We start from the raw sequence: 60,948 nt of genomic DNA, 5'->3' as shown, positions 1-60,948 counted from the left end.
AAATCATTGTAAAACCATTCTCCGACATGGTGAGGCTAAAGAAAAAGAAAAAGAAAAAAAAATTAAATAAGATCTTTTGTTAATCTATTGTAGACGGGCTTAAATTTAAGTGTTAAATAAATAAACAGCGCTAGATAAGACTTGAAAGTCAAAATTACGTTTGGATGTCATATAATGATTTCAATAATTCTTTACATCAAACCTACATATTCAAAATTATTTGCCTGCCAAATAAGTTATAACCAATTACCACTGAAACCAAGGCCATCATGACTGATTAAACCATATTTTGGCTTATTTGGATACGTGACAAAAGTAACCGAGTTTACACAAAGTTACTGCTATGAACATTAGTTAGTTATAGTTAGTTAGTTTGTTTGTTTGTTTTTAGATGCCAATGAAACTGCAAGACTTCTGTTTTCTTATAGGCAGCTTATTGTCATAACTGTGCCTTCTTATCCCACTGAGTGTCTTACTTTAGAATGTCAACACGGATAAAGCTCAGCTCAAGAGAATCCTTGAAAAGAGAAAGCAGCAAACAAGTTAATCCATGTAATGAATTCAGCATTGCAACAGAGAACACAACAGGAAAGAGATAGTCTTATATCAAGTACTATGATAGAAATGAAGTGTATCAGAAAAATCCACGAAGCTTTGATCTACAATGAAGCACTCTTCTACCACAGAAAAAGTAGTTTACACGACAATCATGCATTGAAAAATATCACATCTGTATTGAGGAATAGACGAATGAGTGGACGGCATGTGTTTACTACATTATACACAATTTGTGAAATTTAAGAACACACACGGGTTACAGGAGGAAATGCACAAAGAGACACTCTTTTGTAATACAATCACATTCCTTCTGCGAGGACACTTCATATCTACAATGAAAAGAAAAGCGTATAGTGATAAAAATGCTCATTTTATCATACTACAGACTAGCATCGATGGAGACGCACTGACTTTCCGGAACTCTAAACGAAATCTCGAGAGTTATCCATGTATAAGTGCATAAAATGCGTGTAAGACCTATAACATGTGTGAATTTTCCTGTATACTATTAACATAATTGCATATATCAGCAAAAGTGATTGATGCAGTGCATAGTGTAACACACTGGAGGAGACAACATACTAACTAACATTACTGGAAGGCCTTAAACACCTTCCCAAAAATTATCCGAAATAAGCGAAGAACATACTATTCGGTCAGTAAATAGAAATATATTATCATAAGAGTAAACACAAGGGTTTATTCGTCACAATGAGGTCATTTTATTTGGGAATAATTATGTTGTTACATACCATTTACCAGTGATGTTTCTGAATCATTCAAAGTTACAATCATATCGAAGGATTCTCGTCGCGTCAAAGACCTACATTCCTAAAGTCACGGTAATGGTTACTTCAACAAATTGGCTGTATGTCATCTAAAGCGAGGTGAAGAAAAGGAAATAACATTCATTAAAGTCATTGGTAACTAGGTCGTATGCAATTGATGTGGTGACAATCTCGAATCTGCATCTTATTTGAAATATATCAAGTCCTAATCTCGAAGCTTCAAAATGTTGACAGTTGGAGGAAAGTGTTCATCATGGATAGTGTGAAGAACTGGCTTTGACGCCGAGAAACCAACATATTCCTATGGACGCACACCCACACACACACACACACACACACACACATACACACACACACACACGCACACACACAAACATACACACGCACACACACACACACACATACACAAATCGAATATCTGAAATATATGAATTACCACCATCAAATTTCCATGTAGTAACAGCCCTGGGAAAGCAGGGAGTTTCAAAGAAATGTATAATGGATCGTACATTGTGTATTAGGTCGGCATACACAATTTCATCATTCGAATTAACCACCACGGCAATCAATATCCTATATCTTTTGTAAATCCAATCTATAATCATCAGGAGCAGTATCATTCTCATCACATGTAATTACACTCATCGTCGGTATATGTCGACATTTTCATTTTCATGATTAACATCAACAACAGCTTTAACTGCTGAAGAAGCTGAACCTTTCACAATATCATGATATAGCGAAGATCTAAAATGTAAATTACTTGGGAACCACTATTTCATGAGTATTATACTCTAAGAATACTCGTTGTGCTTTTCTTTCTTTTTGTTCCAAAAAGCAAAGCCCGCAGATCAAGAGAAAGATGTCATAATCTCGCAAGTCTCCATGAACATTATTCTTCCACTGATTTCAGAATACTAGTAGGTGAATAAAAAAACGGACCACCTTACATACCTTAACACAGATTAAATCAAATCTTCCATGCTGTCAGATAGAATCACTACTGGTTATTGCTACTTGGATCATTACCAGGAGTTTTCTAATCAATGCAATGATAATTTGAAGTGACAAAAGTTCAACCGATTACATGACACTCAATGGATCCTATCTGAAAATCTTTTTGTTTATTTCTTGGAACATTCAAGTCCAATTTCCTTTATTGATGCTGTGTTTTAACTGATCGGTAATTTGGTAAGTGAGGCTACGGCAGGTCTGGTCGTTTCTCGCCCAAAGTTCCAGTCAATTTGAACTGGGGGTACGTTATCCCTGCATGTATCCATTCGAGTTGTTGTTTGCACTGTGGCCCGTGCAGAGCTCGTAGAGGTCGATCAGTGTTCGGTAGAGCTTTGCACGGAAGACTTCTGAGTCGGTCATCTCACACGTCTTGAAGGAGGAGATGGCAAAGAGGATGTAGTCTTCATGTGGGTTGTAAGAGGCTCCGTAGCCGTTAGGTACCACAGGACCGTAACACATGAACGTGTCAAGCTTCGTCAATACCTGTATGCCATAACAGAAAAGCTCCAATTCAGAGATTGTTTAAAACATACACAGCTTATTTCATACGTTTTATGGCAATCTCTTGTCTTGTCTTGTACACATAGATATGCCTGCCAATGTAACTTTTAGGGCAGTCGTAAAATGAAAGTGAAAATTTAGAGAATTTATGATGTGTTTCTCAAAACAAATATCCACATTAAATTGACATATGTAAATAAGGCTAACATCCAAATTGAACAATTTCGGAGCAGAGAACATAGGCAGGCGATAACTGACTAGTCATTGTCTGTCCTCCTGTTCAGAATTCGTACCATTGTTATCACAAATGTAATTGTTAGTTATCAATAATTATCATCCTTCCTTTAAATGTGACAAATTTAACAAAAAAATATAAGTTTGGTTGCCCTGGTTTCAGAGTGTTGTTCTTTGCAACCATTCTCGAACATAACTTTTTTTTTTTTTTTTGCATGGATATTGGGTTATCGTCACCTTCTTCTTAATTCTCTTTCTCCTTTTATTTCATTCAGCTTCATTTTCTTTGCTATTTTTGCTTCTAGAAACGTGTTTAGTATTTACTTTGTTTACAATCTCTGTATTCAAGTATTCACGCTGTATTTATTTCCTGGAACTCGCAGTTACAAACTCTGCTTTTGCGGTTCCTCGGATTATAATAATTATGATAATCATTTCACATGTTGTTATGATTAGTCTTTAATAAAGACCTCCTTTTAAACATATTTCTGGTGATGAAGTTATCATTATATGTCTATTTTGTCGTAAGTATATTGGTGCTTTTTAATACATCTAATTTTCTGTCATTTCAGTATAAAGTAAAATATGTAAACAAGTTTGCTGGAATTATCCATGCACCGTTTTTTGTTTTTTGTTTTTTGTTTTTTTTTTTAAATCTCGAATGCATGCAAGGCCAGCGCAGTTTATTACTGGAATTGCGCTCGCCTTGCATCCATTCGAGATATATATATATATATATATATGAAGGTGCATGGATACTTCCAGCAAATTATTCAATGAGTAGTAAACAATGAATATGAATATTATAACTTATATTACAGCTTATATGTCATATACATATATATCATATAGCCCTTCGGTGCTTTCTGAATTGGAAAGATTACCAGTATTCATAAATTTATAACACCTCACTTCTGTCATTAGATTTGTATAAAAGTAACATCCTGCCTTGTCTTACAATGTCAAAATTGCTATAAACTATCTGGAAATCTTCTCTACAACAACTTTATTCGTCACCAACACCAAAGCAGTATGCTGATCAAAATGCCTTCATGTTTCAATTTAAAACAAGGCAGATAACTCCTTCCTGCTTACTTGGCTTGTGGAGAGAGTGAAGTGGTTACTAATTCGGAACGACTCGTCAGCAAAGACAGCCGGCATTGGTAGGCCTAGCTCCTGACTGACCTCCCGAAGACAAATCAGATGGTTGTCAAACCCTTGTCCTGTGATAGTCTGCAAGAAATCATCACGAGACGATCAAAACCACTACATTGTTATCATTGATTTGTGTAATTCAAGTCTCAGTGAGTCAAGGACACAGCCAAAATGAAAACTAATCTGAATGCTGATACAAGACGATAGGATATATTGTGTGATCTAAAACAACAACAACAAACAAACTTGGATAGATCGTAAGATCTCAAGAAGTGTAGATATGACTGTGTTGAACGGTGCAAGCATCTGTACTTTAAATTGACAAGAAAACAGATGAAAAATCGGATGCCTATAAAGATCAACGTAGATTTTCTTGATGAACTGAAAAATTAAGTTTAGAACATTACAGAAATTGTAGTTTACTCTACTTGGAGCTAAATGTTCTTAATCTGAGATGTTGGTCTTGTTGTTTGACACAGACAATTACTGTGTACATTGTAGATTATGTAAATACGAGCAAAGACTATGATCTCAAGTGGAACATCTGCAGACTAAATCTAGATAATTGAAATGACCCACCTGTAAGCATGTATCCGTCTGTGTTTTGATAGCTTCCCTCATTAGTGTCTTCTTCTCCTCAACCTGTAAACATCAATCCAAGTATTCAATTCATGAATACATATTTTCTCATGTGTAATTATTACTATTGATCATGTTGTATAGTAATGAATCGTTAAATTCTGGTGATGATGTAAAAAGCGTAAATGACAGCTACCTCAAACGAATCTTAATCAGTTCAATTCAATCAAATTTCAATTTTCATAATCCTCATAAATGAAAATAAGAAAAAGGCCTACATAAAAACACAATGGATGCAATTCCGTGATAGACTATACAATTTCAAAAAAGTGATAGATTAAACAATGTTATTGCAGATCCGTTTTGTGACATATTCAATAAGTCAATGTCTCAAGGTTTGGTTCCTAACAAGTTAAAGATAGCAAAAGTAGTTCCAGTGTACAAAAAGAATGATCGTAAATGCATTGAGAATTATAGACCCATTGGCTTGTTACCAATATTCTCAAAGATTCTGGAGAAAATAGTTTATAAAAAGATTGAGTGACTTTTTCCTTCTTAATAATATTTTGATCCCCCAGCAATTTGGCTTTCGTAAAAATTGCTCCACTAGTATGGGTGCTTTAAATTTAGTAAATACAATTATTAGTGCATTAGATGATGGGAAGTACTGCCTTGGTGTATTTTTAGATTTGTTAAAAGCATTCGACACTATTGACCACAATATACTCTTAAACAAACTTGAACGCTATGGTGTTCGAGGAATAGCTTTGAATTGGTTTAAAAGTTATTTGGAAGAAAGATAACAATTTGTTGTTGTTAATGGTTCCAAATCACAACCCAGTAATGTAACTTATGGTGTACCACAGGGATCTGTTCTTGGTCCGTTACTGTTTTTGATTTATATAAATGATATCACTAATTCGTCTCAATTATTTACTTATTCTCTTTTTGCTGATGACATGGATGATACATGCTTGTTATATTGTCACAGGAATATTCACACTCTAATGCAGTCAGTTAATTCTGACATTTATAAATTCTTTGCATGGTTTTGCTGTAACAAACTATTATTAAATACTGGTAAAACTAAATGTGTATTATTTAGATCAAGAGGGAAGAAAATCCCTGAAATGTTATTCCCTTTCTGGTGGTCATCAGATCAACCGCAGTCAACATGTGCAATTCCTTGGGGTTACAATTGATGAATTTTTATCTTGGAGAGAACAATTTAATAACGTATGTACTAAAGTGTCTCGCAGTGTTGGTGTAATATCCAAACTTCATTTCTTCCTTCCCCAGTATGCCCTAGTTACTTTATACAATGCAATTGTTATGCCTCATTTGATGTATTGCAATATTGCTTGGGGACACACATTTAGGACTCATGCACATACGTTGTATGTTCTTCAAAAGAAAGTTGTCAGGTACATAACAAATTCAAACTATAGATCACCTAGTACTCCTTTGTTTTTGCAGCTACATATTTTGCCGTTCGATGAAATGGTTTCTCTTCAATGCTTAATATTTATGTTTAAATGTCGATCTCTTTGATATACATTTTTGTCTGATGTGTTTGTGGAAAATTCTTCCATCTATCGTTATAATACTCCCCAGAGTAATCTCATCCATCAGCCATATGCAAGAACACAAACTACCTTAAATTCATTCAGAATAGTCTGTGTTAAAGAGTGGAATAAGTTGCCCCGTAATATAATTAATTCCACTACACTGTCTCGATTCAAAATTTTCTGTAAAAGACACCTTTGCGACAGATTGAAATTAGGTACATGAATGTAGAAAATGAGATGAGGTAGCCATGTGTGAAGTGTGCATGCATGTGTGCGTGCGTGTGTGTGTGTGTGAGTGTGTGTGTGTGTTGTGTTGTGTATGGGGGAGCTGGTATACGTGTACTTGTCTGCATTTATTATGTTGTATAATTTGCACATATGTTATATTCCATGTAAATATGTTACACCTTGCCATATACTGTAGTGTATTGTGTAAAGGGGCCCCGACCACAAGCTGTGCTTCACTGGGGTCCCAAACCTATCATTCTGATTTTTTTTTTTTGCAGTTATGTCTTGTATTTTTGTCATGTTTGATTTGGTTTGGTTTGGTTTTGAAACTGAACTGTAATGGTCAATTACCAACCACATAAATATGGATATGACGGATAAGTATAAAGGCAAGAGAGGTATGAAGGCACCGATCAAAAGCCAGAGTACTAAGCGTAGATGACCAATGGTAGAAATATCTTTCATACATAGTTCCATCCCTGTTAAAGGGGGAATGCTGAACTTTGATATTTATAAATCCCTTTATCACCTGCAATTATCAATATTCGTTACTGGTTTTCTTCAAAACGTATAGATACAAAGGAAATCTGTCTACTATTCGGGGATGATTAGGGTTGAAGAATTCCATCTTACCGTGGCCGTCCTGTCACCTTGCATAGCACGCACAAACTCGAATGCTTCTGGGGAAGCAGCCCGGATGTTGTCTACCCTCCCCTGTTGAAATCGTCGCGTGGAGGCGCTCTCGTACGTACTAGTCAGACAACCATTCATTCTATATGTGAGGGAGAAATGATTATTTTATGATAAAATCTATCACTGTTTAGATGTTATTGGACACAAATGTGACATGCATAGTACTTTTAGTGAGTTCCATTAGGGAAAGGAATTATGTTTGTGGTCTTTCTTTCGTATTTTTCCCAAAAGTAACATAAGTTCGATGGAAATAAAGAAATTGAATTGAATACAAAGTAACAACTTACATCACAAAGCCGATAAGTTTTGGGTATAAGTATTGGCGCCGAGATATGAAGGAGATAATTCGTAAGGGTATTGAGTTACTCAAACTTTATGTTCTCTTACATTCTAAATTATTTTGTTGGTCTAGATTATAGGGCCAAAACAATATTCAACTTATCATCATTATGTACGATCTTATCAGTTGGTACGACCATGCCGACGGTGCATAGTTGAAATCTGTGAGAATGCTCTCAACATCAAACAATGACTTTATTACTTCGAATGATATGAGAAGTAAAGTTTTAGAGATCATCTTTACCTGTAGAAGGTGAGTTGGAGTGCAAGTTGCACGAAGGCATCTGGGCTCATGTTCTGTGACTTTGGGAAGTTTTTCCCAAATTTGGTAAACCTCAGCAACTTCACGTCTGTATTTTTGACGGCACTGAAACGAAGACGAAATAAACGATACCAAACGTCCAATTCGGTCAAGTCATGCAGACGCGTCTTCTGGCTGTTTCTTTGGTGTAGTTTAATTCTTTTTGCCCCAGTATTGCAGTACGGAATTGTTCTTTTTCTTTTCATCATATAAGGCGTCATATATTTGGTCTTTCGTGTTCTCATCATTTCAGTTTGTCCTCGTGATATTTGAAAAGTAATCTACGTAAATAGCTTGATCCAATTGACGTTTTAAACGTTTGATCCGTTTTTGCAAAGGGCTAAACAAAGAGAAGAATATAAGTGCATTTAAGATTTGGACCTGAGCGTTGGACTGGAAGACATTTGTTAAGGCGGATAATCTTTCAAAGAATCTGTATCACACTTCTTCAAACGCTGTCAAATTAAAGTTTGTAGGAGTTACTTGTCGTGATACCACTGAAATCAGTAACTTGTCGTATTTCTTACTGCAGTTCCTTTGACAGATGGTGCAAAGAGAGGAGAAAACAAAACACACTTACAAGTCAATTTGGGCTTTTGCGATCTCGATGTCTTGGAGGATAATTGGAGAAATTTTCCAGTTGAGTTTTCGTGGGTAGGGAAGCTCACAGATAGATTGTGCTCGTGTCAACTTTCGTTTGTGTGTTTCAGAGTCGCTGAAAGAAAACACAATCATGGAACAGAGCGATATAATTATCATTCGAAATATATTCGCTCTCCATGTAACATTTATACATTCAGCAATTCGATCTCATGTCCACATATATCATAGCTACTTACTTGTATAATTATACTCTACAAATACATCACGCACAAAATTGAAACATATAAAACATAACAGGCGCCAGTTATATTCCCCGCGTATATGTGAATATTACAACAGAGAAAGTATTATCAGGTCTATACAAACATTTCAAGATAATTAAAACAGACAAAAACAGATCATCCTGATACCGTGAATTTCGAGTTTGCATTAAAAAGAAATGAACAGAATGAAAGTAAAAATCGAGCCAAAAATACTAAGACTTTGTATTCGTTTACATACGCTTACGCATACGCACACACTCGAACAAGAACATACTACATAGCAGACGCATACAAAATAATATCTATAGTTAGAAATGTATATATAGAAATGTCTATTGTCACGTGGTTGCGATTACCATTTCATACGCAAACTCAGAAACATGTGGAAGTGTTTATAGAAGTAGATACAAAGTAAAGGTGCCCTTCAAACACAAGTTAGATGCAGCTCAAAAGTATAAAAAAGCAACAACAACGACAACAACTGAAACACATTATTTCCAAGCAACCATGTAATTCTGCATTGGCCTCAAATCTAAAATTCAACGAACTGTGGAAATGTCCATGACTATATAACTGACTGAAAGCATGTCTGCTCATAATGTCTACACAAGTATTCTGCTTCCCCCTTTTTATTTCTCTTTATAGTCTCGAGCAGTACTGTGAGGTATACATCATAATTTCATCTATGTCTTCTCTCGCCCTTTCGACAGGAGAAACATGAAGCCCAAAGCAGAAAGCCAGTTCGACACTTCCCGGAGAAATGGCGTAGATAACTCACATGTACCGCAGAAGGTGCTCTACAAGCTGAACCACTGCCACGCCTTCTGAAGGTGAGTGTTCGTAATTCAAACCACACGTGCCATCTGTTCCGATGATAAACTAAATGAATACAAAAACCAATGTAGAATTTTGACAATAACATAGTACTGAACGTTTTGCTGTGTCCACGAAAATTATGCAAACGAAACAAAACAAAAAGATGGACTGATAATCGTTTGAGATTTCATTACATCGCCACATTAAAAAGTAGGTACCGATATATCAGTTGACTTTGTTCATAGCGATAAGTTTCGTCTGAAAACTATTCATAATTAAAGTGAGACTGAGGCATCTGACAGAGTATCATATTCTAGAAGATTTATTTGATAGTTCTACGACAGCAATTCAAATCAAAATAAATTTCTTTTCATCAATATCACATATTTCAAATGAAAGCACCCGTTTTATAAGACATGATGCCTTTTGTTGATGTTGATGATGAATTATCACAGGAAACTATCCGAACAGTAAAACATGATATTTTCAGAGTGAAATTAGATGCAGCTGAAGACAGCCAAGACGTATTCTGGTAAGATTGCATTAATTCTATGAAACTGGCGTGCTTGTTTCCGGAAGGAATGCAAACACACTGCCATCGTAATTACACCAAACATAATTATACACAGAGCACATTGATGGCGCTATCCCTATTTACCTTCCCGTCGAAACGCCCTACCTCGTGCCGGAGGTGTGTAGACAGAGAGGCGGTGGAAGAGCTTTTTCCTCACTGCTCTAGAGTTTCTTTACAATAAAAGTGTGTAATCGTGACTATACCTTTATTAGTATTTGATATTCGCATAAGTTATGAAGCTAATTCTTGTTTTCATGTCCTGGATATAAGAAATGCTACAACACAAGTTGTTGAAACATTGCAATTCGGGAGTGTGAATAATATTGTTCTCTGTAGGAAAGCCAAAGTTCTTTTTGTTTCTTTTCTTTCCTTTGGGGATGGGGGGGGGGGCATTGTTTACTTTGAATGCGTATAAACAACAGAATTGTCATGTTTGTATAATCTATGGCAAAATGATAATATCCGACAAATGACAAACACCATTTGTAACTCTTACAGGAAATCGGTGACTGCACGTGTCTGGATAATATCTAAACACTCGCGGGAGAATTCAGACAATTCTGTAGTTAACTGGATCTAATCCGAACTCCGGCCTTCCTGTGTACATAATCATCATATTGTGAGAAAGTTGACATGATCATGGGGCAGTTCAGTGGCAGACACGAGCCTCCATGTCAGGGTGCCACATACACTACAGAAAGAGAGAAAGAGAGAGACAAAGAAGGAGAGAGAAGGGGAGAGGGAGACAGGAAGGGGAGGAGAAGAGAGAGAGAGAAGGGGTCGTGTAGACATGGTAATCGCTGCTTAGATACCTGCATGGTTTTGTCGAACCACCTGTTGCCAGTGTTCTCAGACGAGCCCCCGCCATGTAACATGTGATGAGCCAGTGGCTCGTCGTCCGCATCAATGGGTTTACCGACCTCAGCCGGTGGGTAATCCATTGGGCTGTCGAGACAGAGAACGAAGATGCACCTCTCGATCATGTCTAGCGAGTCACGATTCGTTGAGTCTGGATACGGAAGAGGTACATTGCCACAAGTCTTATTTTTTATATACATGCTGATACCTTTTTAATTCAGAACTTAATCATACTTTATGCTCTTTATTGCAGCCTTATCATCACGTGTGATAAACTAATATCTTGCTCCGTTACCAAATAGATAAATAAATATTTTTTTTTCTTAGTCCTGACGACACAATGGTAAAGACGTGCTGGTAGAAAAGAAGAAGAAAAAAGGTTAAACCAGACTGAATTCCGTGGGACACAAAGTATGAGATTCTGTATAGGTTGTTTTTTATACAATGTCTATGTTGGGAAGATGAAATTCATTGCCAGCTTCTGTGTTATGTACTATACCGTGGACAAGTATCAGAATGTTTATCTAGTGTCCATTTTCAGAGTGAGTGAAGGAGACCATTGATTACCTTCTATCAATCTTGATCTTGACCCTGCCCAGGTTGGTCGGTCAGCTGTGGTCAGCAAGCCCAAGGGAGGCGCGTCAGTTACTTCCTTTGCTGCGTCGACAATGCGCTTGAGTTGACTAACAAGATCCTGGTCACTCAGCCGCTTGAAGTTTATGATAACGTCTAGTACGAAGAACTGGAGAACACAATTATGAAATTATCAAAATTGAATTGATATCTGTTTCGACACGGATGTTTCCTAAAATATCGTCTTCGGAATAACGAACATTTTTCATTTTCGGTTTAACAAACCTCGGGAACAAAAAACTTTATCTCACTTTCGGCATTACAAACCTTCGGAATAACGAGTCCTCCGAATAACAAACCTTTGTGATAACAAATCTTTGGATTAACCAACTGTTACCGATTCCTAAACCAGCAACAAACCCCAAACCTTCAAACCTTTTTACACGTCTGTTTTCAAATTACGCATGAAAGTACAAATAATTTTATACTCTCTCTTAACTGTAATAATTAAACGCAAATGATGAGATATAACATCCTATTCAACATTGCCCTTCAGCGAATCATAAGTATTTCATAAACAACACGTAATACACGCATAGTTTGCGCGTGCTCACCATATTATGCTACATTTGTTCGGTTATAACGAAATTTTGATATAACGAAAGAAAAGTGCCAAGGACTGCACAATTCCAACAGATATAGTGTAACTGGCAAGTTTGTAGTGATCATCAAATGTCCCCATTGTCTCCGGGTCTTTTTCTCGCACTCACAATTAGAGCTATACCCATCTATGTCATTGGTCATATTATTATCACTGAACTTTTTTAGGCCACATAATGATAGTATGTAATCTTGTTTTTGTAATGAACAATTCAGCAGCGCGTTGAGGATCGGTGTAAAAAAAAAATGAATATGATGTCTCTGGATAACCATGCACTGGTACTACTATCATTATCATAAAACAAAGCGTATATGATATAGAGATGGAGAGCGGAAATGAATGTAGATCCATTGAAGAGTGTGCTGAATGTGAGTGCCTTACTGGGATAATTGGTTTAAATAACGAAGGAAGTCTTCATGAACGAAATTTTCACCATCGTTCTGATTCTCTGCAGTATCTAAACACCCATTGTCATCATCACCGTCAATATCTTCGTTTGTTGTTACCAAGATATAGTCAATAAGCATTTCTTCATTATTTTCTCTCTCTTTTTTCGATACAATACCTGATTTTGACACACCACGATGATATGTTCTGGTTCGGGCATGACACTGCAACTTGGTGAGACCAGTTCGTCCTTGACTAACCCAGGTACTCTGTAGGAGGAGAAGAGACGGTAGTACTGCTCCATGCACAGAGGTTGGCCGGGCTTGTTGTGTCTCGCTCTGTCAACCGGTAGCGCTCGCCTGAACAAAGATTCAAAGTAAAAGTAGTCCAAATTCCTCCACAGTTAGTGTTGGAAAGAGATCAGAGGAACAGAGAAAAGGTGAAAAAATACTAATGAACACTGTTAAACTTAAATGTACACTTCTAAGTTTCAAAACAAATGGTTTTATACCATTGTACTTTCCCTGAACGAGAATAATATTATGACGGGTTTGCATGGATTTTTCTTTGTCTGTGCCCTTGTCTGTGTGTTTGTTTGAATGTCTGTATGTGTGCGTGATCTTGCCCATATTGCTTTACTTGCACCTCTACCTCTTATCTCTTCTGGATCGGAATGCCCATTCGTTTATTCTGGTAGATACGCACGTAAATGCAAAGAACTTGCTAATTCTACAGGCTCTGCTTTTCTTCTTCTTTTTTTTTTTTGTGCAAGTTCCCTCCATATTTCTTATTAATTAGGTCCATTTTAACTCATAGTGATTTCGTGAAGATCAAATTATGTAAATTACATGTATTCATACGTGCTTGTAGGTGCAGTTGTATATGTATTATACTTTTGTTATACCATTTTTTTTTTTGTATTTGTATTTGCTTCACATTTCATCTTATTGTACAAATCGTTAATGCTACTTTGCAATAACTTTCTTTTATTCTGACATGGAAACAAATGAATGAAATAATGTGATATGAAATATACGAGTACGTATGATAGGCATCTATATATTATGTATGTGTATGTAAAACTGGAAGAAATTTGATTATTGTCGATGATTATCTAGTAACATCAAAGAAGCACAACATGAAAGGGTAGTCAAGCCGAATCTATTTTCTAATTCATTTGAAGGTTATATTTCTCTGGAGTATAATTACGGCTCCTAACATGATTACGAAAGGACAAGGACTACGTCAATGGGAGTAATTAACAGCAAGCTTAGTGAGCTAAAGGACCTGCAACTTATCATCGCTTCATTAAAAGTTGCCGATGTAACACCCTTAACACATTAATTGATAATATCGTAGCTGTAATTCATTTCATGCGTCAGCCGTTTATGATATCATCAAGTTAAAATGTTTAACTTACGCGTCAATAACAACCTTGTAGTCTAAAATACCGGAAATGAGTTTTGCTGCGAAACGTAGCCTTTGACCTTCATCTCTGAAGTGTTGCTTTGGAAAGACCATACCAGGGTTGCTGTTGATAGGCAAGGCGGACCGGTTCTTGAGATACATATCATCCAACCACCAGTCATACGTCTATGATGGTAGCAATAGGAAGAAGAAAGTGAGGAGTACATTCGTGGCATTAGGATACACCATTTCTTATCACGTGTAAACTGTGACAAGTTAAAGGATGATAATATAAAGAGCCAGCAAACGAGGGTTAAGATAGAGGGATGATGAATGCTCAGGGAGAAAAGTGCTTATAACAGGGAGCTAGATAATAGAGAGAGATGGAGGCGGAGGGAAGGGGAAAAGAGAGAGAGAGGTGGGAGTACGGGGGGGGGGGAGAGCAAACGCATACAGATCATATAGGGTCTATAAATTCATTTGTTCATTAATTTTATTCTTCCATTTCCAACAAAAACGTATAAATATTTTACGGACCTTGAATGCATAAACTACATTAAAATGTAAAATTAACGAAATATCGAAAGTGCTAGAAATATGGAGGAATGCTAAAAAGCAATGCGTGTAGGGTACACCCCCCCCCCCCACGAATGACAGAAACAACGATGGGAGCAAGGATGACAAGAAATAAGGAAAATGAAAGAAAAAAAAGAATGTACTTTTTTCAGTCAACAAAACATAATGCGTATAGGAAAAACACATTTCACCATATTGAATCAAAGTAAATGCATGAGCATTATTTTGTTGTTATTGTGAGTGAAAGGGAAAGTGCTAGAATGCGATTTCATAAAATGTGTAACAATTATGCATAAATGTACCTGTGCGAAATACATACATAAAAATATAAAAAGACAACAGTGCTTAAAACATAAACGATGGGACGAGAACCAATGATTATGTTACTGATTATGAAATAAGACTAGAACATTTTCTTGCTAATATGATTTCTCGAAGTGTTAAATAGATTGCTGCGAAACGAATTGGAATAATGGAACAGAGCACATTGCGCGATCACATCACCGTCTCTCACAAATCATTGAATGACCGTTGGAGTACTTTCTACGAATCTGAATGACGACATTTTAGATTTTATTGACATGAATACAGATTGAAGTGATCGAAAATGAATTTGAGAGACAAAACTGCACCTTATGGACGAAACCCGACATCGATTTGACTGGCGAACCTACGAAATAAACAGCAAACACCTAAACTATTTTTGACCTGTTTACGATATCGTTTGATTTGATATCAGCACTGGTTTGGGTTAACTGTTTTCAAAAGGGCCCCATTTTTCATCATCATCATCAACAACAACAACAACACTTATCCTCCCCCATCAAGATAAACAACCAACAAAAAACAAAAAACAAAAAAACAATAACCACAATCACAACTGACTTTATAGCCGTATGTAAATTGTTACATCTACAATAGCTCATCTAGATCTAGATGTTTCTATCAAAATTTCGGTGCTACCATACCTACCCAATTGACTTTGGTTTCTTTGATTATTAGCAGCTGCTGTTGTAAGAACTCCCCCTCCCCGCCAGCCCGCAGAAATTCCTCGATGAGGGCGTGCGTCCTGGCGTACTGTTCTCGCGTCACGAGGGGCCGTAACGATTTGAAGTACTTCTCCATACTCTGCCGTAGAGGGGGCACTGGCAGAGTCGGCAATGGCTTCTGTTGTATATTGAGAGATAAGAAGAAACTCTTCGATTGTAATTTTGCCCATAAGCAAAGCTATTTATGACAAGCAGACCCACCCCCCCCCCCCCAAAAAAAAAAAAAAAACAGAAAGAAAAAATGTCGTTTCATGGCTGGCTGTATTTTGATTGAAACACCACCAACAACAAAAATCATTTATTAAGTCAATATTTGAGGAAAATCAGAATGCTGGTAAAATACACGTGATTATCTAAAAGATAATGGTAAAAGATAATGACTGTAGTCATGAAAGTAGTAATTGAATGACCGATGAAGATATGGTTTACTTCGTTTTTACAAAGTGACATACCAGGAAAAAATCTCAATATTCTGTCGCAGTAAATCTTATTTTCAAAAGGATTCTTGGTAGGCCTATTAGTCTGTGTGCCAGAGGCTGAACCTTGTTTTACTGTCTGCCCGATTTGTTTGTTTGTTTGTTTGTTTTTTGTTTTTGTTTGCTGGTTCGAGCATATTTCGAGGGTGCTGAATCCGAATCTGGATGACGCAACTCTTGCATCCTTGAGGGTTTGGAGATATGCAAAATGGCCGCAAACATGGCCGCCAAAATGATATTCCTATATATTTCCTTATAAATGGCGGAAAAAATTGGACAAAAACATTGCGTTCAACTGCATTTCCAGGGTACTGAATCCAAATCTGGATGATGCAACTACTGCATTCCTGAGGATTTTGAGATATTCAAGATGGCAGCTAAAATGGAAATTTATATATAATGTTATTTTATTCAGTGACGGTGAAAAATGTGAAAATTTGATGTTTTTAACCTATTTCGAGGTGCATGCTGAATCCGAATCTGGATAAAGCAACTCTCAGCATTCCACACGTTTTTGAGATTTCCAAATTGGCCGCCCAAAAAATATGTAAATTCCGATATAATGGTATTTTCTTATAGGAAATGTAAGTAAATTGGAAATAGATTGGCGGTTTTACCCTATTTCGAGGGTGCTGATTCCGAATCTAATGTATGCACGTCTTTCATCATTGAGGATTTTGAGATATTTAAGATGACGGTCAAAATGAATATCAAAAATCTTTGATATCTGCAAAATCTCAAGGATTCAAGAGTTGCATTAAGCGAATTCGGATTCAGCACTCTCGAAATAGGGTAAAACCATAGTTTATTAATTTTGATAATTTAATAATTTATACGAAAGGAAATAGGAAATACTTAATGTCAAAATTTCAATTTTTGGCGGCCATTTTGGAAATCTCAAAACTCTCAGGGATAGAAAAGTTATCATATCCATATTCAGATTCAGCACCCTCAATATAGTTTAAAACTATGAAAAGCTTTTCAAATTTTCATCATCTAAAAGGAAATATAAGGGAATTTTATGTTTGGCGGCCATGTTCGAATATCTCAAAACCCTCAAGGATGCAAGAGTTGCATTATCCAGATTCGGACTCAGCACCCTCGAAATAGGGTAAATCCATCAAAACAAACAAACAAAAACAAACAAAAACACCGGGCAGACGGTAAAACAAGTTTAGACCCAAATATGACTTTGGCATCCAGACCATAGGTTCTGGCAGCAGAAGAGGTCAGAAAAATAACAGCGCATTTGGACAACTGAAATTATTGAAAGTGTACATGCTTTCTCTCATCTAAAACAGGCATTGTTTTGGTTTTCGGGAGAATTAACTAAGGATTCCATTAAAGCTACGCTTTTCTTTATACCAAGTCTTACAAAACAACCTAAATCTAGTGACGTCTGTGCTGTATTTCCATTATACTATTTGTATTGCACACTTTATTCGTGCGATCCGAGGAATCTACAGCATAGGCAAAGTCGGTGGCAAGGATGATTCCATAGTTTGTGTATGAATGCTTTGGTATGTACTCTACTGTAAACGGAACTATACACAGCCCAGTTGCCAGTCGCTGTAAAAAGGCGCTACTGTAAACTGAACATCGCCATATGACATCGTATAAGTAAATGAATGCATGCATGGTGGAAATTGACAGGTAAACCAAAGAGCTAGGTAAACCCTTGGCAGTCATGACAGTGTACATTGAACCACAAACCTAAACTATGATTTCCCGCTTCTATCCGGAGTTGGCGCCACCTATAGATGACAGTCTTTTTTCGCGCTTGGTATTCTTTACAATTGATATTTCCTCTGTTCTGCCTTCAGATTACCCTATTTGCTTAACAGTAATTACTAAGACGAAACAGTCATATATGTCCCGTTTTCAAGGGCCATGAGCATTATAATGTCAGAGAAAAGATATTGAAAAGCTGCAGTTCATTTTGCATTCAGTCTAAACCGCCCCATTAATCCAAACATGCCTTCATTAGATTTATTAGCATGAAATTCTTTAATTTCTGTTGTCAACACATTTCCCTTCCACTAGTAATCAACACATCCATCCATAGAGATTGTGACAAAATTGACTTTCTAAAGAAAACCTGACTACAGTCACATGTCAAATTAGATAGCAATATTTTCTTCCAGCTTTATCTTGAAGAAGAAACTCAAGCCTCCTGAGTCACTCTCAGGAATGATCAACTGCACTTTAGGTTATAGAACTGAGTAGGCTACTCCTACTCGCACGAATCATTTAACAGGTTTATTACGTTCCTTATGTTTGCATTACAGTTCTCTCGCTCCATTTCGCCCATCAGTCGATAGGAATAAACACGTCTTGTCGGACAGTATCGATTCGTTTGGAACCACGATAGCAGGCGACCAATCTATCATCCATATATTTTCAGTCCAAAAGAAAAAAAAAAATGTTGAGTAAACGCTTATTATTTTGTCTGTAGGTGACTACCGGTTGGGTCAGGGAGGTGAGACGAAAACTCCCTGGCTGGGTGCAGCATGTTAAATGTAAGCACTTCTATGGGCATCTTGCACAATTAAAATACAAGATTGCTCACTCCTGGACATCTTTGTCCGAGAGTCCAAAGGAACAGAAGCTTGAATGCATTATTTTACGTCGCCTGTATGATATCATGCCTGACTTTGACAATGCACGAACATAAAACCGAATTATTACAGCAAGTAACTCTGATGAATGAATATGACAATCAATCAATCAATCAAACAAACAAACAAACAAACAAACAACTGACTCACAAATATACAAGGTAGGTCTATAAGCATGGTCAAACAAGCCGGAGACATTTAAAATAGTTCATTTTTATGTGGCAAAGACACATGGAAAATGAGGATTATGCTTTAACACACTCTCCAAGACAGAAAAGTAAATTTATCATTTGTGAACGGAACACTTACTATTGAACGTGTATATTTGATAAATGGTAACTGATAATACAAATGCGCTAAAGTATATGAACTACCAATTTCTCTTAACCCACGTTTGCTTAAATCATCATCATGTCGCTGTTTTATGACTGTTTCTTTCTTCATTTAAAACAAATTCTAATTCAGCAAATTCTCTAGGAAAGCGTACGGAGTTGGCAGTAGTTAATGGTAAAGCCATCTTACCAGATTAATTGGGTTTGTGATGTCATCGTCAATCTCTCCGTTAGTCACGTACTGGGAGTTGTGACGGGTCGGCATGTGGTTCATGTATGACACGTAGATGGCGGATAGACGCGAGGCAGAGAATGGAATCAAAGGTGCCTGCCTGCGACTCCGTGGTCGAGGCGAGGTTTTCCTTCTCGATTGATCGAGAGAAACTTGAAGGGACAACATTCAATGGGCGTGGCTCCTCACTGTCATTCGTAGTGACCACTTGACCACAGCTGGTTAAAGATCTGTGAATAAAGAAATGTAAAGCTAGCTAGTTAACAAACTTTGCAGGGTACAATAGAGACGGGCACATTATTCAGGAGTGTCAAACAACAATCTTATGAGGAAAACAGCATTCGATGCTCGACAACAGAGTGAGAAAAATCATCCACTACACAGAAAGATGCACTAAAGTTAGACCCCGTGGACATCTTAGGCACCCCTGATAATATAGCAACTGACAACCCTCCTTACCAGCGATGTTTTACCGACGTAGGATGACTCATTTGTGAAGATCACACATTTCACGTCATTACCAGATTGCTTTGTTTTCTTTGACAGTGTTTTGGGTCTGTGAACAATGAGCATAGCCATTCATATTCTTTGTTGCTGTACATGATATTCATGAGATCATCAAATCCCATCACTTGAATGAGAAACGCACCAACGTGTTTCCTTAAACAATTATGGATTGTTTGATGACAATAATAATATTGCAGACAATAAAGATGACAGATAAGTGAAGCGATTGTTTCATTACCTTCTTTATAACGTGACACGTTTTTTTTTTTTTTTTGAAAGGGCGATTTTTTGCTTTTTCTTCGTGTTATTTTTCAAGTAAGAGAACTAACTCTTTCACGTTGCTCAACATTTGCCTTTTTACAGGGGAAAATGCGTTATTCTGTTTGAACAGTCAATCTTAAAGCCACTATGGAGATGATATAGGTGTTTTCTGGAAATATCTGTACACGGTAATATTGGAAAATAATGTGTGAACCCGGTTAACACTGCATTTACACGATTGCTACAAAGGGCAAAGTCATTTCATCATCAGGATATCACTCCAGCGCCATATCAAAAGATGTCTCCAGTGTGGTAACGACTTACAGAAACTATTTCGCGAACAAACAAAGACATCGAAGAAAGAACAAATAACCTGCTCGTCCTCTGGATGTCACTGTGATATGCAGTGTGTGTTCTAACATCACGGAATCTTTCTCGCCCTGATAAAGAGTCAACTGCTGTTATTATTCATCTCTGTCAGAAATCTGTCAGAAGGATCATAAAAACTCCTCTTACACAGACACACACACACACACACACACACACACACACACACACACACACACACAAATCATACAAAAAAGACAACCTCCCCAAAACAAATAAGCAAACAAGCAACTGCTCTCCATGAAAGACTGATGAAACATTAAAAAAACACAATTGGAAAATACACCTATAGACGCAATTGTCAGCAGAATGTTCAACATGAGGCATAAATTAGTTTCATCTCTTTACTTCAGTTGTTGTCTATACTAGTGCATCACTATCTTGTACAAACTGCATGGCTGCAAACAATTGTTGTGATTTTCCTGTCCATCATTCATCTGTATCCATTTCCCATCAATTATGGCTTGTGTGAATGCACAATGACATCAAGTGAGTTGTTCGAATACAAAACTTAACTCAATTGTGATTAATCCCTTTGTCTGTACGCAAGATTATGAACTGATGTGTTTGATTAAAGATGAAACCTCAAACACAAGACTATAGACAATACATATTTCATTGATAAGAATAAGATTCCTGTATATAGAAATATGATGATACATACCTTGAGATTTAAAAACAGTATTTATGATGGAATTAAAGAGGTCGTTTCAAAGACTTTGCATACTAAAAGTTCCACACAGTTATCTTGTTCGTTCCGATGCAAGTTGTACACAGGATCAGTGACTGCAGACCGACTTCTGCGATAGAGTTCAAGTTCAAGAAGAATCACCATTGCACGTTCAACAATCAACCAAATTACATCTAGTCCACGAACCTCAATGAATATTTTCCAGGCGTTTCAAGATGAAGGGCGAAGTCGGTGTTTGAGTAGCTTGTCGTATAAAAACGATTAATGAAAGGTGATGCATTTAAAGTAAATCTCTGCTCTAATTCAGTTTGGACTGGAAAAGCAGAGGGGATACTGCGATAACGTTTACAACGTGTTTCACGTGATACGAAAAATAAAAAGTGCCACCAGCTTACACGAACGCAACAAAGACTATGACTGGCCTAATGTAAGAGCACTACAAATATAACGTCATAATGGTTGTTATGGCAATGGAGTTGATGAAAGTGAAGAAAGGAAAGAAATGATGGCAACTCCAAGGTGGGTTAAAGGAACTCAGTCCCGACTTCACCGTGTGATAATGTTTGAATCCGTTTGTTCAATGTCAAGAATAGCCGGTGTCAGACGAAAGTCTTAATATTTACGGTACGAGGGAGTGAAGACAATCATCAGCTCATAAAAAGTGGTGCGAAAACTACACTATCGGAAATGATATCGGGAAAGCACGACGATGAAGTGACGTAGCAATGACAAAGGTTTCAAGGCAGAGTAATGGTGGTGTAATGAATATGCAAAAATAGTAAAAGACCAAGAGAGAGATTTTTGTGTGTAAGTGTGTGTGTGTGTGTGTGTGTGTGTGTGTGTGTGTGTGTGTGTTTGACTAGGAGACAACAAGTGGCAGGAAGCAAGAGCAAAGAGATAGATAGAAAGTGGTGTTGGAAGATTAACGACTATGCACACGGATAATGTAGTGGGAGTCACGTTGGTGGTGATCATCAAGTTTAATTGAAATTTGACTGAAAGCCTAACGCTTCATCCAGCGGTAAGGCATCATATCGATTGAGATTTCCCGCGTCTTATTACTTTGTATCGAGACGAGTAAGCCTCAAGTAGAAGAAACCACCTGAAGACCTTTTAATCTGGATGTCAAATTTCCTCGTCTAGGAGCACCCTCTTCAATTCAAAGAGCCAATTTGTGTCTGGAATAATTTGATGGCAACAAGTGCAATCTCATGGCCAATGACATGAAAAGAAATAGAAACTATGAAGCCATAGTCGAACAAGCTAAGCTAACTTTGAAATCTTTCACTGTATCTAAGTCTGATCTAAGTATCTTCTTTGGCTATGACTGCAATCTTTCTTGTTAGGAGGCGGAATGTTAGGCAACCTATGCATCCAACAATGTTTATATAATCAATTTAAACGTGACCTCCCAGCGGCATTTCTAGCCATGTTAATGTTAATGAATAGCTGCAGTAATGACGAAACAAATCTCTTACCTGAAGTAATGTACTTTGCAAAGGACTCTATTGATCGGAGTTTAGTCTGAATAATGTCCCTGTTAATGGCCCATTGCGAGCTCACTTTATTTCCTCGACTACCCCTCATAATCATTATTAAGATTTAACTGCCTCCTGTGTGTCTGAGAGAGAGAGAGAGTAAGGAAGAAGACTGTGATGCCCAATCTCTCTTTCACTGAGGGCCTCGGATTTATACTCAACATCTTCATGCAATAATGTTCGAGGGCGATTTTCAATGATTGCAAAAAAAAAAAAAATCATCTCAATCAACATAAAAAGTATACACGTGATTTCATTGTAACATGAATTACCACAACTCTAAGAGACGAAAACACCAAGCTTCAAACTACCATTGATACTTTATTTATGATTGGTAGCCGAATTATTCTGATTGATTTCTCCTAAAGGAAGATATAGAAAACAGCACAGAGTACCACCATGTAATATTGTGGCGTATATGCATATCAAGAGGAGCCCCTAAAATCAATTCTCGGTAGAACGTGGAAAGCAACGCATAACTTCTGGTTACCTGTCGGTACTAATTTCTCGTGCGATAAAGACTCAATTTGTCATTATGTTAATGCATCCACAAAGTATCGATGCCACGAAACGGTGATATTATCCACAGTGTTTTAATTTGCATGACATGTCATTGACGATGACTTCAATTAAGAACGATGAGTTTCAATCAGTTCTCTGTGTGACGGGAAAAAAAGTCTTCTCAATTCGCAGTCCTTGGGAAAAAATGCAAATATGGACATTAGACTTCCAGTAGCTTAATAACCACACGCCCTTTTAGCAGCACTCCCAGCGTGGTGTTCATTACAACTAACTTCCTGGATAATGAAGATAAAGACTCATTCTAGTTGGGTAACTTGGCCTTGACCTCTTGATGTGGCTATTTCGTCATACTCTCATTGATTTTTAATCAATGACTGATAATTTCATACATATCATTGATATGAACAGTACAGACAATGAGGATGTACAGTCCTGATAGCTGTATACGAGTATGTACAAAACATAGCCCCTATATCAATCCACATACACATTCATAAAGATCTAAGGATTCACGTAACATTGTTAACCAAGTTGCTTGCTCCTCACATAAATTGGCAATGTCTCTTCAGGAAAGTAATAAAGTACTAGTAATATTCTGATCATGCTTATAACATGTTCTGCACGTCTTTGTCTCGTATTTCTGACATAAACCCAATTATATAGATGAATATGTAAAGCTTGAATTTATATGCTGAGGAGTAGCCAATGAAAACTATCGAGTAACATTCATGATAATGGAAATAATGTTAATCTTGGTTAGATGTAGAAGCAAGCAAACGGCACACACTTCCCGTGACTCAAATTGCAAAATGTTTGTATCGATTATTAATATACGTCCGTCTAACAGATTTTGCAATGCATGGAAGGATTATATATTATATTATGACCTTAAGCTCTTGAGCGCAAGTATACACACTAAACCCTAAGAACGAATGTCATTTTCAACTGCAGGTGTCACTTTTGAGTGAGGTATAATTATCTTTATCCAAGAAACATCATTATGATCCGGTGAACTAAGCAAACCATGTTGTCTGAGGAATTGTTATCTCTTAGTCTTTGATACTCTGCTACTACATTCACATCAGCAACTTATTGCATAGGCCTACGCCGTCAGAAACTTGAAGTCGACGAAATCCATTTAAAAAAAGATAAGATGGTAGACTAATTACCCTTAGTCGCATTTGATTGATCTTTTGTTGGCATCTTGCACTCAGAGGAACTTGAAAGCCTTTTTTTATCACATAAAAAGAGCACATCTTGTACAGAGAGAAAAAAAACCTAGAAAGCAGGCATCTGGCAAATAGCTTATTCAATCAAAAGTGAAACCGATACTACACTTATCAAGTTACAGAAACATTCTTGGTACAGATGGATTGATGATTCTTGATGTACGTCGCCTGAGAGAGGAGAAAAGTGCACTGCTCAAATGGCTTCCTTCCAGGAGTGGAGTTCCGTTCGATAGAGGGCGACATTTACCCGTCACCTTTCTCTCGACTGAACCCCACCCAGTGCATTCGGTTTGACGCGAGCGTCTTCTATTTTTGTGTCATATATCAGGAAAGTCAAGACACAGACATCATGTGAGGAAAAGTACAATGGAAAGGAAGAGAGAAAAAAGAAAGCAGAGAGTGGAGAAGAGACGGAAGGAAGGAGAAGTTCAAGGGTCACAGTTGTGGAAAAAGGTCCACTATACGAAATAAGGTGGACTTGATTTAGGGGAAAAAATGAGGCGAATATGGAAGGGAAGTTAGTTAAGTAGAGAGGAAAGATATAAAGAGAGATAAAATTAATGATATCAGTTCCCTCCCCCCCCCCAAAAAAAAAGGAGAAAAAAAGAATGTAAAGTTGTATGATAATGATTGGACATAGAATGAGACAATGTTTGCAGAAAGCTAAAATTTCAGATAATGTTAAATATTGTCACGCAAGAGTGAAATCAATCATTATAACGACATCTGAAACATCGAGAATTTGATGATGCCATACATTATCCTTATAACTTACTTAACATTGGTGTGTACACAAAGGCATGACTAAAATCAGGTGTATGGTTGATCCATCAACTGCAATATTCAACTTCTTCAAAGTAACTATTTCTGATCTAATACACTCATCTTTCGATGTCATGTACTTCATTTATTCATTTCACATTTGATAATTTTCAAAAATGAAATTCATAGAATATTATGAATGGAAATATGCAAGATATCATCCGTGAGATTGCGGGTTGGGGAAAAATTGAAATTCCTTCTCATTGTGTACAAAATGTCCAAGTTAAGCCAAGTTCCACCTTTCTGTTTATTCTTCATATTACTTTGTGTATCCGAGACAAGCTAACTATTTGTTATGAAACATGACAGAGAGGAAGGCAAGAGTTTGAGTTAATGCGTGAATATTAATGGATTAATTTGCTTCGGTTGATTATAAACAGTTTTCCTTACTCTTTGGATACATTGTATTCTTGTAGACATGGTTTAGAATATCTGAGACAATTTAATCACAAATATGTCGTGTGTGTGTGTGTGTGTGTGTGTGTGTGTGTGTGTGTGTGTGTCTCGAATCAGGCGAAAAAGAAAAGTGGTGTGATTTAGAATACAGATGCTTTGAATCTCCAAGGTGATTTATGCTAAATGTATTGTATGCATTTCATAATACACGCAGCGTAAAAGAAGGGAAGAAAAGAATCCACGTCAAAAAAGAAAGAAAAAAAAGACTAGCGTGAGAGAGGGGAAGAGCACTTGACTTATCTTGTCACGGAAGTAGAACCTGGTGATTCAGCAGTATATCTTACGAGGCAGTTCCCTTAAATATCGCCTTTCAATTAGCTAATGAAATTTAGGCGGATATCACCCGATGACGTACACGTCTTCCAAAATAATCAATGCTCTCTGTTGGCATAAAACAACGACAAAACCTCTTATGTTTATCATCATCCGTGGAGGAAAGACAGTCAATTCAAAGATATCGAGGAGTAGAAACTTTAATAGCGATCTCTATCGGCCCTGATGTTTACCGTTGTGTGATGGCACAGTCCACACATCGAACATTTTCGCATCTGACATGATAACATAATAATTATTTCAAGACCAAAGTAATTGAATAATATATATATAACAAATTAGAAATCTAGTTTAACAACGCATTGTGACCAACTTATCTCTGAGAGCAAGAAAGATTTAGCTAATTACTAAACTCAACTGACATCTTTTCAAAGCCAAGAACATTGGTTGCCTTCGAATGGACTAAGTAACCCAGGAGAGCGCAAGGAGAAGGGAATGCCATCCTGATGCTAAACCATAAACCTCGAAAATAGGCACCCGACTTCCGTTTTTACGCTTTCATGGTTACAGTGCCTGAACTCCCAAAGGTTAATCAAATTAAAACTCAGGCACTGTTTATTATAGATGCCTACCAAAAGTACACTAAACTCAAAGCAAACATGCTGAAAACGTTTTCATTCGGTTGAGTTAGAACATAATTACGGCAAGTACATTTGTCTGCACGAACGACAAAAAATCGTTATGTATTAAAGCTTTCTATCATGGGTTTTGGGTTTGTCGTTCAGTCACATTCCGCAAACGACGGTATAAAAATTTGTTGGTGTTTTTTCCTTGAAGCTTTCCTACTATTGTTTGGTTCTTCTGTAAAATATCGTCTGTTCTACTACAGGTCTTTATTTCTCTTACTGGTCCACAGATGTTATATGAGTTGTGTCCACCTCACGATATTTCTCCATATATCGTCATAACAAACAATGAAATGAACCAATCTTGTACAAGGGTATTCATCAATCCTATCTCATAGTCCGGAAAAAATAATCATTATAGCATAAAGGAAATTAAAAAGTTAATTACTAGTCACGGGCAAACTTCTATAGTATCAGTAAACAGCCCTAAATAGATATTGTGTGCGATGTCTCACTATTCTACAGAAAATACGTAATGTAAAGAAAAAGAAAACGAAGGAGAAGAAGGTGAAGAAGAAGAAGAGGAGGAGGAGGAGGAGGAGGAAGGAGAAGAAGAAGAAGAAGAAGAAGAAGAAGAAGAAGAAGAAGAAGAAGAAGAAGAAGAAGAAGAAGAAGAAGGAGAAGAAGAAGAAGGAGGAGGAGGAGGAGGAGCATGAGGAGTTGATGGAAGAAGAGGAAAAAGAAGAAGAAAAAGAAGAAGAAAAAAGGGGGTCAGGAACGATGCATTCATTCAGTAACCTCAGAATATGCAGCATAAGGAAGCAGGACATAATGGGTATATTAGATGACTTTAGGTGGCGCCCATGTGCCGCATGATTATCATAATTTTTCTGATATTCCTTTCACTAAAGTAAGATCCCATCAGCTTATCAAATGCATTTTGAGAAGCCAACCACCTGCTCAAGAACTCTTTTACCTCCTACTTGACGACCCGATCATGGAATACAGTTTTGCAATACTTCTACGTTCACAGACTTTTATACATCTCTCTGAAATCTAGGAACCTGTGTCCAGAGTTCGTACTTTGTTGTTTATTATCAACGAGAAAAAAGATTAACATAATTCAAACCATGCTGTACAATCGTAAGAAAGGAATGAATACCATACCACTGTGAAAGCTCTGTGAGAGGTTGAACAATAGCCGGCGTTGGTTCAGGAACAATGGATGTATAGATCAGGGAGGTGGAAGAATTCCACCTCCCTGTATAGATAAAACATGTCTATTATTGTACATTGATAATGACATCTATCCAGATCCATTCCAACACAACCTTATATGACCCACCCTATGGACCCACTCCCAGCTGACGGTTGCAGGATGATTCATGTATCTTTTTTGTTTTGTTTTGTTTTGTTTTGTTTTGTTTTTATCCAACGACTTTTATCCATCGATTTATATGACAGACCTTAGACCTTATGCCCGGTAAGACGAATTTCTGAGTTCCTTAATAACAATAACTTGTGGGTGCACGTCTCGAGACCGACACCCACGAGTCATACAGCTCACAAGTCATACAGCCTATGAGTTATACAGCTCACGAGTCATACAGCTCATTAGTTCGAAACTAAGTTCACAAGGCCCACGAGATCGACACATCAAGCACCGTGTTGTATCTGTCGAACTCGTAGGCTGTTTTTTTTTTAAGTGTCAGACTCATGGACTTTATTTGCCTAGTGTCGTATGACTCATGAACCTGTTTTCAATGTCGAATTCGTGGGCTGTATGACTCGTGGGTGTCGGTCTAGTAGGATGACCCTTAACTTGTGTCTCTCTGTTTTTCTCCATGTAGGCCTATATAGTATGTAGTAGTTTACCTCTAAGATGTTCGCGTGATACATGGGTCTTAGTCGACAAGATGTATACCACTCACTATGGCTTTAAATTCTCTTCGTAATTCATCCATTTCTGCGACATAGTCTGGCAACATCTGCTCTTCTAATCTGCTCTCCCAGACACAAAATAAAAGCAACGCACCGTTGTCAACCTTCCCTGTGAGTGACTGATGAGGCACAAAAAGAAGAGTGAATTTTCCAAGAGAGGCAGAAAGGCTACGTGTCGAGCAGACATGGCGACATTCTTCCTTCCGAAACAGGCTCCCTAAAAGCTCAAAGAAAAATGTATTTTATGTTTACTACAGTCATGTTGAATTCAATAAAAAGAGCAACGCCACACCAACAGAAGTCAGACGTAGAATAAGATTTTATAAATGACTTACTTATCATATTTTATTAGATTTTTTGCTTCTACTATAAAACTTTTCATGCTTTCATGGTACAGAAATATCGGTCGCAATGGAATCTACAATTCCCATTTTGAATTGTGCATCTAAACAGCGTTAAAAGAAATCAAGTTTTTGGTCTGTAATTCAAAAAATTAAAGCCTCATTCCCATTTAAAAGCGTAATTGCTAAGTTATTACAACTACGCTGAGCATAGTTCCTTTGTCTTTTTATTCCAACGATAAATTTTAGTGGAGATTTATATTCTGGCCTGTGGGAGACACATATCTATGTGCGTTGATTTAATTCAGTTATAATACAAAATTTTAAAAGGCAATTAGTGGAAAAATCGCAAAGTGCTACGCATATCTTAGATTGCGGAACTCAGACTTCCTACATCATTTTGGAGACAGAAAGAAGGTCCATTACCTGGTGTTACAGCAGCCCTGGATCGTATGAATATGATGACTAGATTCGTCGATTGTGGACTTGAATTGTATTCCTAGTAGTAATGAGAAAACCGCCTAATTTTTCACTAAAGCGTTAGATATGTACAGAATACGAACTTAAAAACTGATTTTTCCTCTTATTTTTGGTTTCATCATTTCACTTCGTGTAGAAATAAGCCAAGAGAGTTTAGCGCTGTTAACAACATTTTAAGTGGAAAAGTCGAATAGATACCAATTATTACGGCTAAACGAGGACCACTGCTCCTTCCTGGCATCCACTCAAACTCTTCATAAATATTAACCGCCCTCCCCCCGAACCTCGAGATTTTACATAGACGCTTTATTATCTCGAATGTTAAGATGTGCCAGCAGAAAGATAAATCACACCAGAGAGCCGCTAGTATGACGCCCCAGTGGAAGTTAACAAGAGAGAGAGAGATAGATCTGTCTACCAACTCTGGAGTCAGGAGAACTGGAAGACGAAGGTGAGCCGAACTTCCAATCCGCTAATCTCGTTTGGCATGATCGGATCCGACGGAAATGGGATCGCAAATTCCCAATCCATATCAAGTTCATTCACCCTGATGATTTCTTGCAGGCCTGACCAGGGGACGTCTGGGATTAATGGATTTAAACAAAATATTCAGGGGACAGCTAAACAGCATGGCTAGATCCATGGTAGACAGGGCGTATCTACATGCAGAACGAATATGGTGATCATACCAGCTCCTTATAGAATTACGCAAATGTGGCGTCATGATTATGTGTTTATGAATTTCTGCATAATCAAATAAGAGGAGTTTGCACATGCACACGTACATAATGTTCCTATAACATTAAAAAAAGACAAAAAACAACAAAATGAAGAGGGAGGTAGCACTGAACCTGGTAGACTGATGCGCAAAAGGGCACGACATGCGTGAAGTCAGTTCCGGCTAGACTTGTTGAAGGTGTTACGTATAGACGAACTTTAGCTAACTGTACGGAAATTATCCGGTCGATAAGACAGAGAAGTTAACCAAGATTATTGGTTTTAAATTCATGGGTATAGGAAAGAGAATGATTCGATCGCACTCTCAAGACTCTCCAGCTAATATGATTCTTCCTTGCATCAGCATCTGCTTGCATGATCACCAATCCAGGTTAGTCGGTCTCATAAACCAATCTATCGCATCCTAATATCTACAGGGAATTGCCAATTCCTAAAGCTTTCACGGTGCTTTCAGGTTAATCAGTCAAGATTCCCATTTGCGAATTTTATGCATTTTATTGTTTTTGATATTTCCTAACAATAAATCACATCGTAAACATCGTAAAACTTCTTAACGATTGTCTCATCGACTCATCTCGTCAGATATGGATGTCTCCGTAATTGTAATAATAGATGTAGATTAATTGACAAATGCGAATGATTTTCCATCAAATCTAGATTTATCTTTCAGCTTTCTGTAAATGAAGTGTGTGCAAAATGACTGCCAATGTAAATAATGTCAGGAGAAACACTAGACAGAAAGGAACTGCATTTTTGACGATTAAGTATATGAAACATTTATACCAATGCAGGCATCAAATACATATCACGAGATAACGAGAAATTTGATGTCATTTGCATCTCTAGGATAGATAACAGACGGAAGAAATGTACGTGCACCAGACCTGCTTTCCTCAAATCTAATTTCATGTTTTCATCCCAAATCTTGACCTGTGTCGATATCTATGAAACATTCACAACAATAATGGAATTGCAAAATTATTTGTGCCATATACATGCACACTACATTTTCAATATATTATAATGTCTAGGCAACCAAATGGGTGATATTGCAATGCATACATATTCACATGATTCAAGAATCAAAGAACCTTCACCTTTTGGATGAAGTCATTCTTTGTTTTTATACAAGAGAGTTTGAAAATATCTGTCCACAAAATGTGATTGAATCTTGTAACTAATTTTTCAATAGCTCATAGATCCGTTTTCAGACATATTCTAATCTGAGTAATGTAATATATCTACTACTTTGTATCTCTTCATATATTTACGTATGAAACGGTGGGTAAATTGAAAAGTCCTGGCAATATTTATCCTCACTCATACGAACATGAGACGTCGAAAAGGATTAGGAAGAGAAGGAAGAAAAGAGTGTTCAACACTCATGTCCTTCCATCTGTATTCATCAGTATGTACTAAGCCCTCATTAGCGCCTTCCTACAGAAAATGTGTGGGAAAGCAATATAACATTAGACGCAAAACACTTGATGAATGACGTGCATTAAACGACTCGGGCAGCAAATTGCCTGATGAAGCACGCCACATCCGTCATTGAGGGTGAGATGAAGATAATTCATCAACATCGACAATCGCATTCCACAGCCGTCCTCTTATTACAAAGACAGTTCTAGAATCGGCGGAAATTCCGAAAATAGGAAAGAAGCCATATGCCTAGAGCAAAAGGTCGTTACTTGTAATTGGGACATCTTTCCTTATGAATTTCCTTTTGCCCTTTTCAAGTTTACGCACATTTTCTGTTTTTATTCTTCACTTTTAAAAAAAATCGAAAAGTTGAAGCTTTTCTGTTTGACAAAACGGCTCTAGACTTTTAAGAATGAAAACATGAACTCGATTCATAGGTCAAGATATTCTATTCACCATGTTTCTCTCGACCAGCAGTAGACACGGGTTCTGTGCTAAACCTGAAATGGGCAAATAATGGCCATATTATCCGTATCATTTTTTTTTTTTTTTTTATCATTAGTAGTATGAGAAGCTGTAGAACTTAGGAGCTGTTATTGTTATCATTGTAATTATCACCATTCTACTCAGATCAGTTCCACGTTACATTTCAGCCAAATTTTATGCCACTTCGCGTAGACAGCAGCTTCTTTTTTTTTTTTTTCAATTGGTTTACAATCCCTCCTTTCCCTTTGTTCAGATTTTACGATCCTGCAGTGAAAATATCTTAACCTTTGAGGAAAAACTGATGTATTTAATGAATCAATCTATACTCTATAGATGACACAATGTAAATCGTGATATAAATTCTGTCGAATTCTTTTGGTGTTAGTCACATAAACACACTCACACGTATATCGATAGAAAAGCCGACATGTAATCTCACATTAAGTCACCATAATGCAGTGAATAAATGGAAGGGGACTGAAGGCTAAAGATATCCATTCCAAAGTTACACATTTTAGTGGAATAGCAGCAGCCAAATCAGCAAGTCTTTTTCTTCACAAAAAATAAATAAGAGGTTATGAAGAGTCATACAAAGAAGGTATATATACCTTCTGTCTTTGACTCTAACTTATAAAAAATTATGTATATACTGAACTTTTTGTGTAGTTTTGATAAATAAAACTAAATTGAATATAAACACTAGTATACACATATCGGGGTGTAGCTGTATGATTAATTCTACAAGTAAAGAAATAGAATGTTAAAGTTCGTCTGTCCCTTTGAAACCCTTGAAACTCTAGAAATACTTTCCTTTCATAAGCTGGTAAAAAAAAATCAACCTTTTTCATTTCTTTCTTAATAACTCTAACATGAATTACCGTAAGAGGTTGGGAAACATTATTCTTCAACCATGCACAATTTCGTGAAGTTTACCAAAGTGCTATATGACCTATAAACTTATGTTTTTGTTTTTATTTTTGCTTTTTAGTGATGAGGTAAAGAGATGAAATTTGAAATTGAGACATAGATAGATAGATAGATAGATAGATAGATAGATAGATAGATAGATAGATAGATAGGTAGATAGATAGATAGATAGATAGATGAATATATTCATGAGCAGATAAGAGGACAGATATGCATGAACGTAGTCTGTCCTTGATACGGTGGACAGTATACCATGGCGAGGTATGGCGTGAATCTGGAGGTAATAGTTCGTAGATTAGCTAGGTTGTTATGTACTTCCAGTATTCAATCGAGCAACGCCACCTTTTGCTATTTGTCGATTCATCTGAACTGATTAGCTTGTCTCCTTTCTCTGCCCGTCTGCGTGTTTGATTTTCACCTCCGGTCGAGGTATAGAGAAGGAGGCGGTAATTTCTGGACAACTTGTTCCCAAGCACGAAAGACGAGAATACATAAAACAATCACAAACATGTCTCCGCTAACCGAGTTAATCACGATCGGCCATTCCGCAGCACACGAACCTGACGCTCGTCAAGGGACCCTTTCGTCCCAGTCACATGGATACTTTCGCAGATCCCAACAGATTCTTAACCTCGCTGTGACGTAGCCCTGGGCTAATTGAATATTTTCCCCCGCTGATTGAATTTTAAACGACACCAAAAACAAAAGTGAGCAAAAGAATGAATAAAACGTTAAATGGCAATTTTCCTCCTACCCCTTCTGGTCTGCATAGTTTTCTCACTTCTCGTTTGAGAGAACATCGAAAGGATAGTGGCAGTGCAATGTCTTCTTGTCCTACTTACAATGAGGGCACAGGGAGATAGCCTCTTCAAAACACCACGTTTACCTCATAGAATACTAGCTAGGAAACAAACATTGTTTTCTTGGTGTACATGTTAGTGATTATCTGTCGTGTGTACCTGAGTGTGAGTTCAATTGGCTTGTCACTTCAACATCGCTTAAAGGGAAATGTCATAATTCTATTTGCACCTCATACGAACAAACCAAAGAAACAAATAAGCAATCCACTGTGACAATATGAACTACAAAGTTTGTATAATAAAATCATATCATTTTATGTTTGATTGTTCCTTTCAATTTCTCTTCATTTACAGCCTGTGTTGTTTATCTTCAGTGATTAACATATGCCACACAATGGGCATAGCTCCCCGTGAAACAAACGACATACAGGTAAATGATCCCTCGGCTTATGGTATGAAGTGCGGACAAGGGGTTCAGCACCACGGTCTGGATGAACACGACCCGCTCGGATGACGCAGTCTTCACACCTCTCTATGACAACAGTGGGAAAAGCGTCCACAAAGAATACATGGCTGATCGTAGCAGCATATGGTGTGGAAGTGATTCCAGGGATACGATGGCTCGTTCAAGACGGAATGCGCTGGATAGCTAATTAAAACATTATAATCATAGATAAAAATAAAGTAATGCAGTCTCCAGTCTTTTAAAAATATCCTTTACTTTTGTTTTGTTTTGTTTGTCGTTTTTTCTGAGACAGATAAAAAATGCTAAGAACACGAATTTGATTTCTGGGTTTCATAAAGAATATAGTTATTAAACATGGGTTCGATACTCAGCGTCTTGTAAAATAATTTGGGGTATCACTCAATTTTCAACACTCCACACATACTTCTGTTTCATTTTATGTACAGTCTGAGAGTTTTGACTTGAGGTCACAGTGTACCATCTTATGTGACGAAATACTGGCAAGGTTTTATAGCAATTACATGTGTACCTTTATAGTCACCACAGCTAGGATTGTTCCGAAGAAAATTGTTCTTCCCATGGCAATCATATTGTTACATACACATCACTATGTATGTGACAGAATGTAGGCGCATCCGTATTTTCATGAAGTTACATGAGATCAAATCATAATCACAGATATTGCTTTGTGTTAACAAAATGTTGGTATATAGAAGAAGTGTGATCACATTACATCATTCAATCATTTACAGCCTGTGAACGTTTTCAACTGAATACATGTATAGCACTTTCTCAATATTTCAACATGATTCCCGTTTGCGTACACTTTGCTTGATTGTGTGTCTGTGTGTTACTTTAGCTATACTGATTCAGCAGCTCATAACATCATAGACTTGTTCAGCTGGCGCTCAGGGAAGTCAGACCGTTCCTTTGATCTCCTACGCGTTCCTCTGTCGCCTGTAAAGATAATCGCCATTTTGTGTAGATGTCAAACGTGGTTACTATCCCTCCGCTCCGTGGCGGGACTTGTGACGGAGTGAAAGAAAACATGTCGGCAACCTAGGTTATCTCAGGTTTGACGTCATCGTTCTTCACTTTATCCTCTCTTCTGAGTTATCAGCTAACAAGAATATCAAGTGGCAGGCAGGTTTTTTTTTTTTTCTTTTTATTTTTGAGGCAACGAGGAGAGCCTTCTTCCCCCCTTTTTTTTTTCTACGATGCTAAATGAGAGGAGAAATGTAACTTTTTTTTTTCACTGCATTTTCAGACAATGCCATCCCTGTATTCGTCATAGTTATTCAAGCTACCATTCCAATAGAATACTGTTGTGAACAATGTGACTATATGTTTCTCTAATATAATTCTGCGATACAATATATGAAAGATACATAATGCTGTTAATGGACAGGCGTTTTACTTACCAGTATACAAACACACACACACACACACACACAGACACACACACACACACACACACACACACATAAAAGTGATAACTTTTAGTTGTCGTTTTCGTTTCGTTTTGTTTGATTTATTTGGTTATGTTGCTGTTACCATGGAAGTAAGAGAAAGGGTCCACTTAGATTGAGTTGCAGTGTATTTTTGTGGCTTCTCTTCTTTCCTAAGATAGAAAAAGAGCTGGTAGGAAGGGAGAGTCTATCGCGGTGAGGTTCAATCTGCCTAATGAATCACCATGTCACGTGAAGATAAACACCGCTGCACTGACGACGCTAATTCATACCCGTCTGATCTGGCACTCAAGCGGTCTGCTAATTTGGGCAAGAAGGTTAATTGAGTTATGTGTGAAAAATTCTTACCACGTTGCCAATTTGAGAAACATGTTTTTCTTTACGCTCTCTAACCTCACTCATGGAAATAAATCACATCCGTATGTTTTGTTATGATTGCAAAAGTTGTTTCGCAGCTCGTGCCCATATTATCATCTCCATATTCTGTTCAGTCTATTTACCATCATTCCTCTTCCTTCCTTCTTCTTTCCTTTTTATATTTTTATATTTTTTATAAGTATCATAAGATATATAACCTTTTAGCGATGTAAAAGATATTTACGTTTGAGTGCGTTTGAGTTTAGATATCGAAATATGATCTTTGTGTAATAATAGCAAGAGAAAGAATATACATGTGACTGGAAAATGGAAAATAAGTGAAATAAAAAATGAATAAGAAATGTTGTTGCTTTCGTACAAATAAACAAACTTTGTGCTTCACATGATTAGAAGTATTGATTGACATGCAAAAAAAAAAATGACAAGGTGTAATAGATAATAGTTGATTATGAATTATGGGCTTCTATAGAAAATGATAAATTTTATGCATGATACATATATATATATATCATTACAGAATCAATGATAGTACTATGTGAATATATGTATATATATATATATATATATATTCGCATAATACACCCTACTTAGATAAGTGGTTTGATGAATGATTACTAGATTTATAAGTGCATTCGTCCTTGTGTAACATCACTATATCTTTCACAAGAGAGCTCTGTATTGACGGCCCCCCCCCCCCCCCAAAAAAAAAAAAGCTGTATGCAGATGAGACAAGAATATTTATGACAATATTTGTAATCCATAATGGGTTTTCTGTCATACTTTAGTCACTCAGACGTGTAAATCTTAATTCTAACCGAGTGTGATGCTCACTATTCAATTAGCAAAGTTTAATTTCAAGGCTGTTCAGATTGCATTCATTAGTCGCCAGGTTAAGACCTGTTATTTCGATTCTTAACACAAGCGCTCATTATACAGTTACTTAAATTATTACCAGCGAGCAGCATGTGTGCTCTTCAACAATATAACGTCTCCATCATGTGGCTTGTATTCCTCAGGAAGTGCCTAAGATTATGATGGAACAAAGATAATTGCATTCTCTCATCGCTGTAGAGTAAAGAAAATAAAAAAAGAAAAGAGTATTTACCCCAAACCAGATCGAAACCTTTTCTCAAAAGCAGAGCGGCATTACTTTAGAGACCTAATTGGATCCTGGTAGATTAATGCGTAGGCAAACATGAGATGCTCCAGTAGTCTTGCAAATTTAGATGATATTTAGTTGGCATGGAAACAAATGAGTTAGCGGAAAATGATAAATTTGTCTACCATGTGAAAGCAAATGAAGGCAAACTTCATTAGGGTGAGAGGGTATTTTCCACTTTGATGGAATACATCACATGAGACTCAATCCACCTTCATATCTCAACTCTGAAATGCCAAAATGCAAAATACTACTATAATGCATACAGAAAATAAGGATAGCCAAAAGATGAACAAAGCAAAACATACAGTATAATGTTCTCGCAGATTAGTTATGCTGCTCAGAGATATGTTCTGAGTAGTGGCACATAAATACTATTTGAAAATGAACTGATGAAATTCTGTAAATATTGGCGGTACTTGTTTATAACGATTCTCGTAACAAAGATTCTAAGCGATTGTTTCACCTGTTAGTCGCAAATACAAATGCAACTCGTGCAAATTTTCATTAACTCTGTTTTTATTATCATAACAAATCGACATAGGATTGTCGCTTGGATCCGAGGCAACTATTGAGAGTATGAAAAGCAGTTCCTCTTTGTATTACCTCAAATCTCAACTATATCTTTTACACGTTTGTATTCACGTGAATTAAGCTGCGTTACATTCTATTTTACTTACTTTCAATTTACTTCTTTCCTTTTATTTTTTATTACTTTCTTTCATACAAAGCATTCACGGACTTTGTCATAGATAACTTTTGACAAAAGTTTAGTATCAGTGTATTACTATTTCATGGAATGCCATGTGCTTCTTTAGATAAGTTCATTTGTAAAATGTGAAACAGCAAGATTTACATTCAAAAAGCGATCATTATGTTTATAATTCGCCTAGAAAAAGACAAAGGCATTCTAGTCACCAACACAAACAACAAAGCACACACAAGACCCCGAGAGGAAATGAAGGAAAGACCGTAGGGGAAGGCAAACAGCGGCAAGCCAAAATGTCGAATGTCAGCTTGAGGAGGCAACATGAGACTAAATTTGAGTGGTCTCTCTCCTGACTTCTCTTCGTCAAGCAAACATAGTCTACGTTTGTGTTGAGGGCGATACTTCGGGTCATTACTTCGAACTTTGAGCATATCTCTCTCCTGTTCCAGGTAGTCGCCCTTACCACTTCACTCCCCGCTCGATGAGCGGCGGAGACACCTCATGCAAAGTCGGGGATTCTACGACGTGCCTTGAACAAGGATGCCGAAAGTTCAGATACGGATATTTATGCCTTGCAACATCTTTTCTCTCCCCCCCCCCCCCCATCTCTCTCTTATTCTGTACACAACACTTCAGAATGCAGTTATTATGAAAGGTTAGAAGTTAATAAGCATCTCCATATTGCAACAATCGTGACTTATAAAGATCACAAAATGCATTTCTCTTCCTTTATGTAGAAAGTAATTATTTTTCTTTCCTTTGGTTACTCAAATTAGAAGTGATATTACCGATTTTCATCAGCCTGTATATATCGTGTCATGCTTGATGATGAATCACTAGTTTGTAGTTTGCTACATAACATAACTGTAATGATTGAAATGTTGGATGAAGAAACGTTAGTATTAGAACAACATAAATGAGTTAAGGTTTATAGATGTATGAGCTACCCTAATAATGACAATATAATGGAAATAGTACAGCATTCTTAATATACATTCACATCTACTTTTGATTAATGTATTGTCATAATTAACCACAGAATACTTTGAGAAAGTATATAACAGATTTCTTTTCCTATGTGATATCGAACAGTCTTGATGAAGGGTGAGATAAGTAGGTTGGATTTCTTACAAACCTCTTCCCGGCCTATAATACTTTAACGACATTCTGGAATAAAAATTGAGTGTCGGCATGGGATATGGTCGAGTATTCTCTCTAAGCCGTGTTGGAGCATGGATACATCGCATCATCGCTGTACTGTGCACTGTTTAGCATACAGTCATGTAGGCATTAAGTAGTCTCAGAAGCCCTCTTCTGGAAAGAAACATGGTAAACATTGGGCGAGGTGAGGGGAAAAAGACGACTTATGTTGGGAAGTAGGAGGTATCGAAACATTTCTACATGGTTTTGATAGAGTGACTGTGGCATCGTCTGAATGAGACAAGATCTTCACAACAGATAAACCATGCACTGCCATGATTGGTAAGTAGAATGCTAGCCATTCTCAATCTCACTGAAGGATTCAGAAAAGGACGAGAAAAAAAAATCTTGCCTCAAAGCGTCTCCTTGAAACAAACTTATTTAGGAATGCTGTCATGATCCGGGCCACATGTGACATAGACCACGTGATAAATTAAAGCCATCTGATTGGAGAGGAGTCCGTCCGAGTGGTGAGCTTTTCTGCAATAATGAGAAGGCGACTCGGTTCGTATGCACGATCACGGTCCTATACCATCGAGACATTGGAGAGCTCGACCTGAATAATATTTGATCTTAGCCGATACTCGGAAGAGAGTGAGAGAAGCTCGAAGCAGTGAATCTGTTTCCATTAGAGTGTCTGTTTATTTTCCATCGGAAGCTAGAGTGCCGACATGGGAGTGCTATCACGTAAGACACTGCGTATCACAGCTGGCAAAGTTTCACCTGGTTACCTAGTGTGTGATGGATAAATGCTACACATTTGAGGAATATGCGATGCATTTTAAAGTCGTATGCAGCCCGGGTGAAACATAACGCTAACATGCATGACGCGCTCTCAGACATCTGCTTAATGTTTGAATGCATGTTCCAATCGTGTAGAAGGTCGTCATATCTGATAATGAATCACACACACACACACACACACACACACACACACACGCACATACAGACACAGACAGAGAGAGAGAGAGAGAAAGAGAAAGAGAGAGAGAGACATACACAATGACGTTTCCCATCTTCAGTAATGGTTATCACTTATCACATAATAAAAGGTTAATCGTTGAAGTCCAAATACGTCGACATTGCTTTGTTTTGTTTGTTTACTTGTTGTTGTTGTTGTTAGGGTGGTTTACCCACTATATCTTTGACTCGTTACATAAGCCTTACTTATTTTGCTTTTACCTATTGATTAAAAACTCGACCCCTCAAACTTGCATTTTCTCTGCACTCAGATAATAATGACGTCACACGTGGTATTTTTCACACAAAAGTCTTTCTGTCAGTTTATATGGTTGCAATAGTAAAAACTACAGGATGGACGTAAATTATATAGAGTCGATGGTTTTAGTTAAATCAATTATCAGTTATAGTGATTCAACTTATTTCATTTATTTTCACTCCTAACGACAATGCAATTCGTATCAGTAACACATTTAAATATGCATAATTATTCAAAAATCAATAAACCATTGGAATAGAAAGCAATCTGAACGGGAATCCAATTTTATGCACTGACTTTTAAGCCTGAACAGGTAAAAAGTTGTTAGAAATGGAGGGGGCTGCTGCTAAGCAGGACTTATAATTTGCTGTTCCTTCATGAACGTCTAATCACGGAATTAACAAATCTGAGGGAAATTTCATTGAAAAAAAAGACAGGAAAAGCAAAGAAAATATGTCCCCGACACACACACACACACACACACACACACACACACACACGCACACACACACGAGGCAGCTCTCTTAAACAAGGAGATAAGAATGGTGGAAGGAATGACAGGAAGAGACTACGGGAAAGGGACGAAGGAAGAGGGGTTAAAGGTTAATACCCACCCACGCCGAGCACGACTCCAAGAAGATACCTATAGTTTGACATAAATCAATAGCTTTTAAGACCTTATAAAATAAGCTACGGAACTTTTGAGATGTACTGTGTTTTTGCCGAAAACAAAATGATTAAATGAAAATTGTTATAATATATTATGAACATTATAAACGTTCAATAGTCTTTAGTAAATAATCTTTTCAAACAAATAGTTTCGAGATAGAGGTTAACAGGGATTTTGGTCTATAAAATTGCAAACATCTTCCCTTCCCCTTGTCTTATTGACTAGAATTATCTTCGAAACTTCATGGCCTCAGGGTCATTACCATTACCTGAAGACATATCAGACACTTATACCAACGGATCAACAACAAAGTCATAATATTTTTTTTAATAACACTATTAAGGCCATCATGTCCAACCATCGCTTTTGATACTTATCAATTTTTGAACTGTATTTATTCATTCGTTCCTGTGTAAGGGAACAAGGAGGAGCTGGTATTAGGGGGTTTGTGACGTCATTAAGTTAGGATGTCTGGAAGTAAATGTTTTATGAATGCTGCTATGAGGACATTGAACTTGAGGAGTAAAAAAGATGAAAGAAAACAAAACCCTAATTGACTGTAGCAACAACAACAACAAAACACGAAAGATGTAATTTGCATGTTTTACAAGAAAGACGTCCAACGTTTGATGAAAAAATAAGATTCTGATTTAAAGAGTGGACAGTGACTTTAAAGGGGAGATAGCGACACACACTAAGACACACACACACACACACACACACACACGCACACGCTAACGAGTAAATGTTTATATGCCCACTGCGAATAGGATTTGCGCAGTCCTTTAACGCAGACCTACTTCCTAGATTTCATTACATGGTGGCGCCATCTCGACCATACTCACACACCGCCTCAGTCCAAGTCACTCTTGTTGCGGCCACGAAATGACCGACCTTTCATTGTACATATCATCGCACTCTGTAGACCCCATTCAATTATGCTTTTGTCCTTCCGCCATCTTCCATTGTGTGTCGGTTTTGCTTTCCCAGAAAGGAGCATGTATGCAGACTTTCAATATGAAATACGCTCTAAAGGGGGAAAACCACTTAGTGATACAGTGCTGCCGACATAAAACTGTTTGTATTACTAAGTGTTAATTACAATGCACAGGGTACCACTATAGATAGTGTTTGCTTTTTGTCTGTAATGTATGCGGGAAGGATTCATAGTGAAATTACGTATAAAAAAAGGTTCATCATCATGATTTTCCGAAGACGTTAGTTTGATTTAGTTTACCAAACGAAAGGTGGGAGAGGGTTATGAACTTTATCTTCATCACAACGTGATTAATGATATTAATATGACTATGACGAGTATAGGTCATACAACCATTTACAATGTTAAGATAATGAAGAATCATTCGAAGGATTCGAAGGATACACTCGCATTTCTCAGGAATTATCCAGAACTATCCCACAATGCAAGTTTTACGAAAGCCGCCGTCTTAATTGATAAGTAAAAATATTAAAGTAGTTCTCCTCGAACCATTTCCCATTTGACATGACAAGACCGAAATGATCTTCTTCGAGATCTAGATACCTGAGTTTAAAGAATTAGATGGTTTGATTATAGCCACTGATGCATTATCCTTCTTGATGTTTCCTTCGACAAAGAACGAGAATTACATAGCTTTTTTCCCGGAACACCAACGTGATGTCTGTCACTTGAAATTGGACATCGCGGCAAAACAGGAAATATATGATTTTGTAAATCTGACAAAGTTGGATCCACTTTGTTTACCAATGTGTGCTAATATTTCGGAAATCTATAACCTTATAGAGGAATGTAAACTATGCAATGGCCAGTGTTGGCACAATTGCATCAGTAAATTAGCCAGTGTACTTAAACATGATGTCATTTAACAAAAACATTTATGATTGATTTACATAAACACGAACAAGTAAAATAACATGATTACAACACACTTTTGTGTTTTCTTGGAGCATAACGATTTATTCAGTTACACTAAAAAGATGCACATTAAATAGAACACAATATGTAAAGGGAATGTAATAGTTTCGCATACCAACACAACGGTAGTGGAGGTTAGCCCATTATCTCAAATGAATAACTTTCTACTCGTTAAAAAAAAAGAAAAACAACAATTGCACCGTTACAGCAGAAGTATGAGCACACCATGCTCCTATGGTAAGGAAAACAACTGTTTCCTTCTATTACCAGTTACAGAGTAACTTCATTTACAGGAAAGCTGTGAATACATCAGACATTTACTTAACTTGAAATTTCATAGAGCAAATGAAATACAAGTTTTAAAAAAGCATTCGGCAAAATGATGACTTAAACCACACTTATGTGAAGAGTGTTATTTGGTAGATATGAAGAACGACATAATGCTTCGACTTCAGACTAGGATACCCATCCCATGGAGATCAACTCGCTGAGTTTAATTCCCACGTCACGGGTTATATGTTAGAACACGATACTAAAGGTTGTATCAGGTACCTTGATTACGGTCATCAGCTTTCAAGATGATTTTATTTTATAGATTAGTCAACTTTTTCATTCCAGATGTTATTCTGCAACACTGCAATTTAGGTAAACTAATAAATAATGGAATGTGGAACAAAAACGATACTCGTCGCAACCTCATGTGGGGAAGAAGAACACATTAATATCATTACAACTGGTACCTTGTTAAAATTTCTTAGCTCAAGCGTGGAAGTGTGGAATTTCTAATAAAAATTATGTCTCAGCTCTAGGTCTGTATGTTTCATATGAAGTTACATTTATTCATATGACGTGATAAGTTGCCGTTATAACAATTTTGCCGAGGAATGCTATTCGGCGGTAAAATCTAAATAATTCTAAGGAATTCAGACAGTACAAATGAAATGTAGATTGATACTAAGTTAAAACATATTCATACCAAATCAATAGCAATCATTGATATCATTCATCTTACCTGACCTCATAAGATAAACCATCATAAGTAAGCATTCATATAGGAATGAGTAAAGTTAAGTCATTCTAAGAGCTGTTTCATGTATTTCAGCCAAATACTACAAAACCACACGTAGTCCGTACATGATGTGATAAAATGATGTATCCACATTCTTGATAACTCGATTAGAATTGAACTTGATATTTCATGTTATTGATTTTTTTTTCCAGTAATATAGGGTGCAAGCTCCGTGGTCTTGATTGGGTTGAAAGTGGTCAGTATTGGTCTTAAATTTGGAGACATTTGATGTGTGCATTGAGACTATACGACTTCTGTACCTCAAAGTTCTGGCATGGATGCACAAGATATCGGCGGAAGAGATGCAGAGCTTCAGCTAATTAGTCCTCTTAAATAGTTAATGTCACTCCTTGGCGGTGTGTCTGTATAGTGAATCTAAAATGCTATCTTTGAAAATCATTAAAGACTTTGAGCGGTGGGGAAATATGGAGAACGTCGTGAGAATTCGTTTAGTCTGCCGGTAAATCACTTAGGCAAAGAATATGACCGAGTTTACGATATTGCATCATGGGTCTAATGGCTGTACCTTGCCTGCGCAGCGAGTTTTGGCACGCAATATCAGGCTGGCAAGCGATCTTCACCATGGTGTTATGTTGTCAAGGCATGGCTAATTACCTAGGCCACCGTAAATGCAATGTCGTGCTTGTCGCTAAAAGTACATTCATGTAGTGCTCAGTATCATCGCGTCTTCTCTAGAGTTTGAGACTATGATTGAACAAAACATGGGGTATGTAAAACTGAGTTCATGAGACATAGTCCGCGTGATAAAGATAAACATTAGATCAAACCACGATGGATATCTTAAATCGTCAAACAAACAACAAAGATACTCGCTTTTGTCATTTGGAAATTCTGCATTAAATATTTTGCGAAGTACTTTGAATTCATTATCGCTGTTATTCACAGTAGATGTTTTGCATAAAATTTTGTTGATGTTTCTATCAGTAAGTATTTAGTGTCAGTCTTCCTGCTCAGATAATGAGCTGTAATCCTGTTGTCTAGCTACAACCTTGTGAACATATGGAATCTTGGCCTTTTTACCACTATCTGTCCGTGAGCCAGCATAACCGTTGATATTGTCGCTTGACTCTGACTTTTCCATCTCAAAGGCTCCATCTAGCCTTCCGTTGCCGAGTTTCTCCATGCCAAAGCCATCGTACTGAGTGTACGACTTACCGCTGCCATCCTGCTGGTTACGTTTGTATTCGTCCTTGACGGCCTGGTAAAGCCCTGTGGCTGGTTCCTCTGTAAGAAGAATGGTATCCTCATGGGACTGAGGCTTCATGTCATAGACTTTGCGAAGAAGGAACAGCATTGGCACGTACGCGAGGGTGAAGACCCCAATGATCACATTGAGGTTGAGGAAACCCACGCCTTGAACAATCTGGCCGGCAAGGATAGGGCCGATGGCATAAGCTAGCGAGTATGATATGTCGGCGATGGCGTAGACACTCCCATAGACAGGATTGTGGCGAACATCGACAAGGTAGCCCAGAATAGGGAGAAGAGCAGTGTCCACCAAGGCAATACCGAAGCAGATGCCGCAGAGAGGGAGGATTAATACACCGAAAGTTTTGCAGAACGGGACAATGAATGTACTTAATCCAATAATGGCCATACCAATAGCAGCCATCAACCACTGCTGATGGGGTGATCGAGCCGCAAGTTTCACTGTGATGATAACACCGATGACATGTGGGAAGAATGCTGGTAACCAGATGATTCCAGTCTGCCAACTGACTGCCTGCATGGTGTCCTCCATCCAAAGGGACATGGTGGGTTCCAGGAACGCTAATGCGACGTTTGACATGGATAACGCCCCAGCCGCAACGGCAATATAGGGATCCAGGATCAACTTGTAGATTGGTGTTCCCCTCGGCATTTGCCATCTTCTCTCTGCGTATGGTTTCACAACGAAGAGCAACATAAAACCATCGGAAAGAGATATTAAAGCAAGAATCATAAAAGGAACAACCTTTCCTGCGAACTCGTAGAGAATACCTCCAAAAGGTGGCGCTACAAGACACCCAAAGGAAATGAATGCCAACGCTATTCCTAGCGCACGGCTTCGCTCCTCCTCCGAGGTAAATCTATCTGCAATCATGGCTAAGCCTGAAGTATCCGCAAAGGCAGATCCAACTCCCTGTAAACTTCGAGCGAAGAAGAGCACCCCGTAATTCTTTCCGAATGCGAAAACAGTAGTCGCAATGAACATAACCACCAATCCTATCATCATTGGGATGTCGTATCCTATCTTGTCGATCAAAGTGCCCGAAAAAGGATTTATAAACAGCTGGACAATAGCCTTGGAGGCAAAGAGAATTCCAATGGCAACGTCTTCGTTTTTATACTCTACCGATGTATCTTGGGTAGAATTGGACCAGTTGCCGTAGATGGACTCGTTGTACTTCGCTTGGCTTGTGGTTTCTACCTCCCAGGCTCCTATTGACCGAAGATAGTCAGGGATGATAGGAACTATCACCATATAGAGCATATTGTCCAACAGTAGAGCTATGCACACAATCACCAAGATAAATCTTTTCTGAGTCACCGGGTTCTTGATCCTGGTCTTGGCTGTTCCGATAAACTCCGTCATCCGTTCCTTGGTATCATCCATGTTGAACGCTGGTATCGTTGGCATCTGCATGGTTGGTTGTGGTTTAGAGATCTAGTAGATGAATCAGACTACCTTGTGCTACTTCCCGCCTTCTGTGCGCCCGGGTTGCCCCTTGAACAGTGGATATTTAAAACCTGGAAGCACAAAAGAAACAAAGATAGGAGCTCCCGATTAGCTTGGACTCAAAGATTGATTATTTATTCAAACTGCTCTCCATAGACAGAAAATCTTTGCATTCATGACTAACCTTTTTTTTTGCCATAAAAGCTTTGATTTCTTTTGTTTATTCATGCTATCGCCAATTAGGCGTTTCATTTTCTTTTCTTTTCCTGTCAGACTTTGGTTCTTTCATAATACCAAAAATATCCACTGTTCAATGGAGGTCAAACCTGCCGAGAGAAGCTCACATTTGATAGCACTGGATTTTTTAAACTCTTTCACCAAACCCCTTTAATGTGATAATGTGTTAAAATGGAGTGCTCTGAAAGGGCTGTAGCATTGTGGCATTATTTGTCACATGAAAAGATGCACGACGCATTGTGGATATACATACACCAAGAGGTGAATGAAATAGACAACGAAACAGTGCAGAGGTTGAATCAAAGGGTGAGGTGGAAGATACTGTGAAGGGATTAAATACACAGTGAAGGTGGTGAAGAAAATATACTACAAGCGTGCAGGTGTTTAATATGTATAAAAACTCCCTCTGAGCTCACAGGTACCAAAGAACAAAGTGAAGTGGAGTAGTTTTTAACGACTGATTATAGTCTTTACAAAGAATAAGGAACAAATCTTAAAAATAAATAAAGTTTATAGAAATTGTTCCATTAAAATAACAATCAATGATAGACGAGGGGCTCTCTCTGTGAGTGCGTGATGAGCCTCATTAAAGAATAATGAAGCAAATCTATAAATTAGCCATATTCAAGAAACGGGCAGTTAAGGTTGTGGCCAGAAACCATGAAAAGTTTGTCCTGAATACAGGTCGCTGCAGACGTGATGGAAACACCGTAACATGCACCAAGGGTCAACGTTCATTTATGTAGTCTATGAGCATATTCTTAACGATTCCTTTACACGGTGTCTATTCCGTGCAGGGAAGAGGCAGAAATATTCTGCAAAAGTGTATATCAAGATACTTCTCCAAAAATGCAATGAATAGTTAGCAAAGCAGCAGGCGCGAGAAAGCAGGCTAGCGCGGAGATTGGGTTACCCGTCCGAGAGTCGACGAGTGGTGACACAAATGCCGTCGATATGCCACTCGAAATCTCTTACAGCCATTGCTGCCTTTCGTCTTCAAGTTCTCGTTTAAAGTGCATGATATCACCGGCCAGAAGTCGGACGTGTTAACTACACATCGTTATCAAATCCTTATGTTCGTCATGTATGCATTAGAAAACTTTTCTGATATGCGCCAGTTATGTCTATTATAGATATTACTTAACTTAGGAGTTCGAACGTTAATCAATTTCTAATAGATATGAAATCACTTTTCGCTCTTTATTTGGCCCCTGTCTGTAGCTTGTGAGGACTTTTAGGGCACTCTCACTGAAAGCGATGGTGGTAATACCTACACTGTTGTACTTTCTTTCTACAACATAGTTGAATCTTGTAGATGTAAAGATGTATTTACATCATAATATTGATCGGGGTGAAAGACACGAGTGATATGTTTCCAAACCTTTACCACGAGCCAAAATCAAGAAACATCACTAAAACATTCTGAGACTAAACAAGAGTTACGATATATTTCAGTTCGTGTGTCATGACAGGGTAATGAGCTAATTCGGTGATCCGAAGCACCAGGGGATAACCCCCCCACCCCCACCCCCACCCCCAAAAAAAGAAGATAACATAAGTATCTAAAGGTTTATCGATCTTAGGTTAGACAAACAAGCACACAACCGAGCAAAAAGACATGCAAACTCTGTGCGTGTCATGTTGGTAACCCCGACGATTTTCTGATAGTCATGTGAGGTGACTATCCCCTGACGCCCAACCTAGGGAGGATGAGAACTGTTGGCCATTTTGTGCCACAAGTATCGTCTTCCAATACCGGAGTGATAGGTATACAGATAGCCTCAGGCTTGAAATGGTGACACCACGAGGCGTGCTACTGGGTTAAGGATGCATTAAACTTGTCTCATATTACGTCATCATATTACCTTGACCACACAAAAATACCTTGGAAGGTAACACTCTGTATGGAGTCAGTCTCTTTGGAAGTCTTTGTCTTTGTTTTTGTTTTTTATTTTTTATTTTCCTTGGACAAATACTTGGTACTCTTAGGCCTTCATAGCATATAACGTTAAGCACTTGTATAATGGCGACTGCAGAGCGCAACACTCGTTACTCATAATAACGTTTAGCATAATCATACGATGTAATCAAAGACGGGCAACACAGTCTGTCAACTTTTCCTCTTTGTATTGCCTCTTCTTCGGTCATGTGTGTATCATCATTATCATTATCATTATAATACTAATCGTTCGGAGAACGACAAAAATGAATAATGATGAGTGTACTACCACATATTTTATCATTTTTTCAAGCAATGCTTACAACGGCGGCCCTCTGCATAATCGCTTCTTAACTACAATAAGTTTGTTATTGTAATCCCTGCTGCATAGACATGCATACTGTATATCATTAATTTCCTGTTATATCGTTGTTTATGCAAGTCAAACGACTCTGTTTTAAATTTACTTTGTATATTTCCCACATGTTCATTATTATGTAACTTATGTATATTGATTTGCAGAAAATAAAGTACTTATCAAACAACAACAACAACATATACCTTCCACACACAATCGTCATTTTCTTTCGACGTTTTGAGACGGTATGTCTTGGCCTCCTTGTTGGGTGAGGTACTTGTTTTGGGTAAGAGTCAGGACTTATGGGGATGGAAAACTATAATATAGCACACTGAAAACACAAACTGGTTTTAATTTGGAATGAGATTATCTCTACTTTATGCGTTTCGTCATGTCTTCCAGCCACCGACAGAGGTAACCGCCATCTTTCTCACTTCTTAATTCCTCCTAGCAATGATACCAAGTCTAACAGCCTAATTTACCACATGAATAATGCCCATGATTTAATGAAGAAGGGTAGGCAAACTTGCCCAAATTACACGCCTACTCGCCTGCCTGCCCTGCTCGCTAAATTGGGTAACCCCCAGGAGTTCTTGCAGAGGCATTTCGGCGCTCTTAATAGATATCTCGCCTCAAGCTGATCTCTGAGTCTGCCGTCTGCGACGAGAGAGAGGTGTCATCTTGCCTTTCCAAGCAGAAGACGATATTTGGAAAAGAGTATTTTCACGCTTCATTTATCGTGAAATTTCCGGGATGGTGGCGTAATATTTAAGCTCTCAGATCCCTCACATACCATAAGGAAGAAGAAGTTGGAAGGAAAAGAGAGTAAGATAAGCCAGCTTCGTCTTAATGTATCCGACTTTGTCTAAGCATTTTACTTCAGTAGAATGATTCTTGATTTCCGGTTTACACTGAAATGTTCAATTGCAAACGTCCTTAATGCCATCTCCCCCCCCCCCCCTCTCTGTCTCTGTCTCTCTCTCCCTCTCTCTCTCTCTCTCTCTCTCTCTCTCTCTCAGTCCTCAGTTTTCTCTCCCTTCTTTCTATCTCTCTAGGCATCTGTATTCATTATTTTCTATATTCATATGTACGTGCTTGCAATGAATCTATGTGTATTGGCTATGCCGTTTGTAGGAATACCTTCGCACGGACTCACACATGCAAGTCTTTTTATCTATTCATAATATATCCTTGGCTTTCAATAGGAGTTGTCTTGACAGCTCAGTCTCATATCAGAAGATAATGGACAAATGGAAATAAGGCAGAGAGAGGGATTCCAAAGATACTTCTTATTAGATTTAAAAAAAAGTCTCACTTATCATATCATATTTTCGTGCAACACTTACCAATATGTTTTTTTTTTCTTCCAGAAGAGTTTGTCTTTCAGCTAAATCTTAGTTTTCATAAAGAATTACCAAGCTCTGTCATGTGGAGGGTTGCGAGTATCATTCTGCAAAACAAAATAAAAACAGACACATACTCATCAAGTCTAATGACCAGATGTACTCATTCATTTGAAAATAATTTGTGATATGTGCATTTTTCACCTTTTTAAGAGAACACCGACAGGCTCATCATTCATTTTTGCACCTCATTTTGAAAGTGCTTAGTACTAATGTTCTTACAAGATAATTCTATTTTACACCGGGTTACTGCTGGCAAGAAGAATAAACATCATTCTAGTGGCACGTATACCGGCATCCGTCGACAAATATCTGAAATCTTTAAAGTTTGCCGATAGCAGTTGAAGAGGGCCTTCTGTGTGATCGATCAATCGATCGAGAGTTAGCTCGGCCATCAGAGAAAGCGCGCGAGAGAAAGAGCGCCTTGTGAAGAGCTCTAGACAGGTGCGCATTGATTAGGTGTACATGGACAAAGCGGTTCGAGAAGTGTGGCTGAGTGAACGAGGTAGTGGCTTCTCGGTTTCTGGACGAAGGGTCGGGGTTCCACATGTTTTAGGCCAAATAGGTGTCTTGGTAGTTTTGCCACACCGTATTTTCACAACACATACATCTTGAGTATTTAAAAAAATCTTAGTAGTAGTAGTAGTAGTAGTAGTAGTAGTAGTTGTTGTTGTTGTTGTTGTTGTTGTTGTTCTTGTTGCTGTTGTTGACCATCCAAAATTATTAAATACTCTGAGGTTAACAGAAACGGCTTTTCTGCAGTAACTAGATATGGTTGACTTCCTAACCTAATAGAAAATTTTCATGACCAATTATGGTTGTGGAAGGTAAGTTAGAAAGTAGCATCCATAGCTGAACCGACGCCTATGTGTAGTGATGTCTGGATAATGACAGTCCTGCAGGCCCACACTGAGAGTCAATAAATATGTCGCCAATGAATTTGTGAAATGTCAGGGCCATTAAAGTCAAATATAAAAGGTAGACAATGTGTATATCTGTTATGCATCACGACTATGCCCCCCTGAATATAAAAAATATTCGAAGGTCAATTTCATAACGAAATCCTCGTCAATAATTACGCCTTTGTTTTATTTACTCTTAACAAGAGCTTTCAAAGTCTTACCAAATTTATTTTTTGATCACGATTAGCACTGTCAGGCAATGTTCTACATTTTGTCCAATTCATCATAAAGTTAACGCAGAACGCTTTAGATAGATCATTGTAGCCATAAGGATTGATTTGGATGGATGGAAGATTTCAGATGACATTTTGGCGCCGCTTCACTTAAGATATTTCCGTACATACAATGACATAAGTTTGCAATCATTCCGGCCTTTTGCGATCTTACAACCGTCCTTTAAAGAGGCTATGTTTCTCGAAGTGGCAGGCACCAAAATAAGGGCTGCATTGGCAATTGTAGAATTTTGCTTTGTATATGGTATAGCTTTCATGAAAAAATATATATATGTAACAAAAACATAAAAACACAGATTCAAGTTCTTGTTCTCTTACATTTGAACAACTATGTTGTCCCAAATCGATTGATAAGCTCATGAGAAGTCATACTGATGGAAACGTACGTATTTCTAGGTCTTTGTGAAGCATGGGGAGTTCTAAGTCAATACTACGAGGGCTTGTCTGAATGGGGAAAAAACAAAAAACAACGGGGCTTCGGAAAGATAATGTATGAGCATGCGTCGTTTCTAAACAAGTTGACATGAACTGAAACTAAATAAGTATTTTTTTTTTTAAAGCTGTGACAAAGGATTTCCGTTTCTATTGATCCAATATATCTCCAAGTGTAATTGATCATGTGACACTTTTTAAGAACATACAATTTGAAAGTGTAACTAGTCTTTATACATTAAGGCTTCTGCTCCATTTTCTCTTGCTTCTCCTTCTTATCTCCCTCTCCCTTTCTCTCTCGTTCTCCCTCACTTCACATCCATTTTTTCTCCTCTTCCCTCCTCAAGCGCAGGGTGGTGTTTCTTGGGGGACACCCACGAGCTCCAAACCCACGAGCACCACAGCCACGAACTCGACACCCACGAGCTCCACACCCATGAGCTCCACAGCCATCGAGCTCGATATTGAAATAAAGTCCACGAGCCATACAACCCACGAGCTCCACGTTCTCCACGCTAGGAAAAAAAAGGCCAACCAGCTCAACAATAGGCAAATAAGGCCCATGAGCTTGACACTAGGCAAATAAGGCCCAAAGCTCGACACTACGGGAAAAGGCCCACGAGACCGATGCTGCGCACATTAGGCCACGTGATGCCATGACGGTATATATTTTGGGGGCCTTTTGTGGGCCTTTTTTGTGGGCCTTTTTTGCCTGCTGTCGAGCTCATGGTTCTTGTTCACTAAGTGTCTAACTAGTGAGACTGTATCACTCGTGAGCTGTATCACTCCTGGGAGTCGAGCTCGTGGCACGCACCAGTATTTGGGGATCGTTTCTTTTCAGTACCCTCACACGTTCTCTAGTAAGTAAATCAAATTAAAGTTCATGCTTTGATGACACTTGAGTGGGCTTTGATTAAATACTTATCTTTTGAGGATTTGGTTGCCTGATAGTACGTACTTCAGAGACACTGAATCGAGCCAAAACAAATAAGTAAGAATACTGCAAACTACCGTGTTGTGGAGATGGAGGAAACAAATGTTTCATGTATTAAATATTTAAGCAATGGATTTCACGTTTGTTTGTTTTTAATTTTGTGTTTCTGTTCTTTTTCCTAATACCAATCTCTTGTATATTTCAACATTAGACCCTAGAAAATCGAGATATCGTTATCTCATCTACGCATGTCTGTCTACAAAAACCTACAAGCTGACAGTGAATCTTATTTTGATTATTGACGATAAAAGTTGATTTGAAATTCCTTGCGAATCATTCACGGGTTCTACTTACACTGCGTGGTATGCATGTGATCCTGGTCCTACTTACAAGCCACATCTTAATGTGGCAACATTGTTAATCGACAGGGAATGCATTGTTACGTATGTCATTTACTTTAACATAAACACACTTTAATTTCTTGACAAAATGCTAAAAGTGACTGTCAGCGATAATGAGGAAAAAATGACTGATATATCCATTGACATCCGTGATCCTAAGGTTAACAAAACAGAATATTCCTCATGTGTTTATGAGAACTTTCTTGTCCTTTTCTTTCTACACTTTTCAAACATTGTCAAATATCAAACTCAAATCTCAACACATTTCACCTGTTTCCAGTAAACTATCAATCCTTCCTTAGTACGACATCTTTTCACAATTCAAAGAAAATATATGACTGTGTTACATGTTGTCTTCCGGTCTACTGTGATAGCATGTCGCACCAAAAGTGGAGTTCCCTCATTACCTTTGATAGTGCTTACAATTGATTTATCTCGACATATTCCAGTTAATTCATATCATTCACCATCAATTTGTATAAACTACAAAAGTAAACAGTTGCCAATGTCAGGGGCACGTAAAAAAAAAAAAATGGTTAAATCAAAGAAGAAAGAACATTGTGTGAAAAGAATAAAGGAAGTCACTTGTACTGTACACCAAACTGACGTTTAAAGTGCTTTAAACTTGCTGTATTCTTGGGACATGAACGTCACATCTACCTTCGACCTGAATTACCAACAGTAGTTACCAAACGAATCATGGGTGAATTATAGTCAAAATGTAAGTAGGGGTCTGCACAAATTAATGTCAAGACTAAAAGTGTATATTCAAGCGCAGTGACGTAGACTGCTGGTAGTTAATTGAGCCTACACTGTAAATCAATCTTGTTAAAGAAGGAGCACTGCATCAGTCAATACCGTGTCATTAGCAGGCTGTAATCAGCGGAGTGCAGCGGGTTGGCCGAGGCGACCAGCCGCCGACAGCCCTCCTTACCGCGCGTCTCTGTGAAGACAGACATTACAAGGGAAACAACACTGGTTGGCAAAAAAAAACATGCTTACCATACCTTTTTGAACAGCAAATTGCAGCTACGGTGTTGCAGACACACATTGTATACAATGTGCACATTTTCCTCTGCACCTTCACAGGCTGTCGATAAATATTACTTATGATATATATATATATATGTATATATATATATATATATACCCTTTATTGTATACCATTATATACCGTGAGGAGCATAGAGCTTCAACTTCCTGTCAAGTTTCGATTTGCACCGGGACCTCGCTTAATAATCCAGAATCACTTAAATATGAATATCTATATTACAATGCTAACTTATGACGGCATTGCCCCAGAGTTTATTGAGTGACATCCAAAAGGGGTCCTATAACAATATATCATTTTGATTCAGGCTGCTCTTTCCCTACACTGCATGACACTATTGCAGAAGTATTTATGAGCATCAATGTTACATGTTTCAAAACCACCAACCTTATTGTCTTACTCTAAACTAATGTAACAGGTGTTGAAGGGAATTCCTGTAGACACAAGACTTGAGACTTTAAACTTTTTTCTTCCTTTCTATTTTTCATAGCCGGTCTAGCTTACAGAGAGATCGACAGAACGAAAGAAAAAGTGTGATGTGTCCGAAACACGTCGCATGACAAAAGCAACATAGTTGTCAGTGTGAGAAAGGCACGCCGTAACTAATCTGTGGAAGAGATTTATCATCACGGACAAAACTCAACATCGTGCTTCTCATCCACAGAGACCGATAGCCTGCTCAAGAAGTCTTTTCCATTCACCGTAGAAGACTATTTGACACTCCAGACATCATCAGGGACCTTAGTGGTGACCCTGCACTGTGACCTGTCTTCTTCTCTTCTGAGCCAAGACATGCTCGTCGTGCCTTCGAATTTTAATGCCAATATCATTTTCTTTGAAAGTCAATTCGCTGCCGTTTGATCAGGAAGGGAGAAGGAGAGAGTTTAAGGGGAAAAAAGGAGAAAAGGGGATAAATGAGAGAGGTGTTAGGGGTGGAGTCCAGAAGTTTCTAGAAGGGTTTGGCATTCAGAACAGCACATAGGCATCGTCTTGTAGCGTTAAATTGGTGTACGGTTTCATTGTCCTGGGAGGTAAAACGACAGATTCTCGGTGTCATTGCTTAGAGCTGTAAACTTTACAATTATGAGAGTCATAAAATGACTTTTACAGGAATCAAACATATTTTCTCTTTGACGCCACGTTAATTTCGGGTAGAAACTGACAAAAGGCTTGCTACAGTTTCACATTCAGATATTGGAGAGGTGCAATATTTGTATATTTTCACGCTGTTTTAGTTTTGAATGCGGCGTATCTTATCTAATGTACAGCGACGACATGAACTACGTTAAGACTTGTTTTATAAGTAGGTATAATTTTGGGAGGATAGCTATCCGGCGTTAAGGGGTAAAAACGCAGAATTGCGAAGTGAAGCATTGTCTGTGGTAAACCTGGAATAGATTTTGAAAATAATCTCTGTCCTCACAGCCCTTCATAGTTTATAGAGTTGACTTTGTCATGGAGGTGAACGATACGTGTGTTGTGGACAGCTGGGTCTCTCGCAATATCCGGCGTGTAAGCGATGGAATAATTGGCTCCCGTGGATCTGGGACGTGGTTCTACTTTACTACAGCCGGAGGAACGGAGGTGAGGTGGGTAGGGTGGGGAGAAAAGAGACAGGAATGAGATAGGCTGGGCAAAAAGAGAGAGAGAAAAAAAAACCCCACTCACAACGTGTTCTTTGCTTTTATGGATAAATGTTAGATTGGTTGGTTGTTCTTATGTTAGTGTTTTGCTTTATAAACATGGGAAACAGCACTGACTTTTAACGATGGCATAAGTCAATGTGTAACTACACAACGTTGGTCTGTTTAATGTTAGTTCTGCATCGTCTGTATTTGACAGCTTATAATCAACAAAAGCAAACGGACATTGATTTAGTAAGTTGATAGAGAGTTCTGTCTCTCTTCACACTACCTACCAAGAAGGGGGGGGGGGGGGGTAGAGGGAGTCATTCTGGATAGGACTTAAAGGGAATACAAATAGAAAGCGAGAGGCTTCGTTTTAAAGTGTTGCGGACGTAACCTCACTGGTGATATCGTAAGGGGAATGGCATGTCATGTTGTCGTGCATTCGATATCTCTTCAAAGGACGCCGACAAGCATGTTCATACAACCCAGAAGCTCTGAGACATTTCCAGTGAAGCAATTTTGAATCGAATCTTCGTTTTCGAATATTTGCTTAATTTCCAGTCTTGTTTCCGATTTCGCGTATCACGAGGACGTCTGTATTACTTCTTCACCCACTAGCTGGCTCTTCTTACTACCCACAGTTATTGCCGCGTTCATCACCCTAGGCAAGGTAGTGTACCAGCCTTCATAGCTGTCTTCAGTAGATATCAACTTATTGGTCAGGTCGTCGAAACAAAGCAATGCCCGTAAATCTAAGTTAGAAATTTACAATGCATATATAAAGCAATCATACGTGTAAAAAGAAAGAATGAAAGCTGAATTCCTTTGTTTCGATTAGCAGCACTTCAAATAATAAAGAAAGACAATCCTTATAGAAACGTCCCTTAAAACGGGCACAAGATAATACTTACAGACGAACGTCTCATATTGAATTTCAGAGACCTCACAGGAGAAACCTACTTTATAACATTCCAAAACCCTCAAACAAAGAGAGAAAGGGATAATCACGTCTCAAAAGACGCTCAATTAACCAGAAAGTTTGAACATGGTATAGCATCGTGAAATGAAGTCATCTTGAAGAAAATCAAAATTTTCCTGAAATGCTATAACCCAAATTATACATAAATTGTCTATAGGGTTGAATGGTAACTGATTGATTTGTAGGTCATGATTTCTCGATGTTTTGTATTGGTGTGCAAAGACTTTGCCTGTATGTTTACGGTGACTTGAAATATTTTTGGTGCTCGGCAATCCGCATGGATTACAGCAGGGAGGAGTATAATTTCAATTCTTTCTTTTTTTTTCTAAATGAATAGTTGCATGCTTGTGTAGGTATTTTGTTTCTTAGGCTCTCAGCGGTCGAGACGGTCAATCTCCTCTTTATTGAACGAGAGAAGACCAAAGACGTAGTTTATAACGTTGCCCACTTAAATGACATACACGAACCTCCTCGGTCATATTAACTCTCCTGGATCAATATCTGCTTGCACTTCTCTCTTTATCAAGCTTCAACCCTCGGTTTCAACCATTAGTACACATACTTCTTTCTTATTCTGTGGATTATTGCATTGAATTTGGAATTGGCAACTTCAGGATACGATCCTTATCTGGAAACTGTTATCAGGAAACTGTCCGGTTGGCAGGGTAGCTCCACCAAACAAACATAGCTATGAACAGTTTGTTGGTACAGTGAAACATAGAAAGTGCAACAAAGGTGCATCAATGGGGACACTGTGGTATAGTGGATATGACTCTTCGCTTTCAAACGGTGATCCTGAGTTCGAGTCCTGCCACGCTGAGTGCTTACGTCCTTGGACAAGATGTTTTTACCCACAATGTCCCTCTCAACCCAGGCAGTGCCAGGTGTGTAAATGGGAACCTTGTCAATGCTGGGGTAATTGTAATGGTAGGACCCTCTGGGAGAGCGATGCTACATAACACTGAAGAAGCAACCCTGAGTAGATAAGCCCACACCATAAAGGACAAGTTCACCTTCATAAACCTAAGGACTGAGAGGATGCAGCAATATTAGTAGAACACATCAGTGAAAGTTTGAGGAAAATTGGACAATCGATGCAAAAGTTGTGAATTTTTAAATTTTTTGTGTTGGAACTGCTGGATGAGGAGATTACTACAGCCTGTGATGTCATATGCGTACAACAGTATAAATAAAATATAAAGAAAATTCAAGATATTTTCACTTTTTTTTTGCATAATAAAAGAGCACTTGACTTGCCTCTTTCTAAAGGCAGGGGGAATGATATTACCCATAACATAATATGTCGGTAACGAGTCAAGGGAGTGTGTACTTTTTTTCAAAAGATGAAATTTTGTGAAATTCTCTTCATATTTTCCTATATTGTTGTTCGCATGTGACACCATACACTGCAGTAGTCTTCTCATCCACCAGTTACTGCACAAAAACTTCAAAAATTCATAACTTTCGAACGGATGGTCCGATTTTCCTCAAACTTTCAATGATATGTTCTACTAATATTGCTACATTCTCTCAATCCTTATGTTTATGAAGGTGAACTTGTCCTTTAACCCTCAAAGTGAACAAAGAAGAGTGTCAATACCAGAAATGGTGGCATTTTTTAGTGGGAGTGTTTATTTAGAGTAACCCCTACAATAACAATGATAGTGATAGCGATGCCACTTAATGACATCTAATCATTTGATGTCGTTTAAAGACATCGAAAAAGAGCAAAACAGGAAGGAGCAGATAACAGAGATACAAAGATTTAGAACAAGGATTGTTAGTATAGCTAAGATTGCCTGCTAATTGTCAATAATTAACGAATAGAATAAGACCTTAACGAATGTAAGTACTCTGTAATCTTGGAAATGCATTTAGAAAACAGAAACGAGAAAGGAGATTCTAGCTGTATAGGATATAAGGGTTGATAGAGACTGCAGGTGAGATGGGTAGTGACAAACCTGGAGATTTTATCATTTTTATTCTTCTTTTTTTTTTTAGATACATTGTTTTCCAACCACTTAGTGATAACGAAATGTTTAAAGCGATCGCATCTAAGGAAAATGGCAATTTATGTATCTTTTTGTTGTTGTTGTTGTTGTTGCTCGAAACAAGTTTAACATGCAATACGGCAACAGGATTCATTGATACAATACTAACGCGACCTACATTGTGACCGGCCTACTGCATATAAATGTGAATGAGATCGGTAAATGTGCTGCATATTCTCCATTTCTTATCTCGTACATGTCTCTTCAGATCGTGCTGTAAATAATGACATTCACTGGAAAACAGAGTAACACATTGGCAGATGTGTGCAATATGCCTCCCTGACCAGACTGACCTGAATACTTAACACAAGCAGTGTACTTTAACATTTCTGTCATCACTGCTCCATTTTTCTACGATTTCTTACAATGTATTTGAAGACATTTTTTTTTGTAAGCTCGTACCACTAATTTGCCTACAGATTTTTTTTTTTCAAACCTGGCTGTGACCGTAGATACACATCGCCTTTTCAACAGCTCTTTGCGGTTTAATGTTCTCCCCTATCTCTTTCTCTCTATACTCTCTCCACTATGTACTACCCCTCCCATGGTGTGCCTTGGTACAAAGTTTCGTATGCAAATTGAGGGGAGCTGGAAGACGGTGAATTACAGTTAATGTAATAAACATGTGTACGCTGCCATCGCTCTTCCCTCGCAGCGAGGCAAAGAGGGTAGAACGTATATAATTATTTTTCCTCACCGACGTGTTTATTCTTCGAGTCAGCCTCTCATAATTCCTTCATTACTTGATCTGAGGTGAACTGTCTCCGCCACTAAAGCAACCCTTGGCCACTTGACACTACAGCACGTGTCGAGCAGTCATCGACAGTAGTGATAATCTTAGCCCTGCAGTGTTTTATATTATTGTGTCGCCCAGCAATGACTGACGAAGCTATGACCATGACAATTACAGCAACGATAGACGAACCTTTGACCAACTACCAAGCCCAGCAATGATAGCTGAATCTATGACCAACGACTCCGTCCATCAATGATAGACGAATTTATGACCAATCGCACATCAAATAATGATAGATGAACCTACGACCAATCGCACCTCAAACAATTATAAACGAACATCTGATCAACGACTCCTCCAGCAATGATAGACGAACCTGTGACTATTTGCACCTCAAGTAATGATAGACAAACCTATATGACCAACAAACCTAGCAATAACAAACAAATCTATGACTAACGACCCCTCCAGCTATGACAGACTGAGCTACGCCTCCATTTTGGGCCCTTGTCTCCTTAGATTTAACACTAACCTTGCAGAGTTCCTTGTGTTACTTCTTGCGGTAACTCAGTATCATAAGTATGGAACCAGACTTATTAGTGTAGTTTTTGGCTCTATTGAACACAGCTTTTATTATTGTTATCATTAGAATGGTTTATTAGGTAAAATTTGCAAAATCGTAGCCCGAAGGCTAAAATACATTGCAATGACAACTAGATACATTGAACTGTCATACATTACATCCACATTAAAAATCACAATTGGACATAAGATATATTGCACAAAACAATTACCACATGTTACTACACAAAAAAACAAACAAAAATTAACCCATTAATACCA

The 60,948-nt window shown here is 37.9% G+C and overlaps 2 protein-coding genes across 2 annotated transcripts; both read right to left on the bottom strand.

Annotated features, from left to right (window-relative positions):
* Positions 1–2,606: 2,606 nt before the first annotated feature.
* On the bottom strand, positions 2,607–19,513 carry LOC140228361 (choline O-acetyltransferase-like). The gene is made up of 13 exons (XM_072308588.1): positions 19,342–19,513; positions 15,649–15,843; positions 14,114–14,286; positions 12,872–13,052; positions 11,640–11,814; positions 11,027–11,223; positions 9,603–9,703; positions 8,539–8,673; positions 7,902–8,024; positions 7,259–7,397; positions 4,830–4,892; positions 4,191–4,328; positions 2,607–2,843 (listed from the first exon to the last, which is right to left on the bottom strand). The coding sequence occupies exons 1-13, from the start codon at positions 19,423–19,425 to the stop codon at positions 2,607–2,609; spliced, it is 1,941 nt and encodes a 646-aa protein (XP_072164689.1). The 5' UTR covers positions 19,426–19,513.
* Positions 19,514–45,039: 25,526 nt separating this feature from the next.
* Positions 45,040–46,728, bottom strand: LOC140228360 (probable vesicular acetylcholine transporter-B). The gene has a single exon (XM_072308587.1). The coding sequence runs from the start codon at positions 46,726–46,728 to the stop codon at positions 45,040–45,042; it is 1,689 nt and encodes a 562-aa protein (XP_072164688.1).
* Positions 46,729–60,948: the final 14,220 nt, after the last annotated feature.

This window comes from Diadema setosum, chromosome 5 (assembly GCF_964275005.1).
Source record: "Diadema setosum chromosome 5, eeDiaSeto1, whole genome shotgun sequence".
NCBI lineage: Eukaryota > Metazoa > Echinodermata > Echinoidea > Diadematoida > Diadematidae > Diadema > Diadema setosum.
The sequence above is the reverse complement of the archived record's forward strand: the minus strand, read 5'-3'. Positions and strand labels throughout refer to the sequence as shown.

Coding starts and splice junctions, on each gene's coding strand:
- LOC140228361 (XM_072308588.1), bottom strand. CDS start 19,425: ATGAACCACATGCCGACCCGTCACAACTCCCAGTACGTGACTAACGGA. Junction 14,287..15,648: donor AAGAAACCAAAGTCAATTGG/GTAGGTATGGTA, acceptor CTACCATCATAG/ACGTATGACTGGTGGTTGGA. Junction 9,704..11,026: donor GGTTCGACAAAACCATGCAG/GTATCTAAGCAG, acceptor GTATTCATTTAG/TTTATCATCGGAACAGATGG.
- LOC140228360 (XM_072308587.1), bottom strand. CDS start 46,728: ATGCAGATGCCAACGATACCAGCGTTCAACATGGATGATACCAAGGAA.